We start from the raw sequence: 71813 nt of genomic DNA on the forward strand, positions 1-71813 counted from the left end.
AGGTTAATACTGACTGAGACCAGCTTGCTGGAGACTTGAGATGGAGGGGTTGTTTTTATTTTCTTTCTTGAGTGCTAGAGGGATTTGAGGTTATCCAGAGTACTAATAACCATCGGTCACAGCTCCGAGTACAGTTTGAGTTCTTGAAACCAGATAGGAAAAAGAGATCTGGTGAGACTTCTAGCATGGTTTTGGATTTCAAAGCTGCCTTCCTTATAATGTTCAACAGACAGGATGTAATTTTTCCCTTTGTAATTGATTCGCCTAAAGGAAAACATAGAACTCCGTGACAGAATTAAGAGTAAGGAAATGTCAGTTTTAAGTTTAGAATACTAAAATGGAAGGAAATGATTTTTGGCCCTGAAGATTATTGATATCATAATTCTGAACTCTAATAAAAGCCCTACACTTTGTTTCTAAAACAAATACAGTTATTTTAACACCTTTAAAATTTTCCCAGACCTATTCCGTTTGATTCATTTAACCCAAACAAGATTTGGCTGTGTATGGAAATCTGTACCCCTGGCCTTTGACTTCTTTTAATTAACACTGTTTATAGTGAAAGGGAATTTTTTTTTTTTTATTAGGAAATGTGGGAAATATACTCCCAGCTTGAGGCAACTTGTACCACTTAATAACTTCAATCAGTTGGGAAGATTACTTGTGAAAGTGCTTCCTTTGGTAATGTTAGACAAATTGAGTTATCACAAACCATTCACTGAAAACCTTACTTGGGATTTCTTTCAGTATCTTATATTTTGACCAAAGAAGCATATTTGAGATAGATAAGGATTTTGAAATACTAAATAGGCTTTGGCTAATTCTGTGTGAAAAACCTAATTATATGGGTCCCTCAGTATCTTTCCTCTATTTATGAATTTAGAAATGTGTGCTTTTACAGTCCTCTGGCTTTTAATTTAGAATGAATTAAGGCCAACAGGAGTAAATACTCTTGACATTGGTAGGAGTTCGTGATGTTAGTTTTTAGATTACTACTTCAGAAATCACATATATTCTCTGTATTCTGAATTACCTAAACCAAGATTTCTCCTGGCTCCTAATTACAGAGCCAAATAAACAACTGGATTCAAATAGATTATACCACTGGACTCCACGGCAGACTTGAGCAAGTACTTCCTCCTTTCCAGAAGTCTAGACCTCTACTAGGACCAGCTTTTGAGGAAAATAGGGACAGTGACAGAGATCCTTGAGCCCGTGGACATTCTGGGAGAACGGCCCCGGGTCAAGCTGGCCGCATGGGTCTCATCAATAAGGCTACATGGTATCAGGAATGTGCCAGAGATGAAGAGGAATTAGCTTCAGCCCCTGGAACACTGTCGAAGCCACAAGGCGCAGTGATCTGGGGAGCTGGTTATCAGTGCCCTCAGTGCAGAAAAGTGGAAAAGAGATGTGGGTAATACCACCCCAGATCTTTAGATTTACCGGACAGTATGGGAGAAGCAGGTTAGTGATGAGGACGTCTTCCATCAAAACGGCTAACATGTCATCGGACTGCCCCCTCGCAGGACTAAGTGAAAGCACTTCCACGCTATGCATCACGGGGCTGGGCACGTTACAGGTTGTGAGTCCGTGTCGGCCGTGTGCCTCCAGAAGTAGTAGTGGGGTGTGGGGCACCTCTGGGCCGACGTGGGTGCAAGAGGTGTAGCTCGCAGGTCCTTCGCCAACGTCTCCATGGGCTGGCAGGCTAATTCGGTTGGTGTTTTCATTCCCGTCCCTAAGGGCCCACAGAGCCCTATGTATCGATTACCAGCTAGATTTTCTCCGAGTTTCAGCAGCTTCTCTTGAGACAGCTTCAGGGCTGATGTGATGATGATCTCATGGTTTTTTCCACCACCCGTGCCTTGAGCTCCCTAAGGCCCTCCCACCTTGCTTTGAATTACATAAATGAAGCTGCTCTCATTGCTAAAGGCCGGAGCTTTTTCATTTGAGTCTGTTTATCTCATTTTAAAATTTCTTTCATTATATATGTTTGGTGTGTATACAAAATAATAAACGTTACAAAAAAGTGAAACACTACACCTAGGAAGGATCTGCGCTCACCCAGCGGTCATGGCCTGTTGTGTACACTTCTCTTTTATCATGCCCACCCAAATATATATAAATTAGATATGTATTTTTCCTTTATTACAGATTATATATGTGTGTGTGTGTGCGCGCACACACACACATACACACACACACACACACACACACACACACACACACACACATTATTCTTTGTTCATGCAATATAGACATCACTCCAGGTCAGTAACTATAGATTAAAAGCTAATTTTAATAGCATAATACTCTATAGTATGGATTTGCTGTTGATTATATGATGAGTCTCCTACAGGCAGACACTTAGATTGTTACCCTTTTTTTGCCCATATACTCTGGCATTTTTATGTGTTCTATGAGGCATTCTCAAAAAGTAGGATAATTAGATTAAAACACCTGTATTTTTAATAAGTGCCACATTTTCTAAAACACTGTAGCAATTCACATTCCCATGAGCAATGGGAGTGTACATGTGTGTGTCTCCCCGCTCCCTCCCTAGGCCTTCAACTTTTTGCCTAGATGGCCGTAGGCTTTTTTGTTTTTGAAGTCAGACAACTTTACTAGGTTGTATCTCTTTGTCAACCATTTGTCCGTATTTCCCCTGGGACACTGCACCTTTTATTCCTTAAATTCATATTTTATTTTTTCAATATTTTCTTCATTTTATCTTGAAATCTTTGTTCTGCTCCATTTTGGGGGGGGGGTTCTTTTTCAGGACCCCAGTTATGTCTGTTGACTGCCCCTTCCTGACTTCTAGATCTGACATTTTCCTTTCTTTGCTCACCTCCTTCTATCCTGCCCCCCAAATTCTATGCCGTATTTTCAACCTTTTTTGTGTTTCCAACGTGGCCTTTATTTCCGTGATGCTTTCATTAAAAAAAAAACAAAACTGATCAGCCACATTTCAAGTGCTCAGTAACCACATGTGCCTAGCAGCCGCCACACTGACAGCACAGCTTTGGAAGAGGGCTAAAGGCTTGGAGTCCCACTGACGTGACTCCCTCCCTTATTCTCCATGGCTCTCCAACCCACCCAGGTATCTCTAGAGAAACATAAGGCTCTGAAACCATGTGAAAGCCACTATGACAGTAAAGCCACATCGTGGAGAAGTTTCATGTAGAAATGACCACAGAGTCTATACAAACTGCTGCCAACTTTGGGGGTTCTCCCCCGCTGACTCTAACAGCAAGGGGGCTAGATGGATCCTGTGGCACACATCTAGAAAAGGATTAGAAAATGCTGAGAACCGTATCAGTTGAATTCTGAGGATTGTCTGAGGACAGCCCACGTGGACAGAAGTAGGTAGTCTTCTCAGAGCCTGGAAAAAGGGAGCATCGGTGTCCAGAGTTGTCCCAGGAGAGGGGCTGAGGAGACAGAATGGGTCTATCGCAGATGGTCAGAGCTCCCTGCTCCGCCCTCCTCCCTCCCCTGGTTCTGATCCCAGGCTCTCCAAGCACTCTTCAGATGCTGACCGGCTTCGTCAAGAGACTTCCCAAAGTGACAGAATGTTCTCGCTGGAGAATCCCACTATACAGTCTGTTTGGCAGGTGTGTTCTTCACTCAAATTAATAAATTGGCATCTTGTTTCGAAATGAATTCCTTGCTAATTTTCCAGCCCAATTCCATTTTCAATCACCAACTAAATGGGATTTCTGAAAGCGGCAGAATTAAGGGAGACACTGAAGACCATGCTGACTCCACTAAAGCACTGAGCCAGACTCCTGAGTACCCAGCCGAGTAGAGGGCAGTTCACACACCCTGGCCTGAACTGAACTCAGGGAATGAGGGTATAAGCCTAAGAAATGTCTCCCAGACCAGACAGAAGAGTGTGGGACACTGGCGGGCACTACGGAGACTTCCTACTAGCACTGCTCACTTCAGATTAATGAAGCGGCTTTCTGCCGCTGCATTATGGTGCCACCTCTTGGACGTAAACTGAAAATCCAGCTTCTTAAAATTTTTAGGCCCTAGTCACATGCATTTGAAAATTCTGTAGTGGGGTCCCCGGTGGGTTTTTACATTTACATTCTGCACTACAGTTAAGGAACCACCTATGTGTTTGGAACCTGAAACACCACGAGGGTGCCAACCCATCCTCTGGTTCTCCCCCACCCCAACCACCAAGGAGTGGGGGGAAGCTGAGCGGGAGCCCGCTCTTCCGAGTGGCATTGGCGTCTTTTCCTGCCAGCGGGGGGGGCGGTACGTGGACGTGAGGCCTAGGGCTGCTGCCTTTTTGCCTCCAAGTGGGCACGAGGCTGAAGCGGGCGCTGTCAGCTGCAGTGGGTCCTTTATGATGACACTGAGCTGCTGCCTCTGGACTTGCCAGGTATCAGGCCAGTGAATCTTTATCGCGTAAGCCGGATGGAGTTGGGTTTCTGCTACTTGTTCTTAAGCCAAGACCAGGTCCAAGGGAGACACATCTGGAGGCAGTATGACATAATGGCTTAGAAAAGAAGGCCGTGGAGTGGGACCCATGCTCTGCCATTAATACTGACCGTGACCTTCTCCTTGGTTCCTATCCACAGAGTAAGAGTTGACCAGATGACTGTTTCCCAGCCCTTTCACCTTCAACAATTTTTATTATTGTTCCTTCTTTGTGGAATTTGTATTTTTAAAGATTTTTGTTTCCCCGTACATTTTCTCAGGTACTTGGACAAAAGCACACAACTGCTTTGGTTCTGATCGGCAAAGGTAATGAAATTATGTACCTTTACCAAATCACTATAATTTGCATTGGAGATTTAAAAACAAGATCTTTATTACTCGCTTTTGAAGCTTGAATATACATATGATTTCTGACAGGCCTTTACCAATACTGAGAATAGCTGCCAGGTCCTCCTCTCTTAAGGCTCTCTGGAGAGTCTTCAGAAATACCAGATTTGAAGACTGCAGCTAGCATCCAAGGAGGACGAAAAGTCAGTGACTTCCCCGAAATCACAAGTCTTAATTGTTCTTGTTTACTTTTTCACAAAATGCTCCACAGAGTTTTAAAAAGACACAGAAAGCATTTTCGTATTTAGATACGCCTTTTAAAATACAAACTAAGAGCACAAAGCAGTGACAGGTTTTCTTCTGTCACCTGTGAGCTGGACCTGAAGGCGATCCTTGGAACCCTGAGGTGGCTGCAGAAATGGCACTTTAATTCACAATCACGATGAACTGCATCCAACCAGGAGTCCAGGGATCGGGTTCCAGCTGCCACCCTGTGCCATGAGATCCCGAAGAACTCTCTCAACTTCGGGACATCAGAAGCCCCATCACAGAACGAAACGGACTGAGTGAGGTCATCTTAAACAACTTTTCCCGCTCTCTTATTTTGTGAGGCCACGAAATCAGAGTAACATACTCCAAGCTGGGGTCAGGGATTTTAGAACCTATATTGAACGCAGAGTACTTTTAAATTCCTATTTCTTGCGTTCTGTTGTTAAACATGTATTTTTTCCATGTTCTTTTGTGCACTGAAATATATTTTCTTATTTAACAGCCTCTCCATTAATAGCAATAAAAAAGCTTTCCAAGGATGTGTTTTTCTCAAAACTGGCTTTTATTTCTTTTCCACTTGCTGCTTTAATTTCTCCAAGATCTCTTCTGGAGTTGTGGAGGCCAAAAGCTTCACCACTTTCTCACGAGATTTACCACCCTGGACCAAAAGGAGAAAATGGTGTCAGGATAACCCCGAGACAGCAGACCTGAGAGGCACCCATCGTGGCAGTGTCCTCATGGGGCCAGCGTGGTGGCCTGGGGCTGTCCTGACAGCTTAGCCATCGCTTTCTCCCGGTCATTTCTGATTTCAACACAGATGAGCTCAGATTCCACTTTCCTACCAATTTTTGCACTCTAGATCTAGGGATTTTACATTCATGTATCAATTTCTGTAATAATAAGAATTGGCATTACAATTTCAAAATGAATAGAGTCCAGATGTAGAATGCTCTGTTTTTAAATAACTTCTTTGTCGAAATTAAAAGTTAAAATTATTTTTTAAATTACCAAAACGAATATTGCAATTTTATATATAAACTTTTGTAAAAATAATTCCAAACAAATTGCTGTTCTTTCTGTTCCACATTTCTGAAAACTCCAAACGAAAAGCAAATGCTATAATACTCGTTTTGAAACATCCTTTAAAGAAGGTAAAATGTGAGCAGGGATTATCTCTAGGGGTAGAAGCTGGACTAGCAGAGGAGTAGGAAGTCCCCTTCAGGCAGATGTCAGGGCACTGGCAGAGAGTCAGGAGTTTCCTGCAACACAAGGGGGATGTATCGAGGGTAGTGGCCTGATGGGAGAATTTTCAGATGCAGCCTATTAACCAAGGACTCTGAATGCCAGCTGGGACCTAGATCTAGAGAGTGTATCACGAGAAAACAAACTGAGCTTTAAGAAACATAAACATGCTTGGGTCTTACTCCTGCCAAGTCTATTTTTAAGTAAGTCTAGAGATGTCCAGGAACCTGTGTTTTAGAAATCAATGCCAGGTGATTTTGATATCTACCCCTAGAGCAGACCCGTCGTGTGAATAACTTCATCTGGCCTCTCTTCCTAATCAGCTTTTCCGGGGAGCAAGGATAACGTGGGGAGACCAGAAATACCTGACAGACTCACTAATGGAGACGATAAGCAACAGGAACCCTTTCAGATTTTTAGAATGATGACGAAAGAAGAGACAAAACCAATCTGCCAGCAGATACAGGAAAACATGTGGGAAGAGGAAAATGCTCGAGATGGTGGCAACTAAGGACTAGACATACAGAGGGTGGTCACTCTGAGTAAGGGCTGAGGCAGCAGGAATGGAGGAAACTAAACAGAATTCACATAGTTTCGTGATGAAATGAATGAGAGTTTTTTCAATGATTTGGAAAAGAAAAATCAGCATTAACATAATAATATCTGACATGTAATAAACTGTTTTGAGAGAGAGACCTACCTTCTCCAGAACCACATCGCTCTTGCGGAGTTCTAAGACCTTGGAAAGATAGCGACAGAGCTCGGCATTAGCCTCTCCTTCCGACGGAGGCGCAGCAATGGCCACACTCACAGCTTCAGGTGTCAAGTCTGGAATGAGATCAGTGTGGACTTGACCCTTAAGGAGTTGTTTTTCTTCAAGAGGTGAAGCTATTTTGTAAAAGAGTTTGCATTCACCTGGCACATAGTAGGTTTCCAATGAATAACTATTGCACAAAGAAATGAACGAGCAAACTACTCAAGCTTTAGGGTACACAAACATGATAAATAAGCCCTCACCACTTCAGGAAAGAAATCCACAGAAAGTCTACATCTACCCCCATCCTGCTGATCAAGAGAAGCTCAGAACCCTGGGCAGTGTCCTGGATGTAGGCTACTGGAAACTGCGTGGGGTGGCAGGACGAACCCCAAGGCAAGGTCAGGCTGGGTCAGCAGTGTCACAAAGGAAGCGGGACGGAGGCAGCTCGCTGCACTGGACAAGGGCTGTTCGGGGCTCAGGAAAGGAGAGGACTGGCCTGGTTCGGCTCGCGTGAAATGCCTGTTTCATGTCTTTAAGGTGCAACATTTAAACATTTACACAGCACTTGCACACGGTAACTTGAGGGCACACGCGTTTTAGGGACTTCACAGATATTAACGTGTTTAATCCTCATAAGAACCTCACGAAAAAGATATTCATACCATTATTATCTCCAGTTTACAAACGAGGAAACCGAAGTCAAGATGTGCCCAAGGTCACCCGGTGATAAAGTGATGCTGTAACTCAAAGTCGTTCGGCTACATGCTTTGAACTCCAGGGCCAGTCTGCACAGTGGCCGTGACCCCCATCAGTACAGCCTCTATAAAGAGCGGCCCGCCTGCAGCCCACTCCACTGTCCTTCCGAGAGCGGAGTTCTCACAGTAGTTCTCAAGTGGGCTGAACCTGGTCCCCCACGTAGGGACTCTCAGGCGTTTTCACATGCTTACGCCTTGCCTGTGTCAACCACACAGCCACAGAATCTCGTACAACAGCCCGCCTCCTGGCCTGTCACCAATTCTAATTCCACCGTGTGCTGCGTTAGTACCTTTCAAATCCAGGCACGTCTCACAACGGACGGAAAAGAAAGTGTTCGTACGGATTTTGTCTTGCTGGTACACAAAATACCTGTGCACCTTCTAGCTGACGGCATCTCGGACGCGATGAAACATGGTATGCTGACACGAGACAGGGTCCACAACAACTACTCAGAAAAGGCAGACTAACACGGCCACCGGCACAAACCACAGCCTAGTACCCCAATTCTGAGGTCTTGTTTTCAAAGTGCAAAAACAAAACAAAACAAAACAAAAAACAAAAAAGAAGGAGCTTTAGAGGTAAAAAAGACCTTCAAAATAATTCAGATCAACAGTTTTCAGACTTCTCATTCGGAATACAGCCCTTCCCCGCCTCCCCGGCTCTGCACCCACAGAAGTTCCCCTGGGCTCCCAGCATTTAAAATAAATGTAAACATAGCTGCCTGCTGGCCTCCCCTTGTCCACCTAAAACACCCCTGAGGCACCTTTTGGGCTCCAGGGAATAGCCTGAAAGCTTCCTAGTCCAGTATCGTCTCCCATAGATGAAAAGAACTGGGCCCAGAAAAATTCTTTATTGTTTTAAAACAAGTCCACACAGGAGCTGCTGATCAGGACTCTCAGACACCAGGTTTTCTCTTCCTCCTTGGGCCAATGGTCATTAAACTCGACCAAAATGTCTCTTCTTTCTTTCTCTGGCTAATGTCTCCAGTTTTGAAATAGGACAAACGCAGTAATTCTAGGCTGCACGTGTTTCCGCGTGTGTCCTTTTCAAAATACCGTATTAAAAAAAAAAAAAATACACGATAGTTCATCTCACTTGGTATGCTGTAAATATCATATATTCACTTTTGACACTGGATTTACTTACACTTTTACATTAGAATCTAGAATCTTAAAACGGAGAAGCCTCCAAACACGAATATGAAAACCCTGACTGTACAGACCAACTTTCCGCTAACCAAGGCAAAGGGAGGATGGAGGAGAACCCCCCCCCAGCCCCAGCCCCTTCGTGACCCCCACCCCCGGGGCCAGATGTACCTGTTACAGCGTTTTGTTTGGAACCAGGTTTGGCATGGATGGCTACGGTGACACAACCTTTAGGATCAACTGCCACAGGACCTAAGGGAGGAAGTGGTGTCTCTGGCTCCTTGGTCTGGCTTTTACCCTAAAACGACAACAACCACACTGCAACTTTACAAGCTATAAAATACGTTTGCGCACATCTGATCCTTCCTCTACTCCCTTTCACCCTTAACCAAGACGAATGAGTCGTGTCCAGGGATTTCTGGCCACCCGGAAAGGTTTTCCAAGCATTCCAAATCAATTCTTCCACGAAGCCCTCCAATCAGCCCAACGGAGTGTTTTGTTGCTGCCTTGGGGGGCCGGGACTCTGGCTTCCACACCTGAGTGCTGGTTCCTACCGTCTGCGCTGTATCCCCCGTTCTCCAGGCGCAGACACCACTTACTACGCATCTCTGCATCCCCTGCAGCCCGAGGTGAGGACCGTCCGCGAGCAACTAGGCCGGAAGTGTGCGTGTATCGGGGAGAGAGGAAGGGACGACGGAGGTAGCTCTCTAGCAGAGCCTCCCATGCCTGGACCGGGGCAGCAGGTGCGCAGCCGGCGTGCCCGCCAGGAGCTCAGCCCCCGCCGCCCGGGACCCAGAGCGGAGGGCGGTCGGGCCCGGGGCGCCGCCGCGAGCCTCCCACGCCGGGTGGCGCAGGCCGTGCGGGGACCGCGGGGGCGCCTAGCCTGCGTGAGGGGCGGGCCCCCTGGGAGCGCGGGGACCCGGCCTCAGAGCCGGCAGACGGGTCTCGGGGAGCCCTCGCCCACCCGCGGGGCCCGCCTCTCTCCCGCGCGCCGCCCACCCTCCCCTGCCACGGGGCTTGCCACTGGCCTTGTTCGTCGCACCAGCTTTCTTGGGCATCTCCGCACTTAAAGGGAGCCGGCCGGAGTCTCCAGCCCCGCGTCCCGACCCGAGCCGCCTCAGCCCGCGGCCCAGCCGCAGCATCCCCGCGGGGAAGCCGGGCGGAGGCGGAGCGGCGCCGGAAGAGCGCTCCGCGCCTGCGCGCGCGGCCGGCGGGAGCGACCCCACAGGCCCGCGCCTCTGCTCCGGCCCGAGGGCGACCCCTCCCGGCCGGCGGGAGCACGACCCCTCATCCTGGAAAGTAGCCCTGGAGACGGAGACCAGGATCCCGGCCCCCCCACCCCTCCCTGGCTCCGCACACGCAGCAGGTAGGTAGGCTGTGTTACCTCTGCTCTTCTCTCTCCTCCTAAGAATAAAGGATCGCGGTGAGAGGCAAGGAGTGCACCGGGGCGGGTGTCTTGTGGCTCCCGCTGCCCCACCATGCGGACGCTGCTTCCCGTGGCCCACAGGTTGACGTGGAGCCTCGTGCGGCCTCAGCCCTGGGGTGTATCCCACGTGCCGATGGAGCACCTGCCTTGTGCCAGGCGCTGAGGATTCCACCGTGTCAGAGGCGAGGAAATCACATTCTGGTGTGGGATGTGCGAGACGAGACTGCAGAAGTGGGCAGAGGCAGGACTGGCGCAGTCCAAGCCGTGGTGTTTGAGAAAGACCGCGGGCTGCAGCGCGACCCGTGGACGAGGCGCGGGACCTGCCGCTGACATGCCGGACGGCAGTGGGACAGCGAGCTCACGGCGGGTCAGGGCACGGATATTCGGGAGGGAGAGACCTGGCTTTTCATCCTGCCTCCCCCCTTACCGACCTTGTTAAACGTGACATTTCCCCGCCTGTGAAGTGGGTGTTAGTACTTGCCGCAGCCTGACGCGAGACGCGAGAACGTGTGGCAGGTACTCAGCGCAGAGCCTGGCACACGGGCATCACTCTGGTAGCTGCTAGTGGTACTACCCAGTGGGGACTCAGTCCTCACACGACAAGTCTTCCTTCTCCCCCTCCCGAGATTAGAACAGGTGAGAAAACCCTGAGGCCACTAAAAAAGGTCCAAGAAGCACAGAGGCAACAGCGGTCATCGCTGCGGTTCCGACGCGTTGCTTTAAGGCAGCAGCAAGGCGCTCATATTTTGTGCTGCAATAAATACCTCCATTCCTTACAAATAACGTTAAAACCTCAATCAACTAGAAACCTTGTTCCAGAACGCGGCTACACTCAACTTTCGGAAGAAAAAGACAAATGACCAAAAAATAAATACAAGGATAATATTTATTTTTTAAAAATTCCAGGGGATGTCCCAGATCCGTAAACAGTTCCGTTTCTTGTACGTTCTGTAGCACCTTCAGTTACAATCCTTGTTCAGTGCAACGTACTTGAAAAGCCCTTGAAACGCCTCTAATGTCAAAAACCATGAACTTACTTACCTATTCCACACTTTAAGGTGGAAGTACTTTCCATAACGGTTACTACAGCTGGTTAATCTGCGCCTGCCAGTTAATCTGTAATTAACCAGAACGACACATTCCATAGATATTCCAGTTAACTGACGTTTATGTCCATATGATGTTACCAGAGAAAAATTTCCCTTCTTCAGCGATTTTGAGACCTCTGCCACCGACACACATCACTACCTCCTTGAAAATATAAAATGAAGTACTATTTTAAATGAAATTTTTTGTCCTAGTTACTATTATTTAGAAAAAATTCTTTTTAAGCTGTTACTTAAAGAATTGTGATTTTTTTAACCATCTTCCCAAACTATGTGATAGATCTTAATTACACATAGGGTTTTTTTTTTTTTACAAGATAATCATTTTCAAGGGAAAAAGATAATGTTATTTATATAAAAATTTTGCTTTATAAAAAAGTATATAAATGTTATTCTGCCAGGTATACTTCCTATCCCCTCCCCAAACGGCTATAACCTGTGACATGAAGGAGGTATAAACATGAAACATAGCTTACTTCCTGGGTAGAACTGTGTCGGTGACAGAAAGTACGCTTTTCAGCAGGAGTGATGCTGTTGGAGATCTTTAAAATTTCAAAGTAGTTGTCAGAAAGGTTAGTATTTTATTCAGTTTCCTGTTGTGTTAGATTATCGCCACAATGTGGAACTGATGCCCGTGTAGCCAGTCACCATCTCAGTCTCGGGCATCCTCAGGACCATCCCCTGGACAGCTACCAGCAAGTGCAGTGGTGCACCTTGGTGATGAAGAATCCAGTCCTAGACTATACCTTTAGATCCTCTGTTTATATCACATTATTGTGAATTTGTACCAACTCCATTTATAGTTTAAAGCTGTACTATGTAACACATGACTATACTATTATAAAATATCCTTTTTTGTAAATGCATTGAAAATGTTCTTGGGCATTTATTAGGCCTGCTTCTGGAAATATTATGAATGCTAACAACCAGGTATCTCAAAACTCCAAATATAAGGTCAGTTTTCTTAATTTTCTGAAATCAGTTATTTGAATTAATACGAATTCTGTAGGAATACTGACCCGTCTCATCTCATGTAATCTTCAAAACAGATAAGCCTAGAAGTCCATCTCATCTAACCCTCACAACAGTTAAAACAACAACACAACCATCTGTCTAAAACAAGAATCTTTCAATTATAAAACTGTGGAAAGACCATGAGTCAGCTCATCTACAAAATTATACAAGATAAAGCTGAAACAGCTTTTTTAAGGTTACACCCAGTTCTCTTTTTCCCTAAGGTTATAAGAAAAAGGAAAATCTGCTTTTAAACCATGCAGAGATTTAAATCAATATTGTTCATCTCCTCTAAGAAACCAAAATGTTTCTTATCTCACAATTATAAATATTCATGACATTCAGACTATTTTTTGTGGCCAGTTTTATAGGCCTTTGAGACTAGACTGTATGGTACTCTTTAGCCAAGATGTATCAGAATGCTGGATTATGTATAAAATATGATTTCTGGTATCTGTCCATCTTCTATCGAAGTGCCGTTATTATTGCCCGGGGAACTAAAAAAGAAAAAAACAGTCTTGCCAGCAGCAGGTGCCTCATGCACGACTTTCTTCAATCCTTTTGTGCCATAGTGGGAATCTGGGCCCTAAATGAGAACAAAAGGTTCGTTAGTAATTTTCATTTAATAAGCACTCAATTTAATGTGGTGTTTTAATTAGGTTAATGATCTGTTGTATTTCATTACTGTTCTTGTATGAAATTTTATGCTATGTCACTTCATGAAAAATGGAATTTTTGCTACAAAACTAGTTAATGATTAAAAATAATGTAGAACTCTGCTTTTAGAGAACAGGGAAATGGTTTTAAGAAAATAATTATTTTATCTTCTGTCAAACATTCAATCTCCTACTCAAGCAAAGGGCTACTGCTTATAAAGAACCATGTCAGAGCAGAGCTATGCTGACAGGCACTTCTTTTCTCCAAGCAGTGGAATATTTCAGCTCCCAGCTTCCTTCTTTCCCTTCTTCCTGAAGGCTTTATTGTCTGTGACTCTCCGTTTCTATGGAGAACACACTCTCTGTAACATGGGAGAGGAAACCCACCAGTTCACCATCGAGAACATTCCGGAAGGCTCTTACTTTGAGTGTGGCGCATGCTGTGTAGCACACATTGGGCAAGATCTCTATAGGTTCTTTGAACATGACCCTGAATGTGTTAGCAGTCCCATCACAACTGAATCCGGTATCATTCTGTCCCAGGGTTTGTTTTTTTTCGTATTCAATGATCTGTAATTTTTCAAAGACAAGTTACACTTAAGCGAAATCAACTGAAGCAAAGTTTCACAGAAAAGCCCACGGAGCCCTTAGGAACAGGAGAGTGTAAGTCTTGTCTACTTCTCTCTAACCACCAGAGACGGCTGGAACACGTGGTTGGGGGCGGGGGGGGGGGGGGGGGAATGCCAGCTAACCTCGACTCGGCTGCAGGACACAGGGGCTTGCCCAGGAGACACCAACCCGGGGAACTGGTTTTTAGAACACCTGGATTTTAGATACCGAGGAAAACAGGCCTCTCCTCCTTGCTAGCCTGTGTCTTGCTGCTAGGAAATTCCCATAGCGTTTCCTATGTCTAAATGTTATTTACTGAAATTAAAATGACCTGAAATGCAGTATTCAGGTATGTAGATATTAAAAATGTGAAAACCCCATTTTTTCAATTTAGTTCCATAATCTGTGCCACGCCCTCAAGGAGCCTCCAGTCACTAGACACGTGTCCAGCGACAGTGCAGTGCAGAACTGGCAGTAAAAGAGCAATGCAGAAGAGGAGAATTTTATTTTGCCAGGAAGGAGTGAGAGTTGGAAGAGCTCCAGCCAGGGCCTCCCGGGTTACAAAGGTACAAAGGTCCATGCGAGGGAACATCACGTGCAGAGGCAGAGGCTCACAGACCTGCCTGTTCACATACATTAGGTAAAAACAGTAACAGTAAAATAGGCCAAAACAATCAATGCTGTGCCAGGTCCGGGCAGAGATCACCTCCGCAGGGACAGTGACTGGAGAAGACCACAAGGGGGCTCCCGGGGCGCTCTACCGGCCTGTTCCTTGATCTGGCTGCTGGCTACACAATGCACTCCACTTGTGAGAAGCGAGCCTTACGCACCATGTACAAATATCTGCACTTTTCTACATGTATATCACAGTTCAATAAAAAAAACTTAAATAAAAAATACAGCACAATGGTGTCCTGGGATAAAGTGGGGAGACCCAGGATTTGGCAAACCGCTACACTTCTGAGCTGCAGTTTTGTTGTTTACTTTGGGGGAAACCTTGCTTTTTGCCTTCTTCCTCAGGCTGTTGGAAAAATCAAATTAGAAAATTCCAGCAATGGGGCGCCTGGGGGGCTTAGTCGGTTAAGTGTCCAACTCTTGGTTGTGGCTCAGGTCATGATCTCACGATTGTGAGTTCGAGCTCCGCGCCAGGCACTTATGGTATGGAGCCTGCCTGGGATTTTCTCTCTCCCCCCCTGAGCTGTCAGCACAGAGCCTGATGCGGGGCTTCAACTCAGGAACTGTGAGATCATGACCTAAGCCGAAGTCGGCCACTTAACCGACTGAGCCACCCAGGCACCCCGCTAATGATGAAATCTGAACACAAAGTTCACCAAGGTTTTTGCTATTAAAAATAATATGTTAGGGGCGCCTGGGTGGCTCAGTCGGTTGAGCGTCCGACTTCAGCTCAGGTCATGATCTCACAGTCTGTGAGTTCGAGCCCCGTGTCAGGCTCTGCACTGACAGCTCGGAGCCTGGAGCCTGCTTCGGATTCTGTGTCTCCCTCTCTCTCTGCCCCTCCCCCGTTCATGCTCTGTCTCTCTCTGTCTCAAAAATAAATAAAAACATTAAAATAAATAAAATATTAACGTTTTAGAGAAGGCAGTGTTTTTCTATGGATAAAAGTTTGAAACAGTGTTTACTTCCTTTTCTATTCTTTGTGTTTTACTATAGAAGCACAGTATTGTATATGTACAGCTTGTAAATACAAGTCCAGCACAGACATGTTTCAAAAACAATTTTACTAACTGGGGTGGACTGTCAAAATAGTGGGAGAATACTGGTCTACTGAAGGGAATGAGAGAGGTATTTAACGTTCTGCCCGATTAAGAGCTGAGGTGGAACAGATCTAAAGACTAAGGCAGGGTATAGTCAGACGACTGGAAATCAGAAGGTGTTCACAGTAGTTTTGAAAAATTAGACAGCTTCAAGCCCTAGAGTTCAAAGTGCCAGGAAAAACAGCCTGCAGATGTTTTTAGACAGTCAATGCGCAGCAGAAGGGAGTGACGGAAGGGGTTTCCTGGAGAAGGGAGGCTCCTTGTGTGCTAATGCTTCTGTGAAGGACCCCAGGAGTCCCAATTCTCTGAAAGTGCTTTTCATCGGTTGTAAGACAGAACTCTCTAGGCCTTCTGATGCCTTTGATAACTATATTGAAATTTGACTTTGTCAAAATGAGATCTTACTATAAAATTACATTTGTTGTATTTCAAGACGATAAACAGTGAGGAAGAACTGTACCTGTATATTCACTTGATAATCCGTGGGTCCGTGGATAGATCCATACAAACCAAATCCGACTATAGAGATTCTTCTATTAACTGTGAACCTGAGAGAATGAAGCCAAATATAAAATAATATACATAATTCATTCAATATTCATAGTCTGAAGGCCTATAAAATTTTTAAGTGCTACCTGGAATAGATTTTGCTCATAAAAAGGAAAACTGTCATAAATTTGATATCCTTGGAAGTGTCATCTGCTTACCAAAAAACTCTTTCTAGAAAAAATTTTAACTTAATGGGAACTTAAGTAGAAGTTGTCTTCTGTACTGTACATTTTTGAGAGTCAAAGGAAATTATTTAACCTAAATGCCCACTTTTGTTGTAATGACCATCTTAACGATGTCTTAGTCCAAATGTCTGCACGTCTTCATGATACAAAGGCCCAGAGCCCAGCAAGTCCAATCTGTAACAACTTACCAGTTCTATGAATACTTCCTAGGGGCCTGTCAGAGTTAAATACTGGGCACCACACTGCGCTTAGAGCCCAAAGGAGGACATGAATAATAAAAAAGTAAACAAAGGGATCAGTCAACAACCGTAGGTTGGGGTAAGAGTTGTGAGGGAAGCTGCTGTAACAGAACACTGGTGGTGCAGGGCTGGGGCCAGGCCCTAACTTACACAGATGGATCAGAATGAGGGTTCATACTAGAACAATCAGCAAGACCAGTTTGGTCATAGGAGCTAAGAAACAGACCCATCTTGCTCCACTTTACCAATGTAGGAAAACTGACCGAGAGTACAAACAGCATGAAAGATGTAATCAGAGACAATCCGTCACATCAAGCAGTCACCCTCCACATGTTCAGCAGCAACTTCGATGATCAATATTGTTACCGCCACGCCAAGTACTTCCTGTGCTGGGCACTGCCCGGCCATCTTTTTACATGAATTATTTCCTTGAATCATTGTAATGGCTGGATAGACTAACACAGTGTTGTTCGTACCCCCGGTCTTTACAGTGAAGGCAACTGAGGTTTAGAGAAATTAACTTGCCTGGGGCAAGAAGTGTGGCGGGCCAAAGGGCCCGCACTCCCCCACCGCTATGCTAAAACTCCCAGCACAGGGCGAAGACCACCTTAACATTTTTTAAATATGTCATTTATAATACAGTTTTTCCTTATTTTAAAAAAGCAATATATTCTCTGGGGGGGTAAAAAAAGTAGAAATGCAGCTAATCAAATAAGGAACATTTAAAGCATCTCTAAATCCCATGTAGCTTTTGGTGCTTTCTCTTTTTAGACTTAGTTCTATTTTTTAGCAATGGGAAAATAGACTTGTTTTCTATGAACATGTTATTTACAAATCATCTCAGTTGTATGTATTGTATAAATACTTCTTTTTCATTTAAAAAGGTAAAAGATTACTACTGCTCCACTAGATCCGATTTCTCATTATTGGATAATCCAGGTTATTTGCAGTTTTTATTATGTGACAGTGCCATGAGGAACAATCTTGCAGCTAAATCACTTTGCAGAGCCTTAATTATGTCCTGAGAATAAATTCTTAGAATTGCTGAGGAAAATGAAAGGCGTGTTCTTAAGGCTTTAGATAAACATTATCAAACTGCTTTCCGGTGGAAGTGTTCACCCCACAGGGAACGAAGATCGTTTCTATCTGATGCTCAGCAATTGTATTTCTATGTCTTTGTGCCACTGACAAACTGATGACTGACAAATTCTATTCTTTTTTCTTGGATTATTAATGAGTTAAAACATTTGCTTGAATATTTACCGTCTACTGGATTTTCTCTTTAATAAAATACTCATGTTCTTTCCCCATTTTTCTCCGCTGCTGAGTGTCTCTTTCATGTGGATTTGTATTCATTTGGATTCATTTGGATTCATGTATATTTGTTATATAGCTATGCTCTGTCAGTAACTATCCATTATTGCAAGTGTCCTGTTTGTCATTTACTTATTAACTTCATGGTGGCTGTGGACACAAAAACTTTGGATTACCTGTAGTCGTATTATGACCCCTGCCAAGTGGAGAGAGGCCTATCTCCTCTGCATCACAGTCACGTGTTCTTTTTTTTTAATATTAAATAAATGGATACAAATATTGGCAGATGATATCAACAGGGAATCAAACTGTATTTTCCCAGTGGTTGATCCTTTCCTCATCTTCTAAGTTTCTCCCCTCATATTCTATGCTTATTTAGGTCAGTCTGCTTCCTGGACTCTGTACAGTGTTCCATACGGCACGAACTTACTTTAACTTTACAGTGGTCTTACATTTGATCCATACTGCTCTTTTAAAAAGAGAAAATTTACTCTTCCAGCTTAATTTTAGAGTAACTGGGCCAAGCCAATGCTTCCTGCCAAGAGCACGTCACCCCTGCAGGGAGCCGCAGTCCACGCACTTAGCTTGGCAAGACAATGGCTACAGGCAAGGTTCTCCGGTTCTCCGTGAAGGTGCTGTTCTGTCTGCTTCCTACGGAATCTATTCCTGTTCCTTTATGTTGTCACGATTGTAAGTGAGATCTTTTTTTTTACTTAATATTGTAACTGAAGATCTAAACGTGTTTAAATTGTATCTTTTTGTTGTGGCAAAATATGTAACAAAATGTAACATCTTAACCATTTTTAAGTGTGCAATTTAGTGGCACTGAGAACATTCACATCGCTATACAACCCTCACCACCATCCATCCGTCTCTGTAACTGAATTCTGAGGACATACAGGACCGTCACTGGGATTTGTATATACATTTCACAAATGGCCACTATTCTCTTTTATTGGTTCTAATAGATTTTTACTGATCCTGAGGTCATCGGGATGGATGAACTGTTCTCAAAAAGAGTCCCAGCCCCACGGAGACCATGCTCTGTTTCCCACAAAGGCTCAGGGGTTCCAGTGGCAGCAAGATTTACTGCAATGATCAGGACGGTCTCTGAAAACAAAGAATCCCAGCCAATTTTCAAGTGTCCTGTCGGAATTCATGTAGGTGAAAAACCTGTTTATAACTACAAGAGCTCAACCTAAGTCCACTTTATTGACAAACTACAGATGTCGGCATTGTTAGAAAGCAAGATTGCTCCTGCAGACAGGGTGTGCCTTCCGTCTGAGCACAGGAAGGAATTAAGGGATTACACTCAACCCCCAGTTCTCCTTGCAGAGCAAGGGTCCCCGAGTCTTCAGCATCGCACAGTGTTTCAGCACAAACCAATAATTTTTATGGCAATTTTAATATTCAGTGACTTTTACAAGATGTTACTACCATATAAATAAAGGAAATATTATACAGCCAATCCTCACTATTTGTAGTAATTATATTCTATAAAGTTGCCACAGATACTAAACCATTGCTCCTACGGGGAACATGTGTACACACGTACCCACACCCCCCCGCCACACATGGGTTGTAACCTTAAATCCCCCAAACAACTCATCCTCGGAGGTTCCATCTTATTTTACAAAAGAGAAAACAGGAGTCCAGAAGTGTTAAGTGACTCGCCTGAGGCCACACCCAACAGGTGCAGGGTTAGGGGCCAGCTGCCCAAACGGCCCCGGGGCCAGTGTCTGGCTCTACACTGCGCTGCCCCCTGCTGTCTCCGTTTCCTCAGGAGGGGGTCACCTGTGCGACCTCAAATAGGAACATACCTCCGGGCAACTCAGGTCAGTGATAAGGAAGCGCTGCAAGTATTGATTTGGGAGTACAGAGAAGTTTTAGTGAGCAGGCGAGCTGCAAATCTGGAAACTAAACAAACAGGATTGACCGTACTGTTTTATTTGAAACCTTTAAAAAAAATGACATCATTGGCAGCAACGCTGCTCACGCTTTTTGACACGTTAACATAATACGCCTGCCCCGGCAGCCTGTGTGGCACGCACACGGGTGCTTCCGGCTGCCTCCTGGTGTCCTGCTCAAGCATCTACGTACTGAAGGACGGGTTTTATTTCATCTCCGTCACGTTTACTGCTCCGTTACATTAGAGCTAGGTCATTATGTTGACCAAAAACAATGCGTGAGGGATACAGTCTATGAATTTCACCAGGTTACTAAAGAGGGAGTACAAAATGTTTTATTATAAAAAAGGGAAAAGTGGTACTAATGTAGATAATGTCATCAGCAAATTCTGAAAAAGACTTCTTCCCTTCCAATACTCAGGGTTCTAATTTCTTTATCCTTCGTGACGGCGTCACCCAGAATTCTAAGAATGTTGCTGAAGTACAACGGTGCTGGCCAGCATCCCTATCCTGAGGTTTCAACAGCGAATCACGTTCAAGATCTTCTAGACCTAGTCTATTAGTAGTTACATCTGGAATGAAGGTGAAATTTTATCAAGTCTTTCTGATATCCACTGCAACAATCAAATCGCTTTTCTTCTTTCATCTGCTGCTGTGGTGAATATATATTAATACATTTTTCAATCTTCAAATAAACCCTGTTTGCTCAGTTATTATTTTTCTGAGGTATTGCTAGATTTAAGACACTGCTACCTTACGTAGAAGTTGTTCTTCTCTGTAAATGAGACTGATCTAGAAACTTTCTTGTTTTATCAAACTCCTGTATAAGGGTTATGCTTCTTTCAATAATGAACCAAGAAGTATTTTCTTCTTTTAATGCTCAAGGACCTGTTCCTTGAAGGTTTGATAAAACTCACCTGTAAAAACCACCTTGTGAAGGGACAGTTCTTTGATAACTTTTAATTCCTTCCATTGGTAACTGGTCTAGTCAGGCTTTCCTCTTCAGTCAATTTTGATAATTTATATTTGCCTATAAAATGATCCATTCCATCAAGATGTTCAATTTATTAGCACAGAGTAAACTCAGAATTAAAATAAAAACTGCCTTAGTATATGATTATATTCCCATTATTATTTCCAAATGTATGTTTTCTTTCTTTACTATCTCTGCCAGAAGTTTATTTATTTTCTTGCTCTTTTTAAAGAACCAACTTATGGATTTCTTAATTCTATTTTTAATTCATTAATTACGAGATTTATTTCTCTTTTCTATTGTTCTTTTGGCTATTCGTTTTTTAGCTACTTGAGTTGAATGCTTAAATCATTTATTTCTACTCTAGTTTATTTAGTAAAAGTAGATCATTGTTACTGTTTCTTTGTGTGACACTTTGGCCTCATCTCACAAATTTTCATATAGGATATTCTCATTGTGAGTAATTATTAAATAGCCCACAAATGCATTTTAAATTTCCATTTTAACCCAACGTTTCTGAGTTCTCGCCCTCAGAGTTGTTTTTTAACAAGCTTGTTATTAGCTCCTAGCTTTATACTAAAGTGCTATTATAAATAAGTAAAAATCCAAAACGTATTATTTTATGGAAACTGAAACATTCTATTTTGACATCTGGCCTAAAGAAAACAAGGCAGGGCAAAGATAAATTCCTCAACAGGATTATATACACACGTCTCAAGATTCTAGATTTTTCACTCTTTTATAACCGTACATAGAACTATCTCCCGTGCAATATCTTTGCAAACAAAAGCTCACATTAAACACAGTAGAAGCAAGTGTTTGATAAATGAAGGTGTAGACCCTGCTCTCCAGCAGTAGAGATACAAACAGAATCCGTGCTGTGGAAAACCCCAGCCGGCCCTCTCTAAGTTCACTTGTTTCCTGAGAGATCCCCTCACTCCCAGTGCAGCGAAGACACTGCTGTATCTTCCTGACTCTGGACTCCTGTAGTAACTCAGAAATATACTAAACAAAGCAGAAAATAAAACGTGGTCAACTGTCTCCCACGACATGAGGACAAAAGAAAAATGCTAGGTGCGGCCCCACGTCACCCCCGCGCCTGCAACGCGACAGACACCTGATTCGGTCGCTCGTGCCGCTGTAGCCCCAGCGGCTCTCCACTTGCTGGAACCTACGGATACAGCACTCCTTTCCTCGCAGGCAGCACCTTGGCCGGTCGATGTATTCCACTCGGGGCTTAGGATTGACCGTAAAATGGAGAAAGAGATTTACCACCTCCCGATCTGACAAAATTCCGGACTGGGCAGGACCTGCAGAAATAAAAATCTGACCTTAGTAAAACCGACTGGATTTCAATCCCTAACTTTGTAACACTCCAAACGAAGTGAATTCAAATCCGGAAGAGGTAAAGTAACGATGAGGCAGAAAATTTTGAGCATGTATTTAATTGTAAGGATTTCAAAATCCATTTGAAGTTAACCTAATAGGTCCTAAGTGTGAAAACCGTTAGTAAATAAATCAAAGCTTAGATGAAACTCTGAAATCGCAGAAGGATCTCTGGATTTTTCTATCCATCCACCCCCTCTGTGCACCACGGACACCTGTTCACCAGGAAGAAGAGTCATTCCCTACGGGGGCAATGCTCACGTGGTAGCCAGAGCTCTCACTACCTCTCTACACCCCACCTACAGGGGGAAACACATGGGATGGTGCTTGCTTCCGGCGTTCAGAAATCAGCAGAGGGCAGAAGCTAAGACTGGATGAGCTGTGCAAGCAGCACGTCACGTATGTTACAGCGTTCCCATTCACTGCTTCTGAAAAAGCCCGTTCAGTTCAAATTTATCCAGGAATAAATGCCACTCCTAATAAAAAGATCCCAGATCCCTTACAAGACTGGTAAAAGCAATCTAAATAAGAGACTGCACAACACCAGAAATTTGGTTTAGAAGTCCTAAATTCAGACAGTACTGTAAAACCCCCTGATTTTAAACATTAGATTAATCTATCAACCTGCCAGACCTGGCCCCAACAGTGATTTGCAGCCTCTGGATGAGGAAAGAGTGTAAAAAAGGAAGAAAGAAAAAAAAAAAAAAACAAAAAATAACAACTAAAAACTTAAAACCTGCATTTTAGTAAAAAGAACAGAACTGGGAGTGCTAATATCAACAGAGATGGGGATGAACCCATGTGACTTTCTCAGAATGACAAGGACTAACATAACACAAAAGAATTAAAATGTTCCAGGTGAGTAAAAACGATAAAAAGCAGGGACACACATACAGGTCACAAGTGTTCCTGAAGAACTAATAATAAGAAATAGGACGCAGGGGCGCCTGGGTGGCTCACTCGGTTAAACGTCCAACTTGGGCTCGGGTCATGATCTTGTGGTCCGTGGGTTTGAGCCCCGCGTCGGGCTCTGCACTGACAGCTCGGAGCCTGGAGTCTGTTTTGGATTCTGTGTCTCCCTCTCTCTGCCCCTCCCCCACTCACGCTCACTCAAGAATAAACAAACATTAAAAAGAAAATTAAAATTAAAAGATGATGTAATAATTCAAAACTATAATAAAACTTCTTTAGTTGAAAAAAGAAGTCTTCAGATCAGGAAACTGTTCTCAGATATGAGCCATATACCTACTGCAAGAAAGTAATCAGATATGACCTAGTATGACCTAGAACCAGGCCCACCACAGTTGTGTCACCGTAACGTGTTGTGTGTGTGTGTGACCAGTCACCAAGTGGTCTGCAAAGGTTGAAAGGAATAACACACCACTGTAACCTTCTTATCTCCAATAGGGATGAGCAGTAAGTATTGTTTTATTGTGAAATGGAGAATTAAGAAAACTGAGGGGGGAAAAATAAACACAGAATTTCTAATTTCCAAATCTAGACAGGGAAAAAAAAAAAGCAAACATACTCAACAGCAAAATAAAGGGAATTCTCCATAAAAACATTTTTAAAAGCACAATACAGAGGCAATATAGGGAAAAGAATATGCCTAACAGCAAAAGAAACATTATTTGACTACATAAAAATACTAAGGAGTGTGGTCTGTAGGATGGAATCATCTACATCACAGAACAACTATGGATGAAATACATAAAATAGCTATTTTTAAGTTGACAACAGCTGAGGCAGTCAGTGTTTGAGAAGGGAAATGTGTTGAGATGAAGCCATATATTTGTCACTATTTCTCCCCCTTGGGATATTTGCTGATCTGCTTCACAGGGCATAAATGCCAAACAGAAACAGGCAACCTAGAAATCATGTAATCCTCACTGGACTGAGGAGACAAACACTGGAATTTAAAGCTACCAAAGCAGCCAGACAACAATGCTGCAGAAAGTGGGTAAGAGAGGTAAGACCAACATTTTCTGCACAATTTCTCCAGGAAGTGTTTGCTGATTCCTAAGCTATGATAAGCAAGGGAAAATTATGAGACCAAGAAACCAAGCAGAAAGAAACTGCTAAGAAACTAAAGATTTAACAGAAATTTCAGGGGTCTTAAAATGCTGGGGGGAGAAGTCCCCAAATATTTGAAAATTTGGCTATCATGGGTCATAAAGAAAAATCACCATGAAAACGAGAGAGTATTTTTTATCGAATGATAATGAAAATATATATCAAAACTTGTGAAGTGAAGGGCACCTGGGTGGCCCAGTCGGTAAGCGTCTGATGTCGGCTCAGGTCATGACCTCGCGGTCCGTGATTCGAGCCCTGCACTGGGCTCTGTGCTGACAGCTCAGCTTTGGATTCTGTGTCTCTCTCTCTCTCTGCCCCTCCCTTGCTTGCACTCTGTCCATCTTTCTCTCTCAAAGATAAAAATAAACATTCAATAAAAAATAGAAAGGAAAAAAAACCCCACAAAGACTGACAAAATAATCCCCAGCAAACTAAAATCAAATGAAGGAGATAATAAAAAAGCAGAAGTTAATGGAATGGAAAACATACATACAATAGAAAATATTAATAAAGCCAGAAGTTGGTTCTTAGAAAAAATTAATAAAATGTATAAACCACTAGGCAAGGCTGATCAAAGAAGATACAATCTACCGATATCAGAAATGAGTATGGGAGGGGCGGGTAAGGGCTCAGTCTGTTAAGCATCCAACTCTTGATTTCGCCTCAGGTCATGATCTCACTGTTCCTGAGTTTGAGCCCACTTGGGCTCCAGGCTGCCAGTGTGGAGCCTGCTTGGGATTCTCTCTCTCCCTCCGCCCCTCTGCCGCTTGCTCTTGTGCTTGCTCTAAAATAAATAAACTTAAAAAAAACAAAAAAAAAAAAAAAAAAAAGGAAAGAAATGAATATAGGGACACAGTTTAGACTCCACAGATATAGAGATAATAAAAAGATATTGTAACATTCATGTTAAAAAAATTAAAAGGCTAGAGGCAACGGTTACAAAAAGAAATAGTGCTATGCTACTCTATCTAAGAAATTGAATCTCTAATTAAAAACCTTCCACAGGGGCACCTGGCTCACTCAGTAGTGTGCAACTCTTGGTCTTGGGGTTGTGAGTTTGAGCCCCATGTTGGATGTAGAGATTACTTTAAAAAATTAAAAAAAAAAAAGATCTATTAAAAATGTTCCATAAAGTAAACTCTGGATCCAGATAACTTCACTGGCAAATTTTCCTAAACATTTAAGAAAAAAAACAACACCAATCTTACACAATCTCTTGAACACTGAAAAAAACAAGCATTTGTTAAGTTTTGGATGAGACCAGCATAAATTTGGTAATCCACATCTGACAATTACAAGAAAGGAAAATTATAGACTAATTTCTCTCATTAAATAGTCATAAAAATATTTTAAAATTTAGCAAATTGGATCTGGTAACATAGGATAAAGCGTTGACAACTAAGTCTACCTTACATAAGAAATCCAAAATAGGTTTAATTTGGGAAATCAGTCTAGTTCACCAAGTTAAGAAAATAAAGCAAGGAGCATCTCTCTACTTGCGAGATGGGATGCTGCCCAATTATGAACCGCTTAGTAAGGCCAATTACAAATAAGAAAGAAAAAGAAAATAAAGGGGAAAACTACTGTATCATGACAAGATGAAGAGAAGTATTTGATAAAATTCATTATAAAACTCTTAGCAGACTAGAAACAGAGGGAAACTTGCTTAATCCAATACGAGGCACCTACAAAACATTTACAGCAAGCCTACTCTGGGGAAATAGTAAAGCTTTGTGTGTAACACTGGAATGAGACGAGATGTTTGCTACCAGCACTGCTATTCACTAATATGCCAGAGGTCCTAGACCACATAATAAAACAAGAAAAAGAAATAAAATGTCTAAGGATTAGACAGGAAGAAGGAGAATTATTACTGTTTGCAATGGCATGATTGTACATGTAGACTATGTACAGTGACCTACAAATAAATTATTAGAATCAGTGAATTTAGCAAGTTCACTAGATACAAGGTCAATATAGAAAAATCAACTGTATTTCTATCAGTGAACAATTGATTATAACATGGAAATTTTAAAGACAATCATTTACAATAGCATTTAAAAAATGAAATATCTAGGGGCGCCTAGGTGGCTCAGTCGGTTAAATGTCCAACTTCAGCTCAGGTCACGGTCTCACAGTCTGTGAGTTCAAGCTCCGCATCGGGCTCTGTGCTGACAGCTCAGAGCCTGGAGCCTGCTTCGGATTCTGTGTCTCCCTCTCTCTCTGCCCCTCCCCTGCTCATGCTCTGTCTCTCTCTGTAAAAACAACAACAAAAAAAACAAAACAAAAAAATGAAATATCTAGGGGCGCCTGGGTGGCTCAGTTGGTTAAACGTCCGACTTCAGCTCAGGTCATGATGTCACGGCTTGTGGGTTCGAGCCCCGCATCGGGCTCTGTGCTGACAGCTCGGAGCCTGGAGCCTGCTTCGAATTCTGTGTCTCCCTCTCTCTCTGACCCTCCCCAACTCGTGCTCTCTCTCTCTCAAAAACATTAAAAAAAATAATTAAAAAAAAAAAAGTATCTAGGTTAGAATAAACCTCCCCAAAAGCATACAAGACCTCTACCAGAAAACTCAAAATATTACTAAAAGAGATTTTAAAAGACTTAGATAAATGTTGATGGATTGAAAGACTCAATATTACAAAAATGCCATTTATCCCCACACCAATCTAAGTTCCAATCAAAATATGATAATTTGTGGGGTGGGGGGTGCGGGGGAGAGGTAGAAATTGACAAGGTGATTAAAAAATTTACTTATATGTGGGGCACCTGGGTAGCTCAGTCTGTTAAGCATCCGATTCTTGGTTTCAGCTCAGGTCATGATCTCATGGTTTGTGGGTTTGAGCCCCGCGTCAGGCAGGCTCTGCTGCCAGTGTGGAGCCTGCCTGGGATTCTCTTTCCTTCTCTCTCAAAAAATAAATAAACTTTAAAAAATACATTAATATGAAAATGCAAAAGACCAAAAATAGCCAAGATAATCTTGAAGAAGAACAAAGCTGGGGAGTTTTCACTATCAGATTTCAAGATTTGGTGTAAAACTATAGAACTAAAACTATGCAGGATTGGTACAAGAATAAACAAATGTAATAGTGGAACAGAATATAGAAACTCTAGAAACAGATTCATTCACACAAAGTCACCTGATTTACAACAAAGTTGGCCCTGCAATGTATGCGAGACAAAGATAGTTTTTTAATATATGGCTTGATAGGGAAAAAAATGAACTTTAACCTTAACTTTTTTTTTAATTTTATCTTTTATTTCTTGAAATTTACATCCAAATTAGTTAGCATATAGTGAAGCAATGATTTCAGTAGATTCCTTAGTGCCCCTTCCCCATTTAGCCCATCCCCCCTCCCACACCCCCTTCAGTAACCTTCAGTTTGTTCTCCATATTTATGAGTCTCTTCTGTTTTGTCCCCCTCCCTGTTTTTATATATATTATTTTTGTTTCCCTTCCCTTATATGTTCATCTATTTTGTCTCTTAAAGTCCTCATATGAGTGCAGTCATATGATATTTGTCTTTTTCTGACTAATTTCACTTAGCATAATACCCTCCAGTTCCATCCACGTAGGTGCAAATGGCAAGATTTGGCATGCAACGGAAATGTTTACATATGTCTCCTAAGTGACATGTACAAGAATGTTCTTAATGGCCACCAAAGAGAAACAACCCAGATGTTCAACAACAGTAAAATGCATAAATAAATCATGGCACATTCCTATGACAGATTATACAACAGTGAAAACACTACCTCAAGGATGAATCTAACAGACATAACGTTAAGAGAAAAAAGGCAGGGGTGCCTGGGTGGCTCAGTCGGTTAAGCATCCAACTCTTGATTTCGGCTCAATTCACGATCTCACAGTGGGTGAGCTGGAGCTCCACATCAGTCAGCACAGAGCCTGCTTGGAATTCTCTCTCCCTCCCTCTCTCTCTGCCCCTCCCCCACTCACTTACACACTCTCTCTTAAAGATAAACTTTAAAAAAAGAAAAAGCCATATACAAAAGAGCACATACTGTATGTATGATTTCCTTTATATTAAGTTTAAAATACAGAAGACATGAACAGACATTTCTCGAAAGAAGACACAGAGATGGCCAAGAGACACATGAAGAGGCTCAACATCACTCATCATCAGGGAAATGCAAATCAAAACCACGAGATATCACCAGAATGGCTAAAATCAACAACACAAGAAATAACAGGTGTTGGCAAAAATGTGGAGAAAAAGGAATCCTCTTGCACTGTTGGTGGGAGTGCAAACTGGGGCGGCCACTATGGAAAACAGTATGGAGGATCCTCAAAAAGTTAAAAATAGAACTACCCTACGATCCAGCAATCACACTATTAGGTATTTACCCAAAGAATACAAAGACACTAAAAAAAAAGAATACAAAGACCCTAATTCAAAGGGATTCATGCACCCCTATGTGTATAGCAGCATTACCTACAATAGCCAAGATATGGAAACAGCCCAAGTGTCCATCAATTGATGAATGGATAAAGTAGATGTGGTGCGTATGTATGTACGTACGTACATACACACACACACACACACACACACACACACACACACACACACAATGGAATATTACTCAGTCATAAAAATGAATGCAATCTTACCATTTGCAATAACATGGGTGGAGCTAAAGAGTATAATGCTAAGTGAAGTTTGTCAGTCAGAGAAAGATAAATATATCATGTCACTCCTATGTGGAATTTAGGAAACAGATGACCATATGGGTGAGAAGAGACAGGCAAACCAAGAAACTACAGAGAACACACTGATGGTTACCAGGGGGAAAGGGGTGGGAGGATGGGGTAAACGGCTGAAGGAGAGTTGGAGGCCCAGGCCGTCAGTTATGGGATGAACAAATCATGGGAATAAAAAGTAACAGCACAGGGAATATAGTCCATGATACCGTAGTAGTCTTAGGTGGTGACAGGTGGCTACACTTGTGGTGAGCATACAGCCCCGTAGAACAGAATCACCACCTGTACCCCAGAGACTAACGTAACACTTGTGCACACTATACCCCCACCCAAAAAAGAAGAACCTAGTGCACATATCAAAATAAATAACTAACTTACAATGTTATCTTGAAGGGCTACCAGAAGTAAAGGAAATTACACACACCTCCATGTGTCATGTGACTAGAGCTCAGTAAGTACCAGCTTCTTTCCCTCTTTTGCACAGGGAGGCTGGCTGACTGCCTGTTGGCATAGTTTCACACAGATTTTGGTCAAGTTATAGCCCTACCTGCTGCAAACTCTTCAATGGTCATCAGTGGAAACCGGATCAAGGACAGTGCTTTTCCTAGAACTTTCTGTTTGTTTCCAAAAGTCACAGGCAATTGTTGTCTTTGACATTCCGCTTCTGCCCATCGTACAACGGCTCCAAAAAGTCGACTCTCTCTAATACTAAGTGTGTCTCTTTCCAGAACGGCACAGAGTGTGTCTACAGGGAAAATACAAGAATAAATCAAATTAGGAATATTTTGATCTTTAACAAAACACCAACAAACAGACTTACATTAAGTTTTCAAATCTCAATTAAAAAAGGAGATTAGATACTTAAAACTACAGCCCCTATACTTAAAAATATTAAAGAATGAAAACAATTAAACAGCAAAGTTTTCTTTAAAACAGTGCTATAGGGGCGCCTGGGTGGCGCAGTCGGTTAAGCGTCCGACTTCAGCCAGGTCACGATCTCGCGGTCCGTGAGTTCGAGCCCCGCGTCAGGCTCTGGGCTGATGGCTCGGAGCCTGGAGCCTGTTTCCGATTCTGTGTCTCCCTCTCTGCCCCTCCCCCGTTCATGCTCTGTCTCTCTCTGTCCCAAAAAATAAATAAAAAACGTTGAAAAAAAAAATTTAAAAAAAAATAAAAATAAAAATAAAACAGTGCTATAAAGTGTGGTGCCTGGGTGGCTCATTTGGTTAAGCTTCCGACTCTTGATATCGGCTCAGGTCGTGACCTCACGGTTCATGAGATCAAGTCCCATGTCAGGCTCTGCACTGACAGCACAGAGCCTGCTTGGGATTCTCTCTTTTTCCCTCCCTCTGCCTCTCCCCTGCTCACGCACTTGTCTTTCTCTCTCTCTCTCTCTCAAAATAAACATTAAAAAACAAAACAAAACAGAGTTTAGGGGACGTCTGGGTGGCTCAGTCAGGTAAGCATCCCACCTCAGCTCAGGTCATGATCTCACAGTTCGTGAGTTCAAGCCCCACGTTGTGCTCTATGTTGACAGCTCAGAGCCTGGAGCCTGCTTCAGATTCTGTGTCTCCCTCTCTCTTTGACCCTCCCTCACTCATGTGCTCTCACTTCCTCTCAAAAATAAACGTTAAAAATTTTATTAAAAAAAAGAGTTTAAATAATTGCTATGAAGTTAATATTCAACTTTTTCTTTACCATACGTGGAAGCTTAGGTACAGTATCTCCTTGTATATTTGTGCCATTTATTAAGCAAACTCAAATACCCAGAGTAAGATTAATTGTAAGTCTGAGAAAAGGGCTTCAAATTAGTGACATACATAATTCTATAAAGACTACAGATAACCATTCATTCGTTCCCCAAATATTCCTTATTAAGCACTCACTGTGTGTCAGGCACTGTTCTAGACGCTAAGGATACATCACTGAATAAAAAGTTAAAAATAAGTCCCTTGCCTTTATGGAACTTACATTCTAGTGGGGGTTAACATTAAACATAAATAGATTTAACAAGTTAGATGCTAAGTGTAGGACAGACCGTAGGGTGAGAGGAATCCCAAGTGCAGTTTAAAACAGGATGGCTTTGGGGTGCCTGGGTGGCTCAGTCGGTTGAGCATCCAACTTCGGCTCAGGTCACGATCTCGTGGTATGTGAGTTCGAGCCTCGCGTCAGGCTCTGTGCTGACTGCTCAGAGCCTGGAGCCTGTTTCAGATTCTGTGTCTCCCTCTCTCTCTGACCCTCCCCCGTTCGTGCTCTGTCTCTCTCTGTCTCAAAAATAAATAAACGTTAAAAAAAAATTTTTTTTTAAATAAAATAAAATAAAATAAAATAAAATAAAATAAAACAAAACAAAACAAAACAAAACAAAACAGGATGGCTTTGGGGCACCTGGATGGCTCAGTCGGTTGAGCGTCCAACTTCAGCTCAGGTCATGATCTCACGGCTCATGAGTTCGAGCCCCACGTCAGGATCTGTGCTGACAGCTCAGAGCCTGGAGCCTGCCTCTGCTTCTGTGTCTCCCTCTCTCTCTGCCCCTAACCCACTTGCATTCTGTCTCTGTCCCTCTCAAAATAAACATTAAAAAAAAAATTGTTTTTAAATAAATAAATAAATAAATAAATAAATAAATAAATAAATAAAACAGGGCGGCTTGGGCAGCTCGTCTGAGCCAAGACTTGACAGGGGGTATGGGGGAGTCAGCCAGAGGCCTAGCCAGAAGTGTTTGGCATGTCCAGTGTGACGGCTCTCCCATCGAAGTGTGCCTGGCATGTGTGAGGACCAAGCCAGGAGGCCAGTGTGGCTAGACTGCAGTGGGCAAGAGGGAAAAGTGGTAGGCGAGGAGGCCAGAAATGGAGGGAAATGGGGTACAATCTTATAGTACCCTGTCAGTCATCTGGCTTTTACTCTGAGTACAAAGGAGAACGAACCCCTGGAGGATTCTGAGCTGTGACATTTTATGTTCTAGAAGGATCACGCTGGCAGCCATGTTGAGAGGAGACTCTAGTGGAGGTCAGAGTGGAAATGAGATCAGTTAGAAGGCTCCTGCTCTGATCCACATCAGAGGTGATGACGGCCTGGACCAGGAGGAAGTGGTGAAAAACCATCAGATTCAGGATATACTCTGAAGGAGGACTCAGTGTGATGTCCTAACAGACTGAATACTGGGGGTGATAGGAGTCAAGGGCAATTCCCGGGTTTATAGTCTAAGCAACGGACCGACGACAGTGGCAACAACTGAGTTGGGAAAGCCTACAGAGGCGGCCTTGGGGGATGGTGAGGGGGGGATCTGGAGTTTCGTTTGGGACATGTGAAGTGTGAAATCCCTATCTGACGTCCAAGCATAAACGTCCTGCCCAGAACTCAGGCCCTCCCTCAGAACCTTTCTCCTTTAATCAGAGGCAAAACTCGAATCCGCTCAGCTTTTCTATAGTAGGCCAAAAGCAGGAAGTCCAGAGACAGGCCATAGAGGCCAAGAGACCAGAACAAAACGACAGGCTGCACCCAAACAGAGACAGAGGAGAGAGGGAATGTGTGACAAGTAGATGGAAGTGCTTGAAAAGCATCACAGTCCAAAGAGTCTTTCTGAAGAGGAAGACTGAAAACCCAAGACAAACAAAAAACACGTCAGAGGCCTGAGGGCTTCGCTAATACAATAACTGATACTCATAATAACGACGCTTAATAATCACAGGATTCAAATAAAAATGAGGATGCCGTACTTACATACATTCACTGTGCTTAAATTACCCAGTAATACACATCTAAGAAAAATTTATTTTAAAAAAATTCGATTCCGTAATGGTCTACACATTCATACTACATCCAAACACTTGGTTAGTATTGAACCACAGCTATCATTCGAGCAGATGTCAGCACAGGGGCTCAACATTACGTTAAAAATGAGTAGGTTATACATAATTTTTTTTTAAATCAAGTTTTTCCTTCTCTGGTAGCTGAGCAGATGAATACAGAGTACAGTTCCATAAAGCTTTTCCACAGGTAAATGAATGTAAACCAATATACCTCAATATTCTGTAGGATTAGGAATATACACTGACCAAAATTAATCATTCAGTGGGAAAACAGACAACTTTGGATCCACATATCTCTACTTTGTATGCTAATAACCTTCAGTAAAGATAAACAAAGAACCTTAACATATCAGCAGGGGAAAAAACACATTATACTGGCCTTGGCATAATGTAAATTTGCTTTTTTCTATCAATGTGACACAGTACCTTTTTCCTTTAGCAAAAAGCTCTAAGAGAGAAACAGCATCTCTCTGGAGGAAGCACATCCCTCCAGAACGTATATTCGAATCCCAGAGGAGAAAAAGCTTCTCTAGAATCTAAAACTATAAAAAGAGCTCCTGGGGTGTCTGGGTGCTCAGTCAGTTGAGCATCTGACTCTTGATTTCAGTTCAGGTCATGATCTCATGGTTTGTGAGCTCAAACCCTGCGTCAGGCTCTGTGCTAACAATGTGGAACCTGCTTGGGATTCTCTCTCCCTCTCTCTGACCCTACTGTGAGCTCTCTCTTTAAATAAGCAAACAAACACACATTAAAAAAAAAAACAAAACAAAAACTCCTGAAGCATGGCCCAACCTTCTTTCTCTCAGCTCCTAGACTTCTCTTTCATCCCAATTTTTCACAAGTACACTTGAAGCAAACTGGACTATGGTGTGGAAACACACAGGTCTTCTATTGGCAGATGTTATAGTAAGAAATTACAGCTGAGAGCCCAGTAAAGATCATAAAAACAGCTAAGATTATGTTTTGTACACATAATGCAAGACTAGATTTTAATATAAGCAATGGTGAATCAAATCAAATCAACAAATATTTTGAGTATTTACACTGCACAAGGCACCTACTTCAAGACCCCCAGGCTCCAATGGCACGCCTAACATAGGAGCTATTTACAAAACAACTTCCAGGACAAGTCGCTCAGATGCAAGCAATGCTATTTCAAACATAAACTGAATTACAAATGGAGTGACAACCCCCTAGGGGAAGAAAATTAGGATTAAGCAATGTGTCCCAGCAATGTGGGCAGTGCCTGGGGCTCTCAAACATCCAGTCAGTGGATATTATGTATAGTGGGGAGGACCCAATCTAGCCCCTGCCCTTCAGGATAATTAATGCAAGATGATTGTACATCCTTCCCGAGGTACAGTGCAATAGACAGACAAACTCACAATGGGATGTGGTTATAACAGAATATACTAAATGTCATGGAGGAGGGCAGGGTGTCAATTCTTAAGAAAGAAGTCACTGCAGAAGTATAATTTTAGCCAAGACATTAAAAATGAGTGAGAAGTAGGGGCGCCTGGGTGGCTCAATCGGTTAAGTGTCCGGCTCTTGATTTCAGCTCAGGTTATAATCTCACGGTTAGTGAGTTCGAGCCCCATTCGGCTCTGCACTGACAACGCGGAGCCTGCTTAGGATTCTCTCTCTTCCTGTCTCTCGGTCCCTCCCCTGCTCATGCTCTGTCTCTCTCTCTCTCAAAATAAATAAACATGAAAAAGAAAAAAAAAAAAAAAAAAAGGATGAGTGAGAACTAGCCAAGGTGGGAAGGAAAGGAAACATTCTAGACACAGTCCAGTTGGTCAACAAATACTAACTGAACAGGTACTATGTTCTACTGTCTTTAGTGTTACAAATACAGTGGTAACCCAACAAAGTCCCTGCCTTCAAAGAGTTTACAATCAGGGTGCCTGGCTGGTTCAGTCGGTAAAGCACGTGATTCTTGATCTCGGGGTTTTAAATTCAAGCCCCATGCTGGGTGTAGAGATTACTGAGAAATAAAATCTTAAAAGAAAAAAAAAGCTTACAATCTAGGTGGGGAAGGTAGATAACCATCATAAACATACACAGACAAATACACAGACACGTACAAAAATACCTACTTAAGAATTTCAGATAGTGAAACCTACTGTGAGTAAAATAAATCAGAGTAACAGAAAAGGATTGTTTAGGGGAACATGGTATCTACTTTGACTAAGGTCTGGGACAGCCTCTCTCAGGTCTCATCTAACTTGGTATCAGAATGATTAAAAGGAGGAAGCCACATACAGATTCAAGGCAAAAGGATTCCAATTCGTGGGAATAGTAAACACAAAGGCTTAAAATAGAAATAACCCTGGCTAGTGTTTATGAAACACAGTGAATAATGGGGAGAGTGAGAGAAGACAAGGTCAGGTACAGACAGAGACAGGCAGTGAGTACTGGCTGTTTACAAAACATCTGTTTTCTCTTCTTCTTGAGATGTGACTTGTATCTCCTAGCTTCCTCTGAATTTAAGTGGGATAATGTTGCTGAATCCCAGACAATGAAGTAAGAGCCAAAATGAGGGTGCCATACCGAGGCCAAAGCTTTTAAAATGTGGGTGTTTTCCCTGCCCATACTTTTTCCTGTCTACTGGCAAGACAGATAATAACATAATAATACACAACAGATAACTCATATATATTTTATGTTCATCATGATGAAGAGAATATTTAAAGCCATAGGCCTAGATTAGCTGTCTCCTCTCCTGCAATAACAACATTCAGACTCCCCAGCCTCATCAGATGGGATGTGGTTATAACAGGATACACCAAATGTATTTAATGTACAACCTGGTTTACCCTGCCTCGATCTCACACACACTTCCTCATGGGGCTCCACCTGCTTCGAATGTCGCCCTCTCTTCACTCCCCAAATACTACCCATTCTTTAGGGCCCATGGCAGAATCTCCTGTCAAGACTTTCATAACACTACTCAATTTGAGGTAATCCCTCCATATTTTGGATTTGAAGAGTAATTACTTTCTATATGTGTAGCTTAGAAAAGGTAAAAATCACATTTTACTGTATGTTATCCAGATTTTTCTATTAAATCTTAATTTTTACATGCTTGTTCCTTGATTCTCCAATTAGATCATAGTTTCCTTAAGAAAAATCACATCTTACTCCTCTTCGTATTTTTTTTAAATAATTTTTAAAAATGCTTGTTGGTTGGGGCTCTTGGGTGGCTGAGTCGGTTAAGTGTCCAATTTCAGCTCAGGTCATGATCTTACAGTTGGTGAGTTCAAGCCCCGCGATGGACTCTGTGCTGACAGCTCAGAGCCTGGAGCCTGTTTCGGATTCTGTTGTCTCCCTCTCTCTCTGCCCTCCCCCACTTGTACTGTCTCTCTCCCTCTCAAAAATAAATAAACATTTAAAACAACGTTCGTTTACTGATTGATTGACTGACTGATTGGGCAGGGAGCTGGGGGGGAGCAGAGAGAGAGGGAAAGAGAGGATCCCAAGCAGGATCCAACGACAGTGTGGAGCCCAATGTGGGGCTTGAACCACAAACCATGAGAGCATGACCTGAGCTGAAATCAAGAGTCAGATGCTCAACTGACTGAGCCACCCAGGCGCCCCTCTTCTTTGTTTTTCTGAAATGATTCTACTATAATGCTGTGCACATGGTGCATTCAGTGAATATTTATTTATTTTTGAATGTTTATTTCTGTTGAGGGGGGAAGGGTCAGAGAGAGAGGGGGACAGAGGATCAGAAGTGGGCTCTGCACCAACAACAGACAGTCCCACTCAACCACTGAGCCAGCCACACAGGCACCCCAGTGAATATTTATTTGATTTGACATTTTGTAAAAGGTGATAACGTAGAATTTATCACCAAAATAAAGAAAGCAAAAATTTTTAAATGTAGACTTATTTAATTTGGAAAAACCACTATTTTAAAAACAGCCCATTCACCAGAAAGGGTGACTGTTAAGGTGTTACTGTATTTAAACCGTATGATCTGGGGGCACCTGGGGGGGCTCGGTCGGTTGAACATATGCCTTCAGCTCAGGTCATGATCTCACGGTTTGCAAGTTCGAGCCCCACATCGAGCTGTCTGCTTCAGATCCTCTGTCCCCACCTCTCTCTCCTCTCCCCTGCTAGCTCTCTCTCTCTCTCAAAAATAAACATTACAAAAGTAAATTAAATAAACGGCACAGTTGGAATCCTGGAGGACTCACCTATATCGATATCAGTAAAGCCCTCTGCACTTATCGCATCCATCGTGCTTTTGTCTATCGTGTCCAGGCAGAGACTAGCCAGCTGAGGTTCATCAAATAATCGGGCCTAAACATACAGAGAGACAGTTATTTTATTCTCATAGTTATCTTACTTTTAGACAGTACATATTCAGTTAATGCTGTAAAGTTACAATTGGTAATTATGTAAAAACACCAACTTAAAATACCATTATAATGTGTATATATTCTTAAAAGTTTCCCTTCCACAATCAGAAATGAAAAGCTAAGAGCACAAATGCTCTGCTTAGATAACAAATACACACTGATGACCTGTTATTTTCCTTTCCATCTACTCATATACACACACTGCCTGGTTTCTTATACGTTACTTATTTTGATCCTTAACAAACACTCTAGGTTAGATAAGGCAGACATGATTATCCCATTTTCCAGATGTGGAAACAGGCTTAGAAAGGTGTGCTGACTTGCCTAATATGATCTGGCTAGTCATGCTGCAGAGTCATTATTAAATCCGAGTTGTAGGATACTGTCACTAAGCTATATCAGTTGTCAAGCATACAGTACAAACAGATCAGATTTATTTTCTTCCATTTTCTGTCTTGATGTGGGGAGAGAATGAAGTACAGGAATTTCAGAGCACGAAAGCTCTGGGAACCTAAGCAAACAGCAGGCCAACAACTGAAAAGCAAATAATAGACACACGACAATCTTATACGACAGTGAGGATGATCTACAACTACATACAATAATATGAGTGAAATGCACAAACACAATGACAAACAAAAGAAGCCATAGTATAAACTGAGCAAAAAAATACATACTATATGATTCCAATAAAGCTAATCTCGGCTTTAAGAATTCAGAAGCCAAGCTTATAATACGTGATTAATCAGGATGCGTATTATAATTAAAAAAAAAAAAAAAAACAACAACCCAAGTTTAAAAGCCAGGCATCGGGGAAGGGGTTGGAGTATCCAAACTCAAATGAGACTTAAAAAATTGTAACACTGAAAATAGATGTGATGATAGGTGTGCCAGTGACCAAGCTTTCATTCTGGCCTAGTATCAGGTCCATTTACATTTAACAGTATGGACAAACACAAGACGCACACAGATATTCATGCTGGCAATAATGCAATTAATTAACCATTATTTGGCATGGCTGATGACTCTTATTTGTAAAGTAAAATTCATTTTCAAAGGATTCAATAACTCAGGTGCTACTGACCTATTACGTTAACAAACATCCCTAAACTAAAGAGTTATCTTGTGTTTTATGGGGGAGAAAAGACAGCAATAAACACACTGGAATGAATTTAAAATAGATACACACATTACAGATCATATGTAACTGTACTTACACGTATAAAATATGCATATATTTTTAAGTCAGTAGAACATTTCTTAAAATTATGCAATACTCAAACATGTCTGAAAATGCTCTTCTTGAGGCCCTTGGGTGGCTCAGTCAGTTAAGCATCTGATTCTTGATTTTGGCACCGGTCGTAATCTCGTAGTTCATGGGTTCGAGCCCCGTGTTGGGTTCTGCACTGACAGTGCAGAGCCTGCTTGGGATTCTCTCTCTCTTTCTCTCTCTCTGTCCCTCCCCCACTCTCTCTCTCTCTTTCCCAAAATAAACAAATAAACTTAAAAAAAATTGTTTTTAATATTCTTCTTAGATTATACATTGGGCTTATATTAATTTGCTTAGTCAAAATTTTCCAAAAAAATAATATAAAATCTGTATTTAGAATAAAATTAACTCTATTCCTTGTTATTTTCCCTTAAAATGTTTTTAATTTAGAAATAATTTCAAATTTGCAGAAAAGATGCAAGTAAAAAGAACACCATATACCCTTTACCCAGATTTACCTATCTAAATGTTATTTATCTAATATTTCACCTCTTTATCATTTGTGCTCTCTATACACACACAGGCGTGCGCACACACACATTATATATATATACACATACATGTATGCATATATATGTATATATAAATGGGAAAATAATGTATAAGAAAACAGACAACGTATAGTGAGTGTGTGTATATTTGAGGTGAACTATTCAAGAATAAATTACAGCACCACAGCCCTTACCCTTAAATACTTGAATATTTCTTATATAACCATAGTAATTGACTTTGATAAATAATCATACAATATTTTTATCTCATCTACTGTATTTCAGTTTTGCCAACTGACCCAATTTTTTATAACACTTTTCCTCCTAGAATAGGATCCGGTCTAGGATCACAGTCTAATGAATTTTTAAAATATGAAAAACACATTTTTATCAAACGAAATTCCAGACATTTTAACTGGCAGGTATTTTAACTGGCCAACTCAACTATATTTCCAGTGTTCATGCAAAAATTGATCTTTCACTCTAAGAAAAACAATTTTTATAAAAATTATTTTATTCAGAACAGCAATATTTCAGTGACTCTTCAGTTACACAGGCAGTATCAAGTTTCCTAGGGAATCTATCGTTGCTACTTAGAGTAAAATACATCCTTCTCAAAATTTAGTTTGAGTCTGGCATCATCTCTGAAAAAAATATCACTTCCTAACAAGCGTCTCTTCCCGGTCTCACTCATGCTGGTACAGCACACTGGCCTCCTGTTTCAGCGTGAAGCTGGCAAAGGTCCTCTCAAGTAATTGACATGCTCAGTGCAAATGACTCACTTGGCAGGAAGAAGAACTTCACATGACAATTCGTGGGCTAACTCACATGACCCCGCCAGTGAAAAATGTGCAGTAAAATTGGGTTCTCAGACCAACCACACGCTGAAAAGCTCCTTTTCTTTCTCGTAGTGACAGCTGTTAACCCTTACTACTCAAACTGTGGTCCAGAAGCACTGGCATCATCTGAAAGCTCATGAGAAATGCAGACTCTTAGGTCTCACCTTGGACCTGCGGAACTAGAAACCGTATTTTAATTGTCAGAGTTTAATTCACTGGTTTCTGAATTTTTCCATAAGCTTTTAAAATAAAAGTAATTACGTGATCCCCTCCACATACCTTAAAACCCTTGGACGATAAAGAATCTTAGGAATATCAACTTCCATAATCGATTTTCATCACAAACTCAAAAGAGGGGGAAATGCAAGGATATGCTGCTTAACAGGTCTATGACCTTGGTCAAATTGATTCATATTTCTGCCTCTGTCTCCTTACCTGTTAAGTGGGGACAATAAGAAAACCTAGAACACCTACCCCTCCCAAAGTTACTGTAGAAGATTAAATGAATTAATGCAGACAAAGTCCTGACACACAATCACGACTCAAGACATTCTGCTATCATCCTTACTCAGGATCACCACACCTTAAGAACGACTGGTTGAAGGTCAGGATCTTAGGTTTACCACCTGCTGTCTAATGTGAAGTAAGATATTTACCCCTTTACACTTCCATTGCTTCATCTTTAAAATGGGGACAACAGTAAATAGCACCACAGAGCCGCAACGCGGGCTAACTGTGATACTACACGCAAAGTGACTAGCTTAGTGTCTGGCGCACCATGTCCAGAATGGAGTTCGGCGATTATGTCCACGAGGTGACCTCGGTGTGCTCTTTCTTCCCTAGCCTCAAATATTTGTTGACAGATGACTGAACAAACAACAGCAACAAAAGGTGCCATCATACAACTTCCATATGACAGAACAGACGCAGAGCCGGGCAACCCGAGCTCTGGGCCCCGGCCCCAGCCAGCCTGCTGGGAGCCTTTGGGCAGGTAGTCCATTGGCCCAGGTTTGAGTTTTCCAGCTGGAAAATGAAAGAGGTGAACTAGGGGACATCTGTGACCGGTTCCAGTACTAATAGTCAACAGGATTATGTATTATCAGCTTACAATTGTTTTCTCCTCATTTTAACTTGCTTCCCTCTGTAAAGACCCTATCTCCAAATAAGATCACATTCTGAGGTTCTGGGAACTGGGATTTCAACACATAAATTTTGGAGAAACAATTCAACCCTTAGCACATGGTATAGGCTGGCTTGGAACTTTTTAAACAATTCATACAAGGGTATTATAACTTGGTCTAAAAAGAAAAACAAGTGATTTATTTATATCTGAAGTAAAGCTCAGATTACAGGCGTTTAACAAATGCTAAATAGTACGATATAGACTGGCTAATAGTTCCACAGATGTGTTCAGTTTGTAAAAATTCATCAGACTGAGTGCTTAAGATAATGTGTACTTTTCTGCATGTATACTATATTTAGTGGAAACTTTTAAATATCAGAGAAAGAACATTTCACATAAACCTGAAATTCTAATTCCTCCAAGCTTTCAGATTAAGTACAAAGACAGTAAACCTTGAAACTTATCTGGACTTAAAAAGTCCAGATCCAACAAAAATCTTTATTCCAGATCCAACAAAAATTGAGACAAAAGACGTCCAGAAAACCCTATGCTATCACATGCTCACTCGCAGCAGGAACAAACTGGATCCCAATTCCAATTCCAATCCTAAACATCCGTGTGACTTTGAGTCACAGTAGCCTGCTTACATAAAGCCTCAGTTTCTTACACGATACTGTATTGACTCTAATTTGCTTTTCTAAAATCATATGAATCTGATATACTTCCCTGAATGGTACCATAAAAATAATTACATATACTTTAAGTTAATCTAGAATTCTCCAGGAAATACTTAATACTCATGTAGTTATGAGGATACCGACCTTAGCTACATTTACTTACCTGAGTAAGTAACATAAAGGCATTATCTGCCCTAAGATGTTTGGTGAGAAATTCCACACAGTGTGCTTCCAAGGCTGGGACTGCATATTTCTTAGCAGTATAAAGAGTGGTCATAACCGTCTCTGGGCCAATTTGAACTTCATCTGAATACAGAAATCTGGAAAGCAAATGGAAATTACAGAGATGGCCATTAGTATTTTAGAGAAGCAATCCACCAGCGTGAAACCTCTGAGGAATATTTTCAAAGATAATGAGCCCACTGAAAAACCACCTGAAATTTACACCCAACTTAGCAGGGCTACAGGGCCTTTGCACGTACATCATCTCATTTTATTCTTACTCAGTCCTCAGTAAGGCAGTGTCTCCATTTTACAGACAAAACTGAAGTGAAGATCACAAGACAGACTCCTCCCTCTTAAGCCAAATTTTCAGAGGTCTTTTAGCAGCTCAGGACAGGAATCGTTCACTTATCTTTCCGTCATCAAAGGACGTTCATTTAAACAAATCTACGGATAGCTGAGGTTCATACCTCTAGAGGTCAAACATTCATGTATTTGCTGATAATGGTGTCTTGTTATTCTGGGCATCTTTTAACCTTTTATTATTATTTCCAAATTAGCAAAATGCCCACAGACGATCACTGGGGCTTTAGAGGAATAAACAATTTAATAATATCTTAAATGACCCCTGTAACGTGCTTTTGGGTATTTAGGTCCAATGTTCTCTCAAAACACTATCAGTCCAATACTGCCTCCTCCCAGTTTGCTGCTGCTAACTGCCAGATCGCTAGATAGATCAGCTTCATAGAACTGCGAATAAAGCATACGATTCTCAGTGAGGGCCTGCGCAGTTCTTGTTGAACTATCCGGGAGCGTCTACACATCAACTCTAGGCCCCTGTTGTGGCTCCTCAGAGACCCTCCACGGACTGTCCGGTTCCCAACCACATGCAGGAAAACCGAGGGGAGAAGTATGGCATTAAGAACAACTGCATTTGAGAGATACTAAAGACGTTACAATGCTTATTACACGTATATTCCTGGGCCCCAAGTCCTAAAACAGGAAAACCTGTTAACATTTTTCAGAACCTTCTATGCCCCGGGAGGCCGCAAAGAAGGGAGGCTCTATTTCATGTCCCTACCCTCTGGCTTTCCAGTTCCTCTCCTTTCATTCCCATGTCCGTAGTCACCACCCAAGGTGAACCGCTAGCCCCTCACCTCCCCGCAGCCTCTAGCCACAACCAAACACCGGCGCTCCCCTCACAGCATCACCGAGCTTACAACTATCCCAGGTGGAGGCTGCTCGTGCTCATCCTCCTCCATAGCTCAACCTTGACAGTGAAGGCTGCTGTGTTTCAGGATTACACCGTTCCAAAATACCGTATTTTTTTTTTCTGGGGCGCCTGGGGGGCTCAGTCGGTTAAGTGTCTGACTCTTGATTTCGGCTCAGGTCGTGATCTCACAGCTCCACGAGTTCGAGCCCCATTGGACTCCGCACTGACAGCACGGAGCCTGCTTGGGATTCTGTTTCTCCCTCTCTCTCCCTGCCCCTCCCCTCCTCTTTCTCTCCCCAAAATAAATAAACTTAAAATATATATATATATATATTTTTTTTTTCCCAAAAACCTCCTTTTAGAGACTCAAGTCAACATTCTGTATTACCCTTATACTATTTAGCTTAAAGTTACATGCCACGCTTTGTGAAGAGCACAAGGAATTAAAAACCAAGTAAGGCACAATCACTTACAGTCGGGGGGAAAGGGATGAACAAAAGGAAGAGAGAAAATGAACATTTGTTGAGTGCCTGCCATGGGACAGGTGCCAGTTCATGTAATCCTCCCACAAGGAAGGCAGGTGCTGTTACCTGCATTTAGAAGACGAGGAAACACAAAAGCTGTCTAACATCAACACCCCCTTTCTGCACTGTCTGCCTCCAGTGCTAGACTGTCATGCCCACCAGGTGAGCGCCGTTTTATCTGTGTGGCCTCAGGAAGAGATGGCTTGGGTCTGGGCCTGTGCCACCACCTGCCAGCCATGTGACTTTAAACAAACTACCATCAGTGGTGCTCCCTTCTGAAAAGAGAGGAGAGTGAGTCTCCCCTTCATAACGTGCACATGAGGATTAGTAGAAATTACAATACGTGAAGTGTTTTACATAGTGCCTGACAAATACTTAGCCTCAGCAAACGTTAGCTATTTATTTTTACGTTGCTTCATTATTTTATGTCCGCTATTTTCCTCTGTTTTAGAAGATCTCCTTGCTGTTGTCTTCCAGCCCTTCTGTTTTTCTTCCCAGCAATCACATGCTCACCTTTCTAAGAATTCTTGCTTCCTAGTTGTCCTTTTTCACCTCCACAGCATCATGTCTGTTTTATGGATGCAAAAATGTTAAGTCTCCAAGATGCTATTAACCAATGTTTTTAAGGTTCCTTTCCATTTCCTGAATGATCTACTTCCTCCAGGATCATCTGTTTCGGTCTTTGTCGTTCACGTTCTCATTTTCCTCACATGTCAAATGCCCAGTGGTTGTCTCCAGTTTGGAATTCTAGAAGCAGGCTTTCTCTGCGTCTGTAGATGGGCCTGTTTTCCAGCTAAAACCATCCCCCAAATGAACGGGCCAGCTGAGAGCTCTGTACGTGGGGGCTTGCCGACCGGCACCTTGCATGGGAGTGGGAAAGGAGCTGGAGCAGGGGCCGCCTCACGCCATCACTCTAGGTCCCTGAGCTGTCCCAGGCAGTTTGCTCCGTTCATTTAAAGAGGAGCCTGTCCCGAGGTCGTCACCGGCAGTTAGTCTGCAAGAGGTGGCCAAGGATGTAGTCTGTAAGCCAGTTTTAAATTTGACTCCCATGTTATAGCTCACCTTCTCTTTTCCCCCCATCCTCACTACCCATCCGGGCCTCGAGGGCCTCGAACTGCGCGGGGGCTGAGCCAGGGAAGGCAGCGCCCACCCCCGCAGCCCCCAGGCTCTGGACTCTGGGCTCCAGTCATCTGCTTGCTTTCATTACCAGCACACTTTCAACTGCTCTGTCCCTTTTCCACACTATTGGCTTCCAATCCATTTCCCTTCCTCTCTTTCCATGAAGGGATTTATTCTTTTTTCTATTTTCTTACAGTCACTTGAACTGGGAGAGAGATAGAAGGCTGACTGCAAGCTCAGTTCCCCTCTTGAATTAGAAACCTATGACGTTTTAATTTTAAGGGCAAGGTAGGAAGAATCTTTACGTCTATCTGCTTTAATTTTTTTTTTTTCAGGCAAAAATTACTAGAGTTACAAAATAAAGAACTGAAATGTGGGGCCTTTATTACCATTTGCCTCTGTATGTGAGTAGATTCAAACTTCAGGACACAAGTACATGGCTCTGTAAGCATCTACAAGTGGGGGCTTTGACATCTGCAAAAGCCCCCTAGAGAAATTTCTACTTGAGGGACGATCTAAAAGATGACCAGAGGGTGGGAAGAACACGCCAGCAACGAGAGAGAATTGCGGTTTTAGACTATTCTATTTGAGACACACACACACCCCGTTCAATTTGCTTTTATTAAGTTACAATTTGGTATTACACCTTCGGCTTACATCAAGGAATATTTTAAAGAAACATCTATATCCAAAACCACGGATTAAGGACACTGTTCATTTCAGTAAAGCCTCCTTTATGAGGAAACCTCGCCAGGAATTCTTTCACTCGTCTGATTATCAGACAGAGCTGTGCATCCCTAAGCAGGTGGTTTGTTTTTAACCTGACAAATACTATGTATGAATTATAACTGACCAGCTAGGTTTCTTGTTTTGCATTAGCTGCTAAAACAATTAAGGTGAAATCTGTAGTTTCCTGATAGCATGTATTTTTGTGTTAGCTTCATCTTGGCTTTATTTATCTTTGTGTTTTTTGGTAAGACGTTCTAAATTCTTTCTGTTGTATGTAAACAACAAGAAAAGGAACTCTATGCTTCTTGTATTTCCCCCCAACATCTTTCCTACAATACCAGGCACAGTGTAGGCACACGGCTAACCCTTAATATTTACCTATTACCTGACTAGACAATTCCATACAAGCTTCTATGTAACAAGCAAAGGAATCATTTTCATTTCTAATGAGAAAATAGGCTATTTAAAAATCCAGGAACTATCTTGGTTCATATTTTACTTACATGTTTTCTTACATTCTATTTAATTATTAAAATTGCTAGAATATGAAAATAAGCCAAGCCTTACAAAATATAATTACAAATTAATGATATTACCACAATTCTTTTTATTTTAAAATGAACATTTCAGCCCTCATTTACTACCTTTAAGGACAAAGCCCTCCCAAAGACTAAAGGTTTTCCCAAAAGATAAAACTCAGTATTTAAGCAAAAATTTTTAAAAGCGATGGGGAAAATAGGATTTTAAATGAGAAAAATTATAAGATTTTTATGATTTGATTATAAATAAGAAAAATTATAAGATCGCGGATACGAAACTTTGTATCACCACTGACTCATTCATTTTACTCAAAAACATTTACTGAGGGACTATAATACCAAGCACTGGGATAGGTCTGAGAAATACAAACCTGGGTAAGACAGCCCTGCCCGCAGAAAGCTTACGGTTTGGTAATGAAATGATTAAAGAGTAGTGTCACAATTACAACAGAATTATTTATCAGGCACAGTGTGATAACTAATCTCTAAAGATAGCCCGAATCAATCATGCCTTCTATTATCCATGGCCTTATATAGATCTGTCCCATAATAAACCTGGGCTGGCCCTGTGTGATTCCCTTTAACCAACAGAATGTGGCAGAAGGGACACCGTCCCCGTCCGCGGCCTCCCCTCGGAGGATGTCTGGCGGCTTCTGCTTCTGTATTCTCAGAAGCCTGGAGCTGCTATCCAAGAAGTCGAGATCCCCGGCTAGAAAGATCAGCTGGAGAAGCCACGCAGGGAGGAGAAAGGCTCAGTCACCCCAGACTCTGCCTCACACCTCCAGGGGACTCCAGCTCCACTGCCATAGGACTGACTGCAGGGGGACCCAAAGGAGACGTCACAGAACCACACAGCTGACCTCAGTCAACCTGCACAACTGTGAAAGATAATAAAACTAGACTTAAGCCGCTAAATGCTGGAGTGTTTTGCTCTACAGCAACAGATACTAAACTTGCTATGAGAGACATTAGATGAGGCAGTGCTCAATTCTGCCTTCGGGTGGGATTATGTTTTACAGAAGAGGTAAAGCCTATGTGAAGTCCATCTGAAGTGCAGTGATTGTGGAGACCTTCTAGCAGACAGACTGAGAAGTACAAAGGCCTCAGAAGGTAGGCATTAAAGGGGCGCCTGGGGGGCTCAGTCGGCTGAGTGTCTGACTCTCGATCTCGGCTCCGTCATGATCTCACGGTTCATGAGATCGAGCCCTGCGCTGAACTCCGAGATGACAGTGTGGAGCCTGCTTGGGATTCTCTTTCTCTCCCTCTCTTTGTCTCTCTCTCCTTCCCTCCCTCCCTCTCTCTCTTTCCCCCTTGTACTTCCCCTCCCACCCCAAAATAAATGAATAAACATTAAAAAAAGAAAAAAAAGAGGGGCGCCTGGGTGGCTGAGTTGGTTGGGCGTCCAACTTCGGCTTAGGTCATGATCTCACTGCTTGTGGGTTCGAGCCCTGCATTGGGTTCTGTGCTGATGGCTCGGAGCCTGGAGCCTGCTTCAGATTCTGTGTCTCCCTCTCTCTCTTCCCTTCCCCCACTCACTCTCTCTCTGTGTCAAAAATAAACATAAAAAAAAAAAAGAAGGCAGGCATTAAAATAAGAAATGAGAGGCAATTAGAGTCGGGGCACTGAGTAGTGGAAAGAGGAAAGGGAAGATACAGAGACCAAGTCACAAAGGTCTTGTGTGTCCCCTAAGGTGCTGACACTTCATCCTGCAGGCAAAAAGTCAAAGACTCAGGAGAATTACATGAGACTATATGGACATTACAGAGATAACCCTGTTAACAATGTAGAAAGTGAAGCCAGCTTAGGCTAAAGGCATGGTCTGGTTGAAGCAATGCAGGAAAAAAAAATTAGGAGGAGGAAGTGGAACCCTCAGGAATGGTCCAAAAAGGATGAGAAACAGGTGGGGCAGACTGGAACCAAACCACAGCTTGGAGCCAAGCCCACTGAAGTCACTTCCCAACTGACCCACAGAGTGAGAATATTCACGGGCAGGAATGTTTTTCAAGTCCCCCAACACCCTAGGGTGCGTTATAGCATTACTGTGGCAAAAGCTGGCTGATAAAAGAGTGCAATAATAGGAGTGTCTGCTCTGGGAGCCTGGCTGGCTCTGTCGGCAGAGCACGTGACTCTCGATCTCGGGGCTGTCAGTTCAAGACCCACTTTGGGTGCAGAGATTACTTAAAAATAAAATCTAAAACAAATAAAGAGTACCCGCTCAAAGACTGTGGGAATTTAAGTGCACATAAGGTAGTCAGCAACAGTAAGTGGCACGGTAAACACTCACTAAATGTCACACTATTCTTATCATTTCCATGTTCACCTGCATGGGTACTAGACATTCATTTGTGAATGTGCGGCCGGAAGTGGGATTCTAAGACCGAGTGGAAGTCTGGCCACATAGCTGGGGGAGTATATAACGCCAGGAGTTAACAGAAAGGACGAGGGCAGCTGAAGACAGAATCCGGTCACCACTCCGTTTCTGTTCCTTTCTGCCACACAACTCCTTGAGAGAGCTGTTGAGAGCAGCCATCTCCAGTTCCTCACCTCCTATTTTCTCCCCAACCTATTCTGATCCAGCTGCTAAAACCACTCTTGCCAGGGTTATCTACGGCCTCCGTTTCGTCAAAACCAATAATCGATTCAATATCCTCATTTCACCCACATCTCAGCAGCATTTAACATGGCTGACCACTCTCTCTTTATCGAAAGGCTTTCTGCAACTTGAGTTTCAAGATATCCCGCTCCTTGCTTTCCAGTCTAACTCCACTGGCAGCGGTCCCTTGGCCTCATTTTACTCTCCCCCCGGCTACGTCTCTCTAGGTTGGAGGCTCCCCGGGCTCATCTTCATACCTGTCTTCACAACCCGCATTCCCTCCCTACGTAACCTCATTTGGTTTCATGGTTTAAAGACCAGTCATTCACTCTTAGCTTTCAGATTTATGTTCACCAAGAAGCTCTTCCCCAAACTCCGGGTTCGGATTTCTGGCTGTACTCTTGCCCTCCTTGGATGCCTTAGAAATCTTCCTGGTTCTACCTTCAAAATACAGTTGACCCTTGAACAACACAGGAATCAGGGGCGTGGCCTCCACTCCCCATTCCCCTCCCTCCCTGTAGTCAAAAACCTCCATATAACTTTTGACTACCCCCAAAACTTTACTAATAGCCTACTGTTGACCTGAAAACTTACTGATAACATATAAACAATTAACACATATTTAGTATATGCATTATATACTATATTCTTACAATTGAGGAAGCTAGAGGAAAGAAAATATTATCAAGGAAACCGTAAGAGAAGAGAAAATACATTTACAGTACCGTACTTTACTTGTTTAAAAAAAAAAAAAAATCTGGGGCGCCTGGGTGGCTCAGTCTGTTAAGTGTCTGACTTCGGCTCAGGTCATGATCTCACGGTTGGTGGGTTCAAGCCCCGCATCGGGCTCGGTGCTGAACGCTTACTCAGAGCCTGAAGCCTGCTTTGGATTCTGTGTCTCCTTCTCTCTCTGCCCCTCCTCCACTTGTGCTCTGTTTCGCTGTCTCAAAAATTAATAAACGTAAAAAAAAAAAAAAAAATCTGTGTACAAGTGGGCCCACGTAGTTTAAACTCATATTGTTCAAAAGTCAATCATGTATCTGCAGCCTGACCACTTCTCCCACCTATCCCCAGCACCCTGGTATAACCCTCCACCATATGTCTTGCCTGGACTACTGCAAAAGCCTCTTAGTTTAACTCTCTGCTGCCCATTTTACTCCCTCTGCAGTCTAATCCCCGAACAACTGCCAGAATGAGTTTTTAAAAACGTAAATCAGATCACATCACTCCCTACTGAAAACTCTCCAAAGGCTTCCTTCCTAGCACATACCCATGTCCTTCCCTGGCTATACAGCCCTGCACGACCTTGTCTAGCCTACCCTCCTGACCTCATCTTCCACCACTTTCCCCCTTATTCACTCCGTTCAAACAGCACCGGTTGACCCTTGCAGTTCCTGCAACAGGAAAAATCTAGGGCCTTGAACACGCTCTGCCTTGCTTAGAATGCTCCTTCCCTCATGGCTTGATCATTTTTCCTCAGCACACTTATCAGTACTTGACATTACATCTTTGTTTCTCCTTACTAGATTATGAAGTACTTGAGGACAGAGACTTTTTCTTCTTCACTGCTGCACCCAACATCTAAAACACCAACTGGTGCAGGGAGGCACACAGCATTTCTCAAATGAACTGAAGAACATCACTTAAAGGTCAGGCAGATCAAAACAAGTAGTTTCTTATAATGTTAACTGATTCAATTTGTAAACGTAATAAAAATAGGCCAAGCTAACCTGTTGTCCCCACTCAGCAAGTACTATGGGACACCTGTTTGTCACACAATAGCAAGCAAGGACGGCATCTATGTTTCACAGGTGGCCAATACCTTCCGGTCCAGATATCATTTCACAATAGAACAAGACTGGAATCGGGGCACCTGGGTGGCTCAGTCGGCTAAGCGTCTGACTTCAACTCAAGTCATGATCTCACAGTTCGCGGGTTCCAGCCCCATGTCGGGCTCCCGTGCTGACAGCTCGGAGCCTGGAACCTGCTTCAGATTCTATGTCTCCCTCTCTCTCTGACCCTCCCCAGCTCGTGCTCTGTCTCTCTCTCTCTCTCTCTCTCAAAAATGAATAAACATTGAAAAAAAAAAAAAAAACAAGACTGGAATCTGAAGGACAAATACCATAACCATACTGAAAAGAGGAAAATTTCAAAGACTTTACAGTTAATTCACTTATTTTCTGTTGATAGGAAAGGACTAACGGCTTCAGTAAAAATACGAGCTAAGCATTTTTCCCTCTACATTCTTATTTACCGATCGCTATTTTTTTTAAAGGAAAAAACTCCTCAGCAATATTTTTAGAGCAGGGGCTCTCAGATTTAGCTGGTGTTAGTATGTCGGAGAGTATTAAAAGGGCTCTCAAGGTCCCACCTCCAAACATTACAATATTTTAGAGAGGGAGGAAGGGATCTCGAATTTCACAAGTACTCAAGGAGATTATAATGAGGTGGACCAACAAATCACTCTAAGATACTTATAAACGAGCTACAACAATCCTCTCATCAAGTTCAAACCAAAATCCACAGTGACCCAGATCCTAGGTTTTTAGCTAATTTTTCTCTCTTCGTAACTGTAATTTGCAGAAAACATGGGAAACAAAGGAAAAAAGAAGAAAAAAAAGCATTATCATTTTACCGGTCAAATACAACTTTGGTTAGCATTTTGTTATGCTTCCTTCCATCCATGTCACTAGGTATATGTTTGTTCTGTTACGTTTCAGTTTTATTCACCGTGCGCGGTTTTCAGGGCTGTTTATTACACACGTTTCTCGTGTTCATATAACCTAGTCTTCATCAGTACCATGCTCAGTGGCATTAATTCCATCTAATGCACCCAACGTTGTTTATCTCACCATTTCCTCCAGCTGACTACTTCCATACTACTATAAATAATCCAGCTGTAAATATTTTTGTACACATTTTTCAGTACTTTAATACTTCGGAGGGGGGGAGGGAATCTGTAGTGCCAAACTGTTTTTACCATCTTCGTCACAGAGGGCTTCTCCAATATATATATATATTTAATGTATTTTTGAGAGAGGGGGAGACTCAGAATCCGAAGCAGGTTCCAGCCTCTGAACTCCCAGCATGGAGCCTTACACGGGGCTCGAACTCACAAATGTGAGAACATCACCTGAGCTGAAGTCAGACGCTTAACAGATTGGGCCACCCAGGCGCCCCTAATATTATCTTTAAAATACTAGGAATTTAGTATTCGCTTTGTGTTTAATTTTCACTTCTTTTTTTTTTTTTTTCAACGTTTTTTTTTTTAATTTTTTTTTGGGACAGAGAGAGACAGAGCATGAACGGGGGAGGGGCAGAGACAGAGGGAGACACAGAATCGGAAACAGGCTCCAGGCTCCGAGCCATCAGCCCAAAGCCCGACGCGGGGCTGGAACTCACGGACCGCGAGATCGTGACCTGGCTGAAGTCGGACGCTTAACCGACTGCGCCACCCAGGCGCCCCAATTTTCACTTCTTTAATTACTGAGGTTAAACATTCTTTGTCAATTAGTTGTTATCTTTTTTTTCCCAATATATGAAATTTATTGTCAAATTGGTTTCCATACAACACCCAGTGAGTTGTTATCTTTTCTTTACCTAAGTTATCTATCCTGCCCTTTACCATTTGTTTATGGGATCTTGCTATTTCTTTTCTACTCGTTTTAACTTTGTACTCAGTTTCCTACTGATCTTCCCGGTTGAGCTGTGAGCCTTTTGTGGGCTATTTATCCATTCAATGACCTCTTTTTTTTTTTTTTTTTTTTTTTTTGCCTCAGTACCACCCAAGACTCTGCTCCTTTCCGAAGAACCCACTGTGGTCAGGCAGCTAAAACCATCTCCATATAATAAAACACACATGGTCTTCCCCTAGGAGTTTGCTGTTACCTCCGCCAGTCACTGGACTTTTCTGGGCCCCGGTCCCGTTTGTAAAAGTGTGGAAAACAACACCTCCTTAACTGGACTTCTGCGAATAAAGGCTATTAACGTCAAACGATAACGTTATCCAATATTAACATCCAAAATTAACCAGAAGTCGATGTATTATCGACTGAAATAGGCAAAAAAGCAAACTCCAACACCCGCGGCTGGATTTGGGTTTTGAGCAAATGTGACGTCGTCTGCAGAAACGCCGAGCCAGGTAAAGCCACACCTACTTGTTTTGGCATTCCCTTTCCTGGGTCCCGACAACTAATACACACACAAACGAAAAAGGAGTCCGAATTTAAAACAAACCAACCAACGGGGGGGGGGGGGGGGAAGCCGTCGGTCCGCCAAGTCTTCTCACCTCTTCCCCTCTCCCCCAACAACAAAAAAAAACCCTAAAACTTTGCAAACGGGCCATCAAGACAACCCGGTCCACACCCGTTCCACGCCCGTTCTCTAGTCCCGAAGGTCGGGTGACAATGCCGGACTGGAAAGGAAAAGCGCTCGCTGAGCGGACGCAGACTGAGACCGTGACCCCGACGACCGTGCGGCCGGCAGAGGGGGACGGGGACCCGCCGCGCGTCCCTGACCGGGGGGGAAACTGAGGCCGCGGGGGAGGCTCGCGCGCAGGGGCAGGCCGGGCGCCCGCCGCTCACCTCAGCAGCGCCAGGAAGGCGGCGGGCTCCACGTCGGGCAGCTCGATCTCGGCCGACGTGGTGGCCATGCCGCCGTTGAACATGGCGTCGAAGACGGCGCTGCCGGCCGCCAGCACGAAGCGGTGCGCGGGGATGCGCTGCGGGCCCCCGGCGGCCGCGCCGCCGCGGCCCTTGCCCAGCACGAAGCGCACATCGCTCAGCAGTTCCGAGTTGAAGAGGAAGGCGAAGCGCTCCTTCAGCGACGCCTTAGTCGCCTGCCAGTTGTACAGTGGCTCCCGCTGCAGGGGGAGCAGGGGCCCCAGAGAGGACGGCGGCGGCGGCGGCGGCGGAGGAGGCGGAGGCCCCGCGGCGCCCGGCTCCGCCTCGGCTCCAGAGACCTGCTCGCCCGCAGCGGCCGGCCCGAGAGAGGCCATCCTCCAGCGGCGCGGCTCCTCGGGCTAGGCAGAGAGCTCCCGCCGCCCAGCCGCCATCGCCGAGGCCGCCCCCGGAGGCCGGCGCCGCCTCGGTGCCTTCCGGGAAAGGCGCTTCCGGCGTCCGGGCGCCTCCCCGGCCCCGCCCCCGCCCTCGCCCTCGCCCCGCTCCGCCCCGCCCGCAGCGGCCCGGAGCGCGTGCCCGCCACGCGGGGTTGCGGGGGCGCGCACGGCCGCCCGAGCGGGGCCGCGCGGATCCGCGTCATGCGCTGCTGGATGGGCACCCTGCGCACCTTGTGCGAGCCCCGCGCTTGCAAGCTCCCGCGCCTTCTCCGGCCCGCGGCCGGTCCTTCTCTCGGACCCCTCCTCACCAGCCGCGGCGCTTCCCACGTGTACTAGGGGCAGGTCCCTAGGCTGTCCCTCCTGGAGTTTCCTGCCTGCGTGGTGGGGGACGGGGGCAAGGCCCGGGACAAGGCCAGGGAGCACGTTGGAGGGGACGACAAGATTCCCCAGGGCTGCCTTTCCCCAACAGTGTCCTAGTCACCACTCCGGCGGGGAGCGGAGCTTTCGACCCCTTCTGTGTCCAGCAGCCCACATGTGTCCTGTCTTCTGTCTCTGTTTTTTCCAGTATCACTGTGGACTCATGGAATTCTTTTTGAATATGTTACAATCCGTTGCTAAAAATTAACAATATTTTAAATCTCCAGGGGTGCCTGGGTGGCTCAGTTGGTTAAGCCTCTGACTCTTGGTTGGGGGTCAGGTAATAATCTCACTATTCATAGGATCAAAGCCCTAAGTAGGACTTCACATGGGCGGGGGGGGGGCCTGCTTGGGATTCTCTCTCCCTCTGTCTGTCTCTCTCTCTGCCCCTTCCCCCCAAAATAAAGAAATAAACCTAGAAAAAAATAGATCTCAAAAAAAACTCTCAAATGTATCAGAGCAAAACTAATAGAGACCACATTATCTGCTACCGAGCAATGATCATAATTTAATAGAAAATATGAGGACGCTGCAGATCAAGACTTATGGAATGCAATCAAACCTGAGTTCAAGGCTAAAGTATAGCCAAAAACACTCCCTTTGCCAAACCGGAAATGATAAAATTAAATGAAGTAGGGGACTCTGGGAAGGTGGCAGAGAAGGAAGCAGGAATCTGTCTCCCCTCCTAGACAGCAGCAGCTGGCAGGATCTGTCTGATGTGGCTATTTTGGAGCGCTGGAGCCTGTTGAAGGCCTGCGACGTCTAGGGAGGACTTGGACAAGAAAACTTGCTGTTAATTTCCACCAATGTCAGCTCTTTGCATGGAAGGAGCTATAACATCCCTCATCCTCAGCCACATGGAAGGCAGATGTACACACGTTCATGGAGCATGTGGGCACCATGGTGGGCCAAAGGAAACTGTCCTCCAAATATCTGGGCCCTAGGCGCAGATTCCTGCTAGTAACCAGTGTCCAAAGAGGTGGGTGGCATTGTTGTTGCACTTACCCCTTTGTTGCAAGCATCTCCACCCTCCAGCTGAAATGACTTCCCAGGTATTTAAAGGGCCGGCACCCAATTCACCCTCCTTCATTTTTATTTTATTTTATTTTATTTTTACCTTTTCCCTTTTGGCAGCCAGACGTTAGAGACTAGTACAGTTGAAACAAAAACAAACAAACAAAAGTGTGCAATGGGGCAAATTAGAAAATGACCATCCATACCCAAGGAAAGGCTGAGAGATGACCTGGGAAGACATTAAGTTTACGCCCCAGGCTGATCCTGGCACAGAGACAATAATCCTACAGCAACCAAAAAACAAAACAACAAAAAACAGCAAACGCTGGGGAAGCGGGAGAATCTGATTTCCAGAGTTATCACATTACTAGATTCAAATATCCAAGTGTTCAACAAAAAGTCACAAGGCATACAAAGAAATAGGAAAGTATGGTCCATTCAAAGGGAAAAAATAAACAGAAACAGTCCTTGAAAAAGACCTAATGGCAGATATACTAGATGAACTTTAAAACAACTGCCTTAACGTTGTTCAGGGAACTTAAGGAAGATGTGGAAGAGACCAAGAAAACTATGTGTGAACATAGTTGGACATGTAAATAGATAGAAACACAATGGACATGTAAATAAAGAGATAGAAAACTTAAAAAGAAAGAAACAAACAAACAAGCAAAATTCTGGAGCTGAAAAAAGCATAACAATCAAAGTGAAACATGCACTAGAGGGATTCAAAGGCAGAATTGAGCAGACAGAAGAAAGAGTCTGCAAACTTGAAGACCAGACAATAGAAATTATTGAGGCAGAGAACAGAAAGAAGAAACTTAGAGGAAAAACAAACAGAGTCTAAGGGAGCTACGGGACATCATAAAATAGATCAACCTACACATCATGGGGGGCCTGGAAGACAAGAGGCCGGGGGGAGAGAGAAAGGGCCAGAGAGAATATTTGAAGAAATAATAGTTGAAAACTTAACAAAGCAAAAACTAATAGGATTGAGGGGAGAAACAGATCTACAAATAACAGTTGAAGATTTATTGAAGATCCCACTCACAATAATGGATAGAACAACCAGACAGAAGATAAATAAGGAACTAGAGGGCTTCATACAATAAACTGTCACATTCTTGGCACACATTCTTGCCAAGGGCACATGGGACATTTTCCAGGATAGACCACAGCTTAAGTGCCATTAGATTTAAATAGATGGCATACAAAAGATCTTCATGGGCCACAAAGGGATGAAATTAGGAATCATTAACAAAAGGAGAACTGAAGGGGTGCCTGGATGGCTCAGTTGGTTAAGCATCTGACTCTTGATCTCAGGTCAGGTCTCCATCTCAGGGTCATGAGTTCAAGGCCCACATTGGGCTTCACGCTGGGTATGGAGCCTACAAAAAAAAAAAAAAAAAAAAAAAAAGGAGGGGCGCCTGGGTGGCTCAGTCAGTTGAGTGACCAACTTCAGCTCAGGTCATGATCTCGTGGTTTGTGAGTTGGAGCCCCACGTCGGGCTCTGTGCTGACAGCTCAGAGCCTGGAGCCTGGTTCTGATTCTGTGTCTCCCTTGCTCTCTACCCCTCCCCCACCATGTTCTGTCTCTCTCTGTCTCAGAAATAAATAAACATTAAAAAAAGGAAAACTGGAAAATTCACAAAACTGTGGAAATTAAACAACACCCTTTTAAACAACCAATGGGTCAAAGAAGAAATCACCAGGGAAATTAGAAAATACTCATAGACAAATGAAAATGGAAACACAACATACCAAAACTTATGGGACACAGTAAAAACAGTGCTAAGGGGAAAATTTAAATGTTTACATTAAAAAAACATGACAGATCCCAAATCAACAACCTAACTTTACAACTTAAGGGACTAGAAGAGGAAGAACAAACCCTAAAGCTAGCAGAAGGAAGGAAGTACTAAATGTTAGAGCACTGATAAATGAAATAGAGAACAAGAAAACAGTACAGAAAACCAGTAAAACCAAAGGTTGGCTCTTTGAAAGATCAACAAAATTGATAAACCTTTAGCTAGATGGACTGGAGACAGAGACAGAGAGAGAGAGAGAGAGAGGAGACTCAAATTACTAAAAGAATGTTACTACATATGTTACAGAAATAAAAAAGGGTTATAAGAGAGAACTATGAGCAATTGTGTGCCCCTGAAATTGGATTACCTAGAGGAAATGTTCCTAGAAATAGAGAACAAAAACCTTTTTTCAGTACTTGTTAAAGTGGTCAGGAAGACTTTATTCAAGACTGTTGCAGTAGGGGAGAATAATCAGGCTTCACTCTGAGGGTGGCAATAATATCTGGGGATTTGCAGCCAACCAGCAAAGTTGGGGACGGGGGTGTGGGTTTCAGTGGATGGAAAATTATCAAGAGGAAGCATCAAGGGTAGGGGCATTCTTGCTAAACGAATTCAGAATTCTTGCTGAAGGCAAGTCAAGATGATCAGATATCAAGGGTGGGGAATAAGGAACTTGATCAGAAACAGAGAATAACCAGATAAAGGGTGAGGGTATTCTCACTAAACGAACTTAGTGGGATTCTTGCTAAGACTGAGTTAGGCAGACCAAAGATAGGCCTGGGGCCAAGGTTGAGGTCCACTTGAGAAAAAAGACCCAGAAGAAAGTTCTGGCTAAAGTTTGGTCAGATGCAGTCTCTGTCAGTGTCAAAGAATAAATAATACAGACAAGACGTGAGGGACTGGGGTCCTTAAGGGAAGAACTGACCTTTACTGCTGCTTTTTCCCTGAGGACATTTTCTGATCCCTCGCTTGTTTCTCAATCAGTAACAACTCAGTTGACAGTTTGAAACTGCCGAAGGAGTTGGGGCAAAGTCCTGGAAAGAAGGGAACTACCGAGAAGTGAAACCCCCAAATCTTCCTACAAGTTCACTTCATGCTCTTGGATAGCTTCTTCTTTTTTTTTTTTTTATGTTTATTTATTTTTGTGAGAGAGGGAAAGAGAAATGGATAGAGGGTCTGAAGCAGGGCTCTGCACTGACAGCAGAGAGCCTGATGCGGGGCTGGGACTCACAAACCATGAGATCATGATCTGAGCCCAAGTCAGATGCTTAACCGACTGAGCCACTCAGGTGTCCCACCTTGAATAGCTTCTAAGTGGCACATGCACAAAGAGAAACAATAGCAGTGGGAGGCTAAGAGCTAACTAGAGACGTCACCCCAGCTGCACAATGCCAGGGAGACCAAGCTTGTAGTTCACGCCCCACCAAGGTGGGTAAACACGAGGTGGGTACAGTAAACACGAGGGACTTTTGGTTGAGATCCCAAAGGGATGTGTGCTAGAAGTAAGGGTTACAAACCAGTAGTAAGAGAAAAATTAATTGGCTAAAACCAATCTTTGAGAGATTTAAGGTGCTCTATATAAGCCACCACAAGGAGACTAAATCATATTAATCAAGATATACCAACCAGAGACTCAACATTTTTTTCTTCTACAATGTTGTCAGGAAAATTTAAAATCATGAGGCATGCTAAAAAGGAGAGAGAGACTGAGAAGGACAGAGAATAGACAACAGAACAGATCTATGGATGGTTCCGTTACCGAATTTATCAGACAAGGACTTTAAAATATCTATGATTCATATGATGAGGAAAATAGAAGAAAGATGGAGAATTTCACCAGAGAATTAGAATCCATGAAAAGGGGTCAAATGGAGGCTCTCGATCTGGAAAAATGCTATGACAAATGAATACCTAAATAATTTGTGTTTAGTAGCAAATTAGACGGAGCAGAGTAGATGATTAGGACAACTAGGACACAAGTCAGTAGGCGTCCAAACTGTAACACAGTTAGGAAAAAGGACAGAAAATATGGAAAAGAATAGATGTCTGTTAATCACACAGGAAAGGACCAACAGATGTATAAGGTAGTACTAGAAGGGGAACAGAGAATGAGGTGGAACAGTATTTGAGTAAACCCCAGCTGGATATTTCCCAGAGCAAGTGTCCCGAGAAAACCGGGTAAAGCTGCATAACTTTTTCGGGCATCGCCTAGAAGTCATGCAAGGTCATATCCACTGCGTTTCATTAGTTATAAATAAGTCACTAAGGCCTGTCTGGATTTGAGGGGAGGACGATACCCTACCTCTTAACAGAGGAGTATCAAAGAATTGGTATACATGTTTTAAAACCCCACACTACTAAAGCTCCAGCCATTAAACTCCTGGGTTATATATCCAACAAAACCCGAGGCTTATGCCCACCAAAAGAAAGTATGTGAATGTGCACAGCAGCTTTACTCATGATAAATGGCCAAACGGGGGCACCTGGGTGGCTCGGTCGCTTAAACATTGGACTCTTGATTTGGGCTCAGGTCATGGTTATGAGTTGGAGCCCTGACAGTGCAGAGCCTGCATGGGATTCTCTCTCTCTGCCCCTCCCCCGCCTGTGCTTTTCTCTCTCTCTCTCTCAAAGTAAGTAAACAAAAAACTTTAAAAATATACAGTATATATAAAATAATAAAAAAATAAGTGGCCAAATGATTACCAATAGTAGAAGGGATAAATGGTGGTATATTCGTATAATGGATGAAAAAGAATAAACCCCACTCCTGAAACAACCTGAATTAATTTCATAAACCTATTGAGCTAAAGAAGCTCAATACATAAAACATAAAAACACATCACATTTCCATTTATATGAAGCTTCACAATAGGCAACAGTCGTATGTGTTGCTAGAGGTCAAAGGAGCAATTACCTTTTGCTGGTTGGGGTGGTTGACTGGAAGGGTGCCTGAGGGAAACTTCTGGGCTAACAGAAATTTTCTTTATCTAGAGGTGGTGATAGTTACATGGGTGTTGCTCATGGATCGTTACACAGTAATATACAGCGTAAGAAACCAGCCCCAAACCCAGCTGCTTGAACAATTACTTGTTTTTCTCATGAATCTGGAATGTGGGCAGGACTTGGCAGGAAATGGTCATGTCTGCTCCTCCCAGAATCATCTGGGATGGCTTGACTAGGGCTAGAGGATCTCTTTCCAAGAAGGCTCACTCACGTGGCTGGCAAGTTGATGCTGGCTGTTGGCTGGGAGCTCGTTGGACTTGAGGGCCTAGAACCTTGTTTTCTTTCCATGTGAGTCTCTCCATGTGATTGGGCTTCCTCGCAGCATGGTGGCTCCAAGGACACATGGTGGCCTGAGAGAGAGAGAGAGGGAGAGAGAGAAAATCGCAAGCAGACTCCGTGCTGTCAGCACAGAACCCAACGTGGGGCTCGATCTAACCGTGAGACCATGACCTGAGCTGAAATCAAGTCAGATGCTTCACTGACTGAGCCACCAAGGAGCCCCTGTTGCCATCTATTTTTAATCTTGTTTCCTCCACTACCCATATACTTCTAGGGATGGGTCCCAGAGGATCCAATTTCTATTGTAACAGCCCCATGTTGCGTATAGAGATTACTTAAAAATAAAATCTTAAAAAAGAAAGAGTCTGGCCCTGTACTCTTGTGTCGTGATGCTGGGTAGGTTGGCACAATAGGGCAGGGGGAGTATTCCTGGAAGCTATTTCTACAGTGGGCATTGAGCAAAATTGACTGGTAACTATATGAGGAAATCCTTCTAAACCTAACTGAATGTATCCCTGACTCAGCTTCTCCTTAATGCCAGAGGCCACTCCAGTGCCCCCCAGTGACATAAGGGGATTGTGATGCAAGACTCATCAGGAACAGCAGTCTTAACCAATTGTGACTGCAATATCTTATTCTCCAAACTTTACAAAAATATAACACTGTGTGAATAGCTTGCTAGAGCCCCTCCCAGGATCTTGGAGGAGGTTTGTGCTATGGAAGGGGTCCTGAAGCTCAAGCTTCATTAGTTTCAGGATTAAATCTGCCTCCGCATAGACTTGATGTGACCTTTAACTGAATTAATATATGGAAAGCATTTGGAACAGCCTGACAAGGAAGTAAGTGCTCACTATATATTATCTATTGCATACTACTGATATAGAAATAAACAGATAAATACAGAAGGCTCCAGAAGCAGGCTCCAGGCTCTGAGCTGTCAGCATAGGTGGACACTTAGCCAACTGAGTTACCCAGGCGCCCCTAAAGCATAGTACTCCTAAAAGTAAAAAGACGTGGGGCACCTGGGTGGCTCAGTCGGTTGAGCGTCCTACTTCAGCTCAGGTGATGATCTCGCAGTTTGTGGGTTCAGACCCTGCCTCTGGTTCTCTGCTGTCAGCGTGGAGCCCGCTTCAGAGCCTCTGTCCCCCCTCTCTGTGCCTCTCCCCCACTATCTCTCTCAAAAATAAATAAAGCATTTTTTTAAGTTAAAAAAAAAACTAAAAAGACAAAGTAGGAAGAATGTATAATTTATGATTTTATGAAAAGGGAAGTATCCTTTACATATAAAGAGCCCTTATGGATCAAGAAGACAAATAACCACCCATCTCCTTTTTTAACGGACAAAGGACATGAACAGGGAATGCATAGAAATAGAATCTTTCTTTTCTTTCTTTCTTTTTTTTTTTGAAGTACAGCCTTTCTAAAGAATAATTTAGAAATGAGTTTCCACAGTTTAAAATCAATATGTCTTTTGTGCCAGAAATTCTACCTATGGTAATGTATCCGGAGGAAATAAGAGCTGGGTACAAAATTAAAAAACAACAACAACAAGGATATCAAAACATTATACTTTTTAAAAATGAAAGCAACCTAGACAGATGATTGGTTAGGCAAATTATTGAACAATCAACCATATAATGGGGCAATAAATGCCTGTTGAAGAGTGTTTACTGATATGAGAAGATGTTCTTGACCCATTATGCTGAGTGGAAAAACAGGAACAAGGCCTGGAGCATCCCATTTTGTGCTATGGGCTCACGGGAACACCATCTTGTTTAAATGCCTATATTATATACATAAAAGACCATAAGTTTATAACCACTGCTATAAATGCAGTATATCACAGTGTGATGAGATTCTGAGCGATTTCTACTTATTTTTTTTTTTTTGACAGTAAGGAAGGTTTTTTGTTTTTTGTTTTTTTTTTTAAGTAAAAATATTGTGAGATTTGACTGCATATGATTTTTTAGTTAACTAACCGGTAAGCTGTCGCAAGGACAGTAGCATGCCCACGGCCATAAGATACAATTTCTTTCTTTGACCTTCTCTCAACTGTTAGGTATCGCTTCTCATTTGACTAAGTGCAACTTAATTCAGTTCAACACGCACTGCATCACTAGACCTGAGGTTACATGGATGACTAGAACATATTACTTGCCCCAAAGACTCTAATAATTTAGTGGGAGGGGGAACCCCACTGGGACCTGCTCAACTGGAAATAAAACTTCTTTTTTGGATTAAAAAAAAAAAAAAAAGGCAGCAGCAAAGGCAATTTGCCATGCCCCAGACTAAATTCAGCTTCTTGCTTATGGAGCTCTTTTTCCTTTGCTTGTCACTGTTTTCTGGAATTCAGCCTAGCAAAGTAATATATGTCACCATGTGTGCTAGTCTATAATTAGAACAAATGCGAGGACTTATGAGAAGAAGACCTATTGGCAAAAAGCGTTTAGTAAAGCTCTAGAAAGGCAGGCGAGGGAAAGAAGGAGGAAGAGATCTATTTTGGAAGTTAATTGAATGCCAAAGGAAGAGAAGACATTTAAAAAATATAAAAGGCAATTATATGTCCTTAGGATTTTTATATTCCAGGAGAGCATGAAAATGTAGCTGCTATTGGATTACCCTCTGATGAGCATTGTAGGTATAAATAGAAGCTAAGGTCAAGAAGCTAAAGGCAGAAAAAGACTCACGTGTCCAGCAGGGCCTGATAAGCATGTGAAATAATACCCTCAGCTCATAAGGCTGCACCTGTGCCCATGACCCGGGCTTGAGCTCCAGGGAAGGAGGGGAGGGTAAAAATCAGAAGGACCCGAGATTGCCCTTCTCATAAATCTTTTTATTTTGTTTTAGAGAGAGTGTGTGTGAGCAGGGGAGGGGCAGGGAGGGAGAAAAAGAGAGAGAGAGAGAGAGAGAGAGAGAGAGAGAATCCCAAGCAGGCTCCCCACCCAACATGGACCCCGACGTAGGGCTCAGTCTCACAACTGTGAGATCATGACCGGAGCCAAAATCAAGAATCGAAGGCTTCACCGACTGAGCCACAGGCACCCCAGCCCTTCTCATAAATGTTAAACCAGTCCCAGCCGTCACCAAACCTCACTGTAGCACGAACACACAGTGGAGAATCAGTTCTAAGATGACAGTAATCTTCTCCCCACGCTTTACCTTTTTCTAGTCGAGCATCAACACATGTCAGAAACGTGTGGTTGGCCTGAGCCCCAAACACCTACCCGAGGCTGCCCTTCCTTTTCAGGATCCATGGTTCCTGAGGGGACTCGGCTTCCCCGAGAAGACTTTCCTGGCATGCCCCCAGGAATGAAGAGGCAGACAGGCAGAGGGTCACCCCTAGGCGGGGGCTGCTGGCTTCTCTACCACCTTTCACACCCTGGCCCCTCACCACGCTGACCTCCCCCCTCCCAGGTTTCCCACGTCCCGTTTCCCCCCACGGACAGAACAGGGACGTTCAGCTTTCGACCGTCCCCACTGTCCTGTCAGCTTTCGTGGATTGACTGTCTCTTCTGGACATCTGACCCCCATCCCTACATGGCCTTTCTTCAAGAAGAGGAGAGACAGGAGTCTGGTCTCCGAGTCTTTCTTCTGGATTTCAATGAGAATTGAACGACTACTACACATTTTTAGTCTGGGACCCACCTGGGAGAGAGGAGACTTGTCTACCCATCCCCGACAGATGCCTGGCACCAAAGGTACTTGACTCATGGGTGAGAACAGGAGAGAGTGCCTGCCCTTTACCTTTTGGATCTATCCTACCTCGTAGGTCCCCTCAGGCAGTAACACTCCTTTGATCCAGCTTCCTGGGTGATGACCAGGGAAAAGCGAGGTTGTAACTTCAAAGAGCCTTGGTTTCTTAACTCAGACACATGTCATATTGGCCGGACCCAAGACACATGGTCCATCTTTACTGCTTCCCCACCATTTTTCTTACGAACCCCAGACCCTACGAAACTCTCGTGGACTCCCTGAATTCTTCATCTTACGTCAAAACTTCACTTCCTTCGTCTGACCCCGTTGGAGTATGCCATTATCCTAGGCCAGTAGAACAGAACCTAATGTTAGGTTTTTAATTGACTCATGTACAGGGGCTTGCTAAAGAAAGAGGAGTGCACAGGGAAAGCTAGATTTGTTAATCAAGTAGAAATCAAAGTCCAGGCACTCTGAGGACTCTTTATTTAGATGCTGCGACAATAGTTCTAATGATGACTTCAAATATCTATTGTGAACTAAATTTTTATAACTTTTTTTTTTTTTTTTAAACACTGGCCTATTGTTCTTAGATACGTGTCGTCTTTTACCTTTTACACATGTGGACCTCACAGGACACAAAATACTTTCCAGATCTAAATGTGAAAGGCCCCCTCCCAAAAAATCTGAGAGCAAAAAACATCCAAGAGCATACTGGAACAGACAAACATGTCACAAAAAGGAAATAAAAAGCATTTCACCCGCCAAAGAAAAATTAGTAAATTGGATTATATTAAAATTAAGAACTTCTGGGGGGCGCCTAGGTGGCTCAATCGGTTAAGTGTCCGACTTCGGCTCAGGTCATGATCTCACAGTCAGTGGGTTCGAGCCCCACGTCGGGCTCTGCGCTGACAGCTTGGAGCCTGAAGCCTGCTTTGGATTCTGTGTGTGTCTCTCTCTCTGCCCCTCCCCCGCTCATGCTCTGTCTCTCTCTGTCTCAGAAATAAACAAACATTAAAAAAAAATCTAAAAAAATAAACATGAAATAATAAACGAAATTAATAACCTCTGTTTATCAAAAGATGCCAAGAAAGAGAATGAAAAGGGGAGCCAAGGTTTAGGAAAAGATATTTGCAGTACGTATATCTGACAAAGGACTAGCATCCTAAGCGTGTACGTGGATAAGAGAAAGGAAGCTAACTGCATAGAAAGTGGGCAAGAGGTTTGGATGGGTACTTTATTGACGAGGTTATGCAAAAGGTCAAAAACACACGAAAAGCTTTTCCACATCACCATGATCACGGAAATGTAAGCTAAAATTACAGTAAGATACCACGACACCAGGACCACAATGGCTACCAATTAAGTGACTGATGACAAGTGTTGACAATCAGAATGCTCCTACTGTCCTGATGGGATTTGCAATCAATTTGGATTTTTTAAATATTTATTTATTTTTGAGAGAGAGAGAGAGAGAGAGAGACAAAGTGAGAGTGGAGGAGGGGCAGAGAGAGAGGGAGAGACACAGAATCCGAAGCAGGCTCCAGGCTCTGAGCTGTCAGCACGGAGCCTACGCGGGGCTCGAACTCACAAGCCACGAGATCATGTCTTGAGCCATAGTCCGACACTCAACTGACTGAGCCAGCCAGGCACCCCTAGATGCAACCATTTAGGAAAACAATCTGGCATTATTTCCCGAAGATGAAAAGACCTATAATCTATGACCTAGACATTCGACTCCTAGGCATAACCCCGACAGAAATATGTACACACGCGTTCACTAAAAGCCATGCCCGAGAATTTCACAGGAGCGCTTTTTGTAGTAAATAAAAATATAGGCTATGCAAGTGTTCCTCGTCAGTGGAACAGAGATATAATTCGTGGCACGTTCACACAATGAAAATCTACACCAAATGAATTAATACATGTAATGGTATGGATGAATTGCACAAACATAACACTGAGTAAAAGGAGCCAGACCCCAAAGAGAATGTGATGTATAATCCTACACATGTAAAGAGCAGAACCAAAAAAAAAAAAAAAATATTTGGTGTGAGAAGCCAAGTGATGGAAATGGCATGAGGTGGGCTTCTGGTGCTGTTGGTGTTCCATTTCCAGACCTGGGCGTTACTAAAGGGGTGTAGACTCACTTTTGAAAATTCACTGAACGGTATACCCTTAAGATTTGTGCAGGTTTCAGTGAAGACTAGACCTCAGAAGAGTTTTCCAAAACACGTTGGAGACTTTTTCTCCAAATTCTTGTATTTATTTGGGATTTCTTTAGTCAAGACGTTTTCCTTAGGCGCTTGCTTTTACTGTCATTTTCCTTAGATTGGTTTTTGCTTGCCTGAGTACTGGTGACAATGCTCTGAACTCAATAAATGGTTGTGTTTTATTTCCCTCTTACATAACGTTCCCTCGTAGCTTTCTCTTTCTCACACAGGAGACTTATCTTCCCAGAGCAGGGAAGGGTGAATGTTTGGCCTCTTTATCAAGGTGAATGGTTTAAAATTAGGGTGGCTGGGGCACCTGGGGGGCTCAGTCGTTTGAGCATCCGACTTCAGCTCAGGTCATGATCTCAAGGTTCGTGGGTTCGAGCCCCGCGTCTGGCTCTGTGCTGACAGCTCGGAGCCTGGAGCCTGTTTCAGATTCTGTGTCTCCCTCTCTCTCTGTCCCTCCCTTGCCTGAGCGCTCTCTCTCTCTCTCTCAACAATAAACATTAAAAAAAAAAAAAAGAAAATTAGGGTGGCTAGGGAGAAGATGTAGAGTTTCCTCCTGAACTTCTTTCAGTTCCCAGGAATGCAGGGTCAAGAGCCAGCAGCCCCGCCATGGATCTACTGGGTGGGGGAAAGGTGACCCCACCACCTGGACCTCCTGGTTAGGGGCCAGATGGACAGTGTGGTAGAGATTCAGTGGAGCCCATAGGTCAGTAAAAGCCAAGGTGAGGTGGGGCCAGCTGGACAGCAATGCCCAGGCTCCAACCAAGAAACAACAGAACTGGACTACGGGTTACAGTGACCTCAGGGGTCAGCTGTGGACACCGGAAGCCAGGGCCCAGGCCAGCTGCCCTGCAGTGGTCACCAGCCCACACATACCGAAGGGCCAGCACGAGGCAGCAACAGCTCGAGGTCAGATGTGGCCCCTTCCCTGCACCCAAATGCTACGGTAGAGATAAGCTGCAAAGGGGAGTGGCCGAGTCATTTTGTCTCTGAGGCGGCCTGATGGAGACGGATCGGTCACATTCCTGGCTTGGACTAATTGTACTGGAACAGACTGGAATGTATTTGTTTCCACATCACCTGACCAGTGGGACCTGGTAGGACCAGATCACTTAAAAATAAATAGAGGAGCTATATTTCTTCAGCACTTCTGACAGTAACGTCACTAAATTTGCAGCTTTCTCTTTCTCTTTTAGTTTTCTTTGATTTTTCTTCTCAACGTGTTAAACCTTCATGGCTGCTGAAAATAGCTCGCGTTCGGAATTTTTCTAGGTATTTGAATAGAAGGTGGGAAGAAATCTCCTGGCATGGCAACTCCCCCACAATCATCCTTTTATTGATTAGTAAAGCGATTTAATAGTTTCTCTCACTTTTCCAAGTGACTCGTGATCCGACCCTCTATGTAACCCTCCCAAATAATAAGCCCCTGCCAGGGTTTGAGCTAAGAGATGATCGGCAGTCCTCGCCATCAAGTTTAAGTGCAGAAGATGTGCAAACAGCAGACACTGTTCCACGGTCATCTTTCCAGGCGCCCACGTGGGCTCGTTTCCACTTTTGGCGTCTTGGCATTTACACAGGCAGGCATCGTTCAAAGCCCTGGGCTCCTGGACCGTAGGACACGATGACAGTAGTCTTTGAGAGTGTCCTTGTTTCGTAGGATGTCACGATATACATCCGCTGCCCCAGACCTGGAATCAGCCATTTCTCTAAGGAACCTCAGTTCCCTTTACTGAGAAATATATTTAGAAACCAGAATCTGGCCTCAAAGGAAACAGCTCACTTCTTCAGGGCTGGTTGCTATTTTTAGTTCCCTTCCGTGGACAGAGATGAGAGAAAGAACACCAGGAGAGGAACAGATCTTGGAAGGTAAAGGAAAAACTAATTTTTTCTCAGTTAGTTTTCCCTTATCAATCATTGAGTATTTTTTATTATGCTGAGAAATACATCTAGGTACCTTCATTTGTAGTTTTTTCCCCCCTTTAAATTCATTTGCTTGGGATAATTTATTTCTGTAGGTTTATTAGGACAAAGGGCAGGAGTTCTCAGGTGCCTTAATTATCTCTTCAGAGGCTAGTCTTCTTTGCAGGACCAGCTGTACGATTTGTGGCCCCTGCAAAATGAAAATTCAGGCCCTGGTCCAAAAAGCAGGAAAGAAGCACCTTGAAGGTACTCAACTTGAAAACTTTAAAAAAATTTTTCCGCCGTCTCTGCCTCTTATCCCCCCTCCACTTGTGCTGGTGGTGTTTTATTTGCTATTTGATGTCAGGTTCCCCTAGGCACAGGGATACTGGCAGACTGAGTGCCCACCTCACAGGTGCCCACCGGGCTGTCCCCTGGCACCACATGAGGACCATGCCAGCTGCTGACTTCCTCCCTCCAGCCAGCCACCTGAATGATGCCAGGGATGTTGGCCTCCTGTAGACCTGCTCCCTCAGCCACGGGGATGGGCACCCGAGGGCTCTGCAATCTTCGTGCCAGGACTTGACAGGTGTCTAGATCTGGGGATGGGTGAGGGATTCACCCTGTGAATTGTCCGCTGGACTCCTGGGTCAGCTTCTGCCAGGCCTTCCCCTGAGTGCCCACGGGGTGTATGTGCCCGACTGGGATCCTTCCCGTGCTAAGCCAAGGCCCCCACCAGGGATGAAGGGGACAGTGGTTTCCGGGCAGGAGCAGGGAGGGGAGGCCATGTAAGGCCCAGGGCACCAGGGGATGAGGAACACGTGACTTGAGTTGGTCCCAGGGAGACAGGGAGGCAGCAGAAGCGGGGACAGTTCATGGGACAGTGCTCTGAGCCTCGGTGCATGCCCCATTGTCCCATCGAACTTCATCTACAGAACACAAATTCAAAGATAAAATTCTTTGGGATTTAAAGACGGCAACTGCGGAGCATAAAACCCCAAACTCAGGGCTCTTGCAAGCACACGGTCCCGTGTGATGGCACTGGTCCTATGCCCATGAAGTTGTCCCTTCCTATACAGTAAACAGCAGCAGGTTTTAAAATATGATCAGGGCCCCTGGGGTTCTTGGACACCCTTCCAGGGGTTCTGTGAGATCACAACTATTGTCATGGTAACACAAAGACATAACACCTTCACACTCATTGTCTCAGGAGCACATGTTGAGGTTCTCCTAAAGCTGCCTGACAGTGGGGTATATTTGAACAGGTTGAATGGAGAAGAAAGAATCCAGATGTCTTTCATGAAGCCAGTCATTCAAGAGGTTTTTAAAAACGTAAAGCAATACTACTCTTTTCACTAATCTCTGCAGTGGAAAAAACAGTTATTTTTTCATAAAAAGTATTTTGCTCTTATTTGGAGATTTTACATATTTATTTCTATGTGTTTGTTTTTGTTGTTATTTTAAAATGAATGACCGGGGCGCCTGGGTGGCTCAGTCGGTTGAGCGTCCGACTTCAGCTCAGGTCACAATCTCGCGATCTCGCGGTCCGTGAGTTCGAGCCCCGTGTCGGGCTCTGGGCTGATGGCTCAGAGCCTGGAGCCTGCTTCCGATTCTGTGTCTCCCTCTCTCTCTGCTCCTCCCCCGTTCATGCTCTGTCTCTCTCTCTGTCTCAAAAATAAATAAACGATAAAAAAAAAAAATTAAAAAAAAAAAAGAATGACCAAAGACATTTTACATTTCCCTGTTTTGATTCCTAACACAACAAAATGAGTAGACATTACCCACTTAAACAAAAGCCTGTGCACATCCTTAGAACTTTTTTTAAAAAGTTTATTTATTTTGAGTGAGACAGGAAGCATACACAAGTGGAGCAGGGGCAGAAAGAGAGGGAGAGAGAGAATCCCAAGCAGGCTCCACACGGCCAGCACAGAGCCCAAAGCAGGGCTTAAACCCACGAACCGTGAGATCATGGCCTGAGACAAAACCACAAGTTGGATGCTTAACCGATTGAGCTACCCAGGCGCTCTTTATCCTTGGTACTTTTTAAGGTGAATACATTTCAAAAATTGAGGTTAAATTCACATAGCATAAAATTAACCATTCTAAAATGCATAATTTGGGGGAGCCTGGCTGGCTCAGTTGGCGAAGCACGCAACTCTTAATCTCAGGGTCTTGAGGTCAAGCGCCATGTTGGGCACGGAGCCTGGTTAAAAAACAAAGCAATGAAGTGCACAATCCTGTGGTGTTTAGCACAATCACTGTGTTGTGTGACGACCTGTCTCTGTAGTTTCGACATTTTCATCACCGCAAATGGAAACTCCACCGCCACTAAGCAGTCACTCCCCATTCCTCCCTCCCCTGAGCCCCAATGAACCCACCGTTGTCCTTCTGTCTCCATGGATCTGCCTGTGTTGGATGTTCCGTCAAGGGAATCACCCAACCCGTGACTCTTCCCTCACTGAGCCCAATGTTTTTGAGGTTCATCCACCGGTAGCATGTATCACTATTTCATTTCTGTGTATATTCCATTGTAGGGTACGCCATACTGGTTTACCCATTCATTGGACCACGGATATTTGGGCTGTTCCCACCCGTTAGCTACTGTGAATAGTGCTGCCATGAACATTCGTGTACAAGCGTTTGTGAGGAAATGTGCTTTCAGTTCTTTGGAGTATGATACCTAGAAGTGAATCATTGGATCATACTATAATTCTATATTACATTTCTTGAGGAACCGACAAAATGTTTTCCAGAGCAGCTGCCTCACCTTACATTCCCACTGGTGACATAGGAGGGCCCAATTTCTCCATATCCTCCACACTCGTTTTTTTCCTTTTAAAAAAAAAATTTTTTTTATTGTAGCCATCCTAGTGGGTGTGAAGTGGCAGCTCACTTGTGGTTTTGATTTGCATTTCCCTAATGATTAGTGATGAGCATCGTTTCATGCGCTTACTGGCCATTTGTACACCTTCTTTGCAGAAAGGTTTGTTCAAATCCTTTGCTCATTTTTAAATTGGGTTGCCTTGTTTTGTTGTAGAATTGGATTGTCTCTTGTAGGGTTGTGATAGTTTTCTAGATTTTAGATATTAAACCTTTATCAGATATACGATTTACAAATATTTTCTCCAATCTTGTAGGTTGTCTTCTTACTTTCTTGGTAGTGTTTTTTGATGCACAAAAGTTTTTCATTTTGACTAACTCCATTTGTTTGGTTTTTCCTTTGTCATTTGTGTTTTTGGTGCCATTTCCGTATCATGCCAAATCCAAATTTATGAAGATTTACCCCTATGTTTTCTTCTAAGAGTTTCGTGGTTTTAGCTTTCACATTTAGGTCTATGATCCATTTGGAGTGACTTCTTTGTTGTTGTTGATGCTTATTTATTTTTGAGAGAGAGGCACAGCACAAGTGGGGGAGACACAGGGAGAGAGGGAGACACAGAATCCGAAGCAGACTCCAGGCTCTGAGCTGTCAGCACAGAGCCCAATGCAGGGCTTGAACCCATAAACCTTGAGATCATGACCAGAGCTGAAGTCGGACGCTTAACTGACTGAGCCCACCCAGGTGCCCCAGAGTTACTTTTTGTACAGTGTATGAAGCGGAGGTCTAACTTCATTCTTTTGCATGTGGATATCCAGTTGTCCCAGCATCCTCTATTAAAGAAACAATTCTTTTCTCCATTGACTGGTCTTGGCACTTTTGTTGAAAATCAATTGACCAAAGATTTTTGAACTTATTTCTGGACTCTCAATACTATTCCAGTGGTCTAGTCTATATACCTGTGCTTATCCCAGTACCATAGTGCCTTGGTTCCTGTAGCTTTGTAGTAAGCTTTGAAATTGGGAAATGTGAGTCCTCCAGCTTCGTTTTTCCTTTTCAATTATTTTGGCTATCCAGGGCCCCTTGTAATTCCTTATCAATTTTACCATCACCTTGTCAATTTCTGCAAAAAAAGATCATTGTAATTTTCTTAGAGACTTCATCGAATCTGTGGATTATTGCCATCTTAACAGTATTAAGTCTTGAAATCCATGAACACAGAAT

At 43.3% G+C, this 71813-nt stretch overlaps 2 protein-coding genes and 1 long non-coding RNA gene across 3 annotated transcripts in view; 1 reads left to right on the forward strand and 2 right to left on the reverse strand.

Moving 5' to 3' along the window:
* Positions 1–2935: 2935 nt before the first annotated feature.
* On the reverse strand, positions 2936–10120 carry CB3H15orf40 (chromosome B3 C15orf40 homolog). The gene is made up of 4 exons (XM_049614313.1): positions 9972–10120; positions 9115–9241; positions 6986–7113; positions 2936–5701 (listed from the first exon to the last, which is right to left on the reverse strand). Exons 1-4 carry the CDS (start codon positions 10083–10085, stop codon positions 5606–5608), a joined length of 465 nt encoding a protein of 154 aa, XP_049470270.1. The 5' UTR covers positions 10086–10120; the 3' UTR covers positions 2936–5605.
* Positions 10121–11237: 1117 nt separating this feature from the next.
* On the reverse strand, positions 11238–53492 carry BTBD1 (BTB domain containing 1). The gene is made up of 8 exons (XM_049614312.1): positions 52971–53492; positions 41612–41768; positions 36884–36989; positions 29423–29620; positions 21814–22006; positions 15990–16077; positions 13569–13715; positions 11238–13075 (listed from the first exon to the last, which is right to left on the reverse strand). Exons 1-8 carry the CDS (start codon positions 53381–53383, stop codon positions 12917–12919), a joined length of 1461 nt encoding a protein of 486 aa, XP_049470269.1. The 5' UTR covers positions 53384–53492; the 3' UTR covers positions 11238–12916.
* A 7094-nt stretch (positions 53493–60586) lies between these two features.
* Positions 60587–71813, forward strand: part of LOC125910812 (uncharacterized) — a 21982-nt gene continuing 10755 nt past the window's right edge. The window contains exon 1 of the long non-coding RNA XR_007454176.1: positions 60587–60799. This is a non-coding gene — a long non-coding RNA (uncharacterized LOC125910812). The remainder of the gene's footprint in view (positions 60800–71813) is intronic.

This window comes from Panthera uncia (genome assembly GCF_023721935.1).
Source record: "Panthera uncia isolate 11264 chromosome B3 unlocalized genomic scaffold, Puncia_PCG_1.0 HiC_scaffold_2, whole genome shotgun sequence".
Taxonomy (NCBI): Eukaryota; Metazoa; Chordata; class Mammalia; order Carnivora; family Felidae; genus Panthera; species Panthera uncia.

Excerpts from the sequence above, each read along its gene's own strand:
- CB3H15orf40 (XM_049614313.1), bottom strand. The coding sequence starts at position 10,085 with ATGCTGCGGCTGGGCCGCGGGCTGAGGCGGCTCGGGTCGGGACGCGGG. Across the intron at positions 9,242-9,971 it reads AAGCTGGTGCGACGAACAAG|GGTAAAAGCCAGACCAAGGA; the intron begins GCCAGTGGCAAG and ends TTGTCGTTTTAG. Across the intron at positions 7,114-9,114 it reads CAAACAAAACGCTGTAACAG|ACTTGACACCTGAAGCTGTG; the intron begins GTACATCTGGCC and ends ATCTCATTCCAG.
- BTBD1 (XM_049614312.1), bottom strand. The coding sequence starts at position 53,383 with ATGGCCTCTCTCGGGCCGGCCGCTGCGGGCGAGCAGGTCTCTGGAGCC. Across the intron at positions 36,990-41,611 it reads CCTTTATGTTACTTACTCAG|GCCCGATTATTTGATGAACC; the intron begins GTAAGTAAATGT and ends CTGTATGTTTAG. Across the intron at positions 22,007-29,422 it reads CATTGAAGAGTTTGCAGCAG|GTCCTGCCCAGTCCGGAATT; the intron begins GTAGGGCTATAA and ends TTATTTCTGCAG.